The sequence below is a fragment of the Harpia harpyja genome, chromosome 1 (genome assembly GCF_026419915.1).
Source record: "Harpia harpyja isolate bHarHar1 chromosome 1, bHarHar1 primary haplotype, whole genome shotgun sequence".
In the NCBI taxonomy this organism is placed as follows: domain Eukaryota; kingdom Metazoa; phylum Chordata; class Aves; order Accipitriformes; family Accipitridae; genus Harpia; species Harpia harpyja.
In genome coordinates, this window is record NC_068940.1 from 71846229 (window position 1) to 71918317 (window position 72089).

Here is a 72089-nt window from a genome sequence, read left to right on the forward strand (position 1 = left end):
ACACTTACAGGTCTCATCTATGGCAGCATTTCAGCTTGTAGCAGGGGCCCACTTATGGATCAGTGCAGAAGCAGAAGCAAAAATCTCTTGGCTGTGCCCGTTTAATTCATATTGGTTCATGTTTCAGAACAGTCTTGGAGCATTGAATTAATTTTGGAGGAAAACAAACCAGAAGATAAGCTCCAGGAGTGCACCTGATACACCCCAGCTGCTAATAGGTGTTCAGTCCTGGGGTCAGGCTAGAGTTCATCTTAAGTAAAAACCTAAGGAGCATAAAGCATGTGTGTCAGGTCCTCAGCACTGACTGCTTTATCCTGCACATCCACTCCTATTGGGCAGCACTACTTGCTCAGGTAGACATAGCACACATAACTATCCACAGCTAAAAAAAAATTTAAAAATTCAAATGCCTGGGGAGAACATAGAAATTTAGAGCTGTGTCTTCCTGCTACCCACACTCTTCATCTTTCTCAACAGAAAAAGGTACCATTTGTTGTGTTTTACCTCAGCCCCACTGAACTTAACAATAGCGACTCCTTGGATTTCAGTCAGTTTGGGTGAGATTTTTAGTACATTTCTATGTACACTACGGACTGGCAAAAATGCCTCAGAGCAAGACATGTAGGAGGCTCATTCTTGTTAGCTTATCAAAACAATTATACAATTACTTTTTAAGTAGTAGATTCTGTGGGCAGTGTAGGAGTTCCTGTCTCTTTATGTCTTCAAAACAAGGCTAAGTGCCTTTCTGGAGGGTATGTTTTAACCAACTATGACTTAGACTTTAGGATATTTCCCTTCCTTTTACCAGTGGTGAAAGACAGCAAAGCTTTGCTGTGGCTTTTTTTTTTTTTCTTTTTGGTATTTCAGTTTCATGATGCATATGTTTATGAGGGAAGGAGTGAAGAGGAAGGTTGGCTAAAAATGGCGATTGAAAAGTGGAGCTAAGATTTGTGGAAGGAAAGTTCTTGAGCAGAAAGTCTTTAAAATTATCAAGATGGATGAATTCACAGTATATATGCATACAGAGCATGCTATGTTTGCACTAATAGTAAAGAAATGCACAGTTTGTCTCACCTAGAATCAGGTTCAGTGATTTCTCCCTAAATGCAACAAGGACATCACCCCAGTATTTGGGATCCCTGAAGACCAGCCTAATCATCAATAGCCAGCTGAGATGGGCTGCTTAAATATTTGTGTGGAGGTAGATTGTGAAGCAGCCAAAGATAGGTGTTGTGAAGAGCATTTCCAAGGAAGTATTCCTATTTTGGAAGACTACCCAGTTCTTCTGTATTCTTCTGTATTCCCAGTACTTCTTTAGGTAGTGTCCCCTTCTGCCTTCTGCAAACTGTGTTGAGTGCCAGCCTGCAGCCCAAAACAGGTCACCCAATACCCCAGTTTCCTGCTGTGGCTGTACTTTGCTGTCCAAGCAGGAGCTAATGGGGTTGTGACTACCTTAGCACTAAATACCATCTCTCAGTTGACTTTCTGTGGCAGAGAAAGAAGCAGGTTGAACAACTGCTTACAATTTTTTATGTTTTGTATTTCTTGAAAAGAATCGTTAAAGTACTGAGTATTTGCCCCAGCTTCTGTTTCTCAAAATCTGCACACTTCTCATCAAAATTCCCTCTCCTCTTCTTGGAGAGGGAGCTTCTAGGAATGGGGAGAATGGAGTAGCTCACTCTTGAAAATCAGCTAGTAAAAACCCGGGAAGGGGAAACTCTTACCTCATGCATTAAGAAATATGGCAATTGATCAGACATTCCTGATCCTTTTGAACATGATTAAAGTGGTAGTATGTGTGCTATAAATAAAGATAAAATGGCAAACTTCATGAATTTTGTCATTCTAGGAATATAAACAGAAAAGGCTATTTTGGATTTAAGTTCTCAAACATCAGTGATGATCTCTGGACCTTTCTCGGTTTTCTTTGGGTCTCAGTAGCACATATTTTACTTCTGAAGGCAAAATGAGGTCAGACTTCACTTTCTATGAAGGTAAAATTATGCAGAAGATGGAAATACTCTGAATATTCTTAATATGCACCTTTTCTCTTGACTGTCAGGAGTCAAGGAATTTAAACATTTCAGAAAATAGTATATGATAATGGAAATTTTTATAATGAACATCAGTGGACCTGAGAAGCCAATATATGGCAACTTTAAGCAGCCTTTCACTAGAGGATCCAGTTGTCAATGTATAATGTATCTGTTTAAAACGTAATCACGGTCAAAGACTTTCTCTCCTTTTCAATTAAATGTATTCAGAGTATTATGAATTTCTTCTGAGAGAGCTCTGTGGAGTTTGATGGGACTCCAATTTTAATTGTACATTTAAAATTTTATATTTTCTTTTTCAATCATCTCCTGGAACCTTCAATATCATCTTTATTTATTAAAAAAATCAAGCTGTCTAACTTATTTTCCAATTCTAAAGACAAATGTACCTACAAATGATAAAAATTATCTGGCCCACTCTAAGTGCATTAGCAGGGACAAGTGCACTGCACTTAGCAATTACTGTTCCAGTGAAACTTTCCATAGGTCCTCCTCTTACAGGAAAAGTAGAGAAAGAAGTGTGAATGACCACAGTCTGAAAAAAGAGGGGTTTGCACACATATGGCTAAGTTCCTTTGGCAGTAGTTGTCTTAGGCTCAATTTTAGAAATTTACTGTAGAGCCTAGCATCTTCTAGTGACTTCAGGTGGAGCTGTGGCCAGGCCCACTGAAACATTAAATAGCTTAATCCAAAAGTTATGAGTTTAGATGGATGGATATCCAGTGAATGTTTGTTTGAAGATCCTTCAAGTCTTATTAGGCAGGACAAACATCAGTTGTGCTTAGTTCTCCTTCCCCTCCATAAAACACTCTCATGACATTCTGTGTAAATGGCACATCAACCTGGTTACTCTAATCCTAGATGCATTTGTCGATGTTTATAATCCTGCCCTGTGTCAACTTCATCCCATTTAATCTTGTACTGTACCGCCCCCCCCAATTCTGTCCTACTATAGAAATCAGTTTAACTCTTACCAAAACTCATAGGAAAAGGCAGAGAGATTATATAAACCAGAAATAATGCTCCACTGGGACATAAAAAGTGTCTTTCTTACAATTTGCTAAAGCTACTCCTCCTGTGCGCTGAAATTGTGCCCATGTTTCTTTCTACAGGAACAGCACACACTGTATCTGTGGCAGCTGCCCTTTTCCAGACTTGCTCCTTTTCCATTTTCTCCTCATGCTCCCATCACATGCAGTGTTTGTCCTGGCCTTTTTCTATCAGTCATATGTGTCATTCCTTCTTCTGGAGAAGAAACAACTCCAAGATTTAAAATGCAAAGCGAACTCAGAAATCTCCTTTGAAATATCTGCTTTAGCAGTTTCAGAAGTGAAATTCCCAACACGAAGTGTGGCTTAGACATCAGACTCATTTCACCTGCATGGCCAGGGGTTCTGCTATTTAGATGGGACCAGGTAGAACCAGCCACGTGGAGCAGATAGATAATCGTGGCCCTGAGACAACCTTTTTCTATCTTCAGTCTATTGCATTTTTTCTTTGACTCTGCCTCTCCTGGAGTTGCATGTGCAACCTGATTTTTTGTCATCTTAACTTTTCCTCTTCCCTAGCAGTTCTGAAGCTTGAGTAGCTGAACGTGAGAGTGGTGACCCAGGATGCCGCAAACAACAAATTTCTGAAGGATAAACACTCCCTAACACTCTTTTCTTACCTGTCTCTGAAAGCATTCCAGTCTTCTTTTCTTGCATAGTCTTCATGGATATGGCACAAGGACTACACAGTCTTATCTTCAACCTGTTAAACCGTTCCTGTTGGTTTGAGACCTATTAGAAAAGACTGTGTTTTGGTCCCAGCTGCACTGTGGTCACAGGTTTACCAAATCATTTAAACTCATTACATCCCAGTTTCCCCATCTGTTCACAGGGAGGTTTACAACTGCTGGAGAGGCATTTTTTGAGATGCAAGTCACAGAATAAATAGGCATCATTATGGTTTGGGTCTTCATTTTCCCTTCCTATCCTTCTCTGTACAAGGGAGAGCTTTGCTCTTTTGCATAGGAAGTCAGTCTGTGTCTAGAATGACTCTTCCTCAGTTTGAGCCTTGGTACCCCCGATGACAGTGACAAAATTTTATTGTGAGAAGCCTGCTCTGTATGAAGAAAGATATATGTATATAAAATGTATAAAAGTGCACTTGTCCACAGCTTTTTATATGAACCTGTATTTGCATGTACATACACAAACAGAAGCCACCCAGGCTACAGAACTGCACCGGTGAAGACATTCCTCAATTGGTATGAAAGATGAGAACATTGTCCATGTTCCTGTAGCACCCAAAAAGGTCAATATGACTTAAGTGGGACAATTTTGGCTCTTCTATTAGGAACCACAACAACTCTGGTCTCAGTGGATCTGCACAAGACACTGTCATTATCCCCGGATCATTGACACGATAGACCAAAACAGCTCCAGTCTATCGTGTCAATGTGCACTTAGGGAGTCCTTAATCCATGGATCATTGGCATACGATGCTGTAAAATCTCTGTAGGAGATGTTATGGTGTAGCGAGTCAATGCACACTTAGGGACTCCTCCATTTGTGAATCATTTACAGTGCATGATGCCAATTTATACTCAGGGAGCCTTTAATCTGCAGGTTGGTGCATTTAGAGTAGCCTTGTATACTGGAAACACTTGTAGACTAGCTGTTGTAATGTAAACATAAAGTTCACTTTCTTAAATAAATTTCAGTTTGCTCAAAAAGGAGCTCCTGAAGGCATATGACTTCCAGTGGCGCAATGATGTATCATGCCACGAAAATTCGTAGCTTGCTGGGGTTCTAGGGAATCTTTCAAAATCTCATTGTAAGAACAAAGGCCAAAAAAAGCTGCTGCTGAAACCTGTGTGGTTTTGACCCTCCTGTAAGTTTTTAAAAAATGCTTGAACCAGTCTTTTTAACATGCTGCTTACAAAATAAATTAATCCCATGGGCCTTCTGTGCTAAAGGATCATTGATCATTTTCATAAGAGCACAGAAAGTATCCTTTCTGCAAATAATGAATGAGTTGCTAGTCCAAAAATGAGACTATTGAGGCAGCTAAATATTTACCAGGGTGATGAATTTTTTTAAGTGGCCTTCAGTTTCTCAATGCACATTTGACAACCTGCAGATGCCTAGCTACCTAGTGACATCTGCCCATCAAGCCTAAAAGCTATCATTTGCTCCTGCAGGGTTGTAACCACAAGTGGGTCCAGTTACTGAAAGCAGAGAAAAGACAGCCCTCCTTTTAAGTATCCATCCCCCAAGTTTTCATCCTGGTATAAATCACTGTCATTCCATTGACTTCAGTGGGTTTATGCCAATTAACACCAGCTGACAGCCTAGCCCCGTATTTAGTAAAAGCTAGTTTCCAAGGCTAACAGGGTTGATTCAGACCTTTTGCTTACCAGGCAGCTTTGCCACAGGGAATTTTTTTTTTTCCCAAAAATTGACTTAAAAATTACCAAAGGCCAGTTCTGAATGCCTTGTTATTTATGATCCTGTGGTTTCTTCTGTGAGGAAAAGATACGTCTGTGATGCCCTTTGCTATCACCCCCTCAACACTGGTAAACATGAGGGCTGAGTACCACTCGGCTGCTGCCTCCCTCCCAGCCGCATGGACAATTTGCATCACGCTCTGCTGTTCCGCAGCAAAAGGGCACGGTAGGCATGCAAAACATGAACGCGCAATTTTCATCTCCACCTTACTCAGAAAATCTACCTAAATTTGAAGCCTTTCTCTTCCATTTGACTGCAACAAAATGCCCCAGACATTCAACCTGGGATTAACGTGGTGCTTGGGGGAGCTCTCCTTGCAAATTTGGCAGGACCGCTGCTGCAGCCTCACTGCGGGCAGGGCCGTGGCGTGACGGTCCGGGGCACTTGCCACTCATTAGCAGTCAGCCCGTGACACCCCGTATGTGCAGGCAGCGCGGGTGCGCGTGGGCCAGCCCAGGAGTGCGGGCAGCAGCACACAGGCAGCTGCAGCTGCCTGGTCCCTGACTTGGAAACAAAAGCGCTTGACAGGGGCAAGAGTGCAAGCACAGTCGGAGCCGGGAAGCCAGCGAAGCAGTAATCCAGGGAGTCAGTAGATCAGCTGTGGGGATGGGGAGAGAGCGGGGGGCGGAGGGCGGCGAGGAGGGGGGAGAGCTGGCAGGTCTATTTGAATATCAGGCTCTGCCACACTCGGGGCGCCGCTGACAACTTCATTACCTCCACATATAAAAATGACTGCAGGGTAATGCAAATGGCTTTTGCGTTGTACACTCGCCTGCGTTCTGCGTGCCGGCTGCAGGCCAAGGAGACCTGGCGATGGAGCCTGGAGGCAGACGAGCTTTTGTCCAATTTAATAGGATATCTCTTCAAGGCATAATCCTCCCCTCGCACTCCCCATGCATTATGGAGTCCGGTGACCTGGTTCTTCAGGCACGGGGAAGGAGGGGGTGCTGTCTCCGGCTTGACCTCATCTGTCAATCACAGCAGAAAGCAGGCTGGGGGGAGAAGGAGGGAGGGATGCCTATCTATCTATAAGAAATTTCTAATGAATGTTAAGCAAATTTCCTACAGCCTGACACGGTGATCTAATTAATATTATAGAAATGTCGACGGAATATCATTCCGCAGATAGGATTTATCACCTTGAACTGCTGCATAACTGATGGTGAAGGAATGGGCACCCCCGTCCCCCCTGATGCTGATTAAATTAGACATAAGCATCAATATGTTACTTATTGGAGACTAGAATTTCATGCTATTACTCTTCAGTTAATCAGAGAACTGTATCTTTTTTTAAAAGATATCAGACTCCCAGTTCTGCTTGTCTGATAAAACAGATGAAGGGTTTGACTATACGACATTCGCTGTGTGGGGGAAAAATTCAAAAAGAAATCCTACCTAAAGCAGGCTGAAAGGTCCTGCAACGACCTTGGGAAAGCTCATCCTGAACATACCCGACCCAGAATTCAGGGTGGCGTTGATTCAGATGGAAGGAGCAGCAACATAATATTATTGCCCTTTTATTGAGCATAAAAAGACTGGTGAGGAGGACGTCTGCCATTCATTTGCCCAAGATGCTTGGAGACAAGTCTCTTCCTGCTATACAAGATGCACCCAGGCCTTATGCCCTGGAGCAAGGGCACCTGAGAGTGCCTGAGAGCCACTTGGGCTGTAGCACAAGGCTGCTGCCTCTTGCCCGAACCAGCCACAACCCGCTAGGCTCTGGCATATCAAAACCTAGAAGTATAAAGTAAACCTTAAGCTCTTCTTGTGAGGAGTTTCATCCTAATTATTCATTATTAGGGGACTCTCATGTGTGAGTAGTGAATTCCTCTTTCCACAGTAGTACATAATGCCTCAAGTTGTTTTTTTTTCCTCTAGACTTCCCTTTGTTCAGCCTTTATCATCCTTCCTCAAAGGATGTGCGCAGAAAACAGTTCCTCTTGGAGAAGATTTGTTTGATACTGAATGATCAGGGCACCTCAGCACCGGAACACCAATAATGACACCAGTGGTTGAAATAACTGACTTTTCCTTTATGTGTTTAATGCCTAGCAGGAATGATTAGACAAAAAAAAAAAGGGGGGGGGGGGCGCTGTGCTAGCTTTCACTATATTTTGCAAAGACGTGGCTATGAAAGAAGGTAGAGCTTTTCAAGAACGTGTAACTAGGTAAAATGGGATGAGTCTAAGCATAGGAAAATTGTGACACAATATCAGGAAACATTTCCTCACAGTGAGGCCTTCAATTGTGTAATGGTCACCCCAGGGAAGTGATAGAAGTCTTGGCACTTGAGTAATTTAAAATTAGAGTGGGTAAAGCACAGGGGAATATCCTGTTGGGAGCAATCCTGTATTGATAGTTGAATAGGCAGAGTCACCTAATTGGTCTTTTCAGGCAGAAGTGGGAGTCTGTGATGACTGATCTGTCCCTTAGGCATCAGGTTGCAGAATGACCATTTTGCATCACTAAATGCCTGTTCCCGATTTTCTGGTTGGGCAGTTTAATGCATTTCTAAGCTTGACTAGCAGAGATGAATATTGTTGCATCCTATATGGGGCATAAAAATATTAAGCTTGAAAGAAGCTCTTACGGCAGATAAGAGGATTTGTGATTCTGATCCAAAATGCTGTGATTAAAATCTAACAGTGTGATGCAAAATTTAATGAATGGCTTTCAGCATCCTTTTGCTCAGGGTTTGATTTCACTATCCGTTTAATTTTGCACCGCTACCAACTGCAGCAACCCTCCCACCTCACAACGCCGGCAACTTCTGCTTTCCCATCTTCTCCCTTGTGCCAGCACTAGCGACTGTGGGGCTGCATGGTCAGCTAGATTTCTAAAAATGAAAAGTTACACTGTGACACCCCCCAAAGACTAGCGCTCAGCCAAATCAGCTCTCAAAGCAGCTGCCTGCTGCACTGCTGAGGCCAGCAGAAGTGAGGGATACAGATACACAACTTCAGGTTGGGGGCTTTCAGTGACAGCCCAGACTTAGGTCAGCTTCTGCTGATCGGCAAATCCAGTCCTCCTTATTTTAATGCTTTGAAAAAATAAGGCACAGCCAGCATAAGCACCTTACTGTGGTCACGTGGTCGGTCTCCAAGAGTTTTAGCTACCTTAGGGTCATGGCGTGATGACCTTCCCTCTAAGCATCCCTCTGGAAGTCAGATCCAGCACAGATGCATAGCATGGCATTCGGCTCATCTCATTTAGCAGCCAGCCTAAAAGTTAAGCTTCCAGTCTGAGCTTTCTGCAGCCCAAGAAGAGGGCAGGTTTCTCCAGAGGGTGATTCACCTCCTGTATCTTAGGCTTAGCCTCAAGCACCAGTTTCAGGCTGGGATAAATCTCAATGACTGTGGAGGGAGCCCAGATGACTAATTCAGACTAGATATCTAATTTTCGACTGCTGAAGTGAGCTGGGGTGAATGCCTATCCTTGGATATAGAGAATTAGCCCATTAAGTGCTTGTACTAATGATAAGCTTCAAAATGATATTGAAATATTGTTTTAAATATACATTTAGCAGTCAAATCTTCTTTCAGAGAGGGAGCTCTGAAAAATACCTTTTGGGATCGAGAAATGTTCTTTGTGGTCCCACAATAACAGTTGTGTGTCTCAAACAGGTGTTTCATCTCTCTCACACATTTTTTTCAGACCCCAAGAGGCATAAACTCGCAGATTAATTTTGTTTTGTTTTTTATTAACTAGAACCATTTTTTCCTTAATCTGCAAAAAGCAGAAACAACTTGATGGCAAGCTAAGGCGGATGGGTGGGAAGAGTGACTTGGGCCATAGTTCTGCTGTTAAAGCCAATTAGTTTGGCTCGTATACTCCTGGGTCGAGGAACAGCCACAGAGCTCCTCGCTCAGGTCACCCACCCTTGGCAATACAGTAAGGTTTGTGATTGTGCGGACCAAATCACCCACGGCCCAAGAAATACTCAGATGCACCACTCCACTCAAAATAGGTGGTATCATGATTGTTACACCTGGCTACAAACTTGGACCTCTAAGTGTTGAGCTTTTCTGCTACATGTATGTTATAGGAAGACACATGTTGTGTGAAGACTGTGGCTATGTGACCTACTCTATTGCAGGAGAAGGCACACAAGTAAATGCACACTGTGTCACCCACTGTTTTGTACTGGCTGTGTCCTACCCCCCCCCGACAAATGTACAGTCACATTTGCTCTTGTGTATAAGCATTCATTCACCACCTTCAGTCCCCAAATACCAGGAGATAAATACAGTGCAGTTCTTCCCTTTTAAATCTACAGCAACTCCTGTGTGCTAAGGAAAGCAAGACTGGGGTATAACATTGACTTTAAACTACACAAATCTGAAGAAAACCTCTACTTTGATAGCTGTCTGTTTGCAGTGTGATGATAAAGTGCACCTTCCCAGCACAACTTAAAGACTGCTTTTATTACAGATTTAAAGCAGAGATGAGGAAAATGTATAGCAATTTACTAACATTCTTAAATGATGAAATACAGTAAGAGAGGAATGATAACTTTCCTTTTCAGCAACTGCTCTAACCTACACTAATGAGTAGACTGTTAGGGATTTTCTTCACTTAGCATTTCTCATTATTAATAAATTTTGCACTGACAACTATAAAGTGAACACTTTGGATTTATGCACCTAACCTAATTACATATGCTGCATGTACGCATTTCATTATTTACTTGACAGATTCATTCCTTGATACCATAAATAATTAAAGAAGGATCAAATATTAACAATCAGATACATGTTAATTCTCCTCAAATCTGGGGAAACAAACAGATTTTATTTTCTGTTCAATAAAAACGGAATAAAATGCTTTCATTAGAAGGACTTAAAAAATAGGTAAAGTTCTTGAGTGTCATTTTTATTTTGAATAGAGTGAAAACTAAAATGTCCAGGTGCTCTCTAGTCCCTTTACAGGAATGCATACAGCAATTTTAATAAGTGTAAAAGGTTAGTAATTCCTTTTTGACAGTTTCTAAATGAAACATTTTGGTTTAGTGTTTGTCAAGCAATCTCGGAGGGAGGTGACTTCAAACGTAAAGTCTGATCCTGTCCCCATGAATGTCAACAACAAATTTGTACTGACTTCAGGTAGGACAGCATCCATCCCATTATTTCCTATGCATTAGCAGTTCATTTTTTTCCAACTCAAAAACCCAAACTCGCCCCCTCCCACCAGCACTATCAGCTGAGCAAGGGCCTGATTCTGCTCACTGGTGAGCGCTGGCAGTACCAGTAGCCAAGACACAACACCTCCGGGGTTCAGCCCTGCTGTGAATAAAAGGTGAAATTCTGCTCCTGCCCCTTTCTGCCCCTGTGTTACATCCTCTCTGCAAGCATCCTGCTCTGGCTTTGGTAGGGTTTTCTGTAGAGGGTGTTGCACAGCAGGAACCAAGCAATGCAACCCTCTCTGGCCCAGGTCCGTGCGGCCCCTCCTGCGCCAGTAGTGGCCGGGGGGCAAGAGCTGCCCGCCAGCACCGGGAGCCGCTCAGAGCCTCCGGAGTTAGGTCTCTGCTCAGAAGAGCTACTGCTTAAGCTTTGAGTTATAATTAAATCTTCAGGTGAATTATTTGTGATGGAAAGCTGCTCCCAGTCACAAACCCGTACGAACTGTCTTGCCTGCTGTGCAATTTAAATTGATGTTTAAATATTTTTATACACATTATTCAATATCTCCATTTGATCAAAAATATTCTCCAATTTGAACAAATTTACTTTTGGATATCACATCCCACAATTTTATCATTTTAAAGGTGTTAAAAATTCATAGATTGCCACATTATTCATCATGCAAGATTAATGCCAGCCTGACAGGTTTTGCAAAGATCTGTTTTTTTTTTTTCTAAGTGCATATACCATATCTGTATGAGATGTACCTTGGTTGTTGAATATTGATTATTCACATCTCCTTTCTTATTTCTGATGCTAAAGAGAGAATATTAGGATGTGATTGTCAGGGTTAGTGTCTCTCTGACCTACACATGTACTATTAATAATTTATGAGTTGATTTGAAGCAGATCTCTGTGAAATGAGCTGGCAATAAGCAGGGCTGTCTAAGATGACAAAGATTCAGAATAGGCCAACTCATGTACATCAACTTCCTGGTTTCAATCTGAAAACAAAATGAAACAAAAACTCAGTATGCCTTATGCGGTAGTTAGGGATTTATTATTTGAATACATGAAGCGATATCACTGCTCCACATTAAAAGTTACATCTGGATGATGCAATTGATATATTACCCAAAATTTCTCATGTATTATGCTTATTCAACTATATAAATATATATATGATGCATGAATGAGCAATAAAAGGTATGGCAATCTGTTGGTCAACGCTGCAGTCGCTTGACGAGCATCCGCTTACAAATACAGAGCCAGCTCACAGACTCCTAATTCCATTTAAGAGTTGCCTCCCTGAACCCAAAGAAGATAAAAATAACAAAGGTCAAGGTCTTCAAAGGCAGCTGCTGAATTGGCTTGAGGTTGCCTAACATCTAATGGGAGCTCCTCAACAGTTAGCATTATGGGTTATTTTGCTTTAAAAGCCTTCTTCCCTTGCACTTTACCTCTTTATTTAGAAAGAAGCTCTCTTTATGTCCACAGACTTACTGAGGATGCCCAGATCGCATTTAAGGGGCGTCCTCAGGACTAGACCTGGAAAAGGTGGTCTGTCTGCCGATTGCTGATGCCAGGCACGCCCTGACAAGGTGCCTCCGGCAGGTCTGCACCCTGCTGAAGCCGCTCGTGGAGAAGAAGGGTCTCCCCTGGCAAGGGGTTGTGGGAGCACAGAGTGCCCCACCAGAGCAGGGCAGGGGTGGCCACCCTTCGGGACCACCCGGCAGAGGCTTAGGTGCAATGGCAGTGAGACACAGCTAAGAAAACATGATGGGGCTGCCCACTGCTTTCAAAGGGCACTCTGAGTAATTTCATAGTAACACCAACTCTCTGCCAGCTCGCCCAGGAGAAGCACATCTAGTAAAATGCTAGGCCTCATCGCCTAGCATTGGGATTCTCTGCATCTACCTTCTTTTCTTGGCTGCTGGGCCAAACGTTTTGTTGCTCACTGTCAAGGTGCATTTCTGGTTTCCTTGTCAGATGCACTGCTGTGATCCTGAGCCCTTAACCTGGATGGAAATATGGCACATAAGGAGTGTTTTTAAATGTGATGCAATACAAAAACAAATGGGGAAAGTAAAAAGTCTAGCTGACTTTACCAGGAAGGAGACTGTTCCTTAAACCGCAAACAGCTAACAGTTAGGCACAGGGAAACTAGTTAATATGTTGTTACAAATCTGAAATAAAGATGTTCAGCCAAGGAAATTACACTGAGCAGCACAAGCTAGAGCAGCAGAGAGCAGCGTGTCAGTGTCACAGGGGTGTTACGGTGACACACAGACAATGAAACGGGACGACACCAGCTCTTCTCACTGGGAAGGTTTTCTCCATCTGTCTCCTGGGAGTTTTGCTGCGCATACTTTGTAGGGAACCTTTCCACCAAAAGTGGCAGCAAGCCCTTTGGAAATCTTATTAATATTCTTCCTCAGTGCTATAAAGTATGCTATAGACAGGAGATGACAGTTGCCTTACTGTGAGCAAGGGAAGGGCAGGGGGCTAGCACCAGCACTGACATACTCCAGTAAAACTGCATCGCTGGCATCTCGGAACAAGAAATGAATCAGGAGGGAGAATCGACTTGTAATCCCAAGCCCAGCCAGCAGCCGAAGCAGTTATTTATTATTTGCGGTATGGAGCACCGAACGCATGTTTCCCAGACAAATCAGAGGGCAAGGTCCTTGCCCTGAAGAACATACAATTTATGCAGCTGACCCTGTGAGATGCTGCAGGCCCTCCCGGGAAGAGTGGAGCAATTTCATCCCAGGATCATTTTGGCGCATCTCGGGAGGTCTCGCCTGTCTTGCTAACACAAATGGTTCTTCTGACCCAGGGGATGACTCCTGTAAGTGAAGATGGTTTGGCTGTTAAACTGTGACTCACAAAAAGTAAAATCCTTTATCTGTCTGTAGAGTTTCTACATGTGCACAGTATTAATACCTGTCTAACCGAGAGGGGAGCTTGAACTCCTCAGATCTATTGGGGAGTTGCAAAGCATCATGCGTTCAAGTGGCAGAATTCAGCAGGCATCTCTCAGCAGGCCCCAAAGCACCGTTTCCTGGGGTGAAAGCTGGGCAGGGCAAAACCACATCAAAGTGATACAAACAGGGGATGAGCAAGAGCAGGCGACCCTCACGCTAGTGACATCCCTGACACTACCCACAGCCAAAGCAGTCCCCCTCGGCTGTGGCAGGAGAGCTTATGCCAGAGGCTCCTCCTTGTCCTCCCTGTTATGGTAGACAGAGAAATGGAGAACTGCTAGAGGATCCTTCTCTAGGAACTGCATTTCACATTATAAAGCCAAATCTTTGAGGTCTTCTTCCTGAGTTATTCCCACATGGAAATTAAGGCACTGCCTTCAAAGATGTTTCAGGTGGTGGTGCTGAGGGTGATGGTTATGAATGAGTGCAAGCACGTCACCACTGCTGCCATGACCTGACTCCCCAAATAATTTTTCACTAAATGTGTCATTCAGGTCTGTACCTCCTTGTGTTTCATCCAGAAAAATCCCAAGTCCTCAGTTCCCAGACCAGCAACATGCTTTGTGGACTCCCAAGCCCTGAAGTAGCCCAGAACACTCTGCTCCTTACAGGATGCAACACATCAGCGCACATCCAGCTCATCAATCTAATGCATCAATGAGTTTGCCATCTTCAGAAGGAAATGTAGGCCTCGTCTTCTTACAATGGCTCCAACATCATCCAGGAACCAGGAGGGACAAACTAAACCAAGGAATTTCCTAATGACTCTCTTCTGTGGGAAAGAGGAAAGATAACATTGTACTTCTGGCTTTTGGAAAGGACAAGAGCTCTCTTATTTACAAGCAGTGGCCTGCACTGATAATTGCATTGTAGGAAGCCATTGTGATTAGCAAGAAACAGGGTGGGAGGGAAGAGCCAGTAAAGCTCTAGGCACAGCACAATGCTCTGTCCTTGGCACAGTCTTAATCTCCTGCCCAGAAGTCATCGTCGCTTTGTACAAACAATGCAGAATCAAGGATAAGCTCGCAGACCCTTCTGGTGAAGTGTCTCAGTCACCGCCCCGAGAAGGACACCTGGTCAGAAAGCAAAATATGAACCTTAAAAGATTCTGCTTGGGCTTAGTTAAATGGGTTGTTGCAATCTAGAAAATTTTATTTACCTATAATGCTTGTATTTGAAGTCAATTTTTAAGACTTGTTTTTACAGTAGAAGCCCAGGTCACACATCCCATCAACAAAATAAATTCACGTGGTGTGCGGAGGTCTGCTGGAATCAGCTGAACAGGCAACACAACTTTGGTACGGGAAGTTTAAAGTCCAGGTTTGCAGTGCTCATTCACATAAATGGTCTTTATTCATGCTAGTGGTCCCAAACTATTTTAATAAGTACTGTCATGGATGGATGAGTAAAGACTGAAAGATCTGGCCAAAATCAATCTTTCCTATAGTTCTTAGTCAACATCAGGCCTGTTTCCTTCAGTCCAGTTCCAACGATAATACCATCTGATATCAACAAGACCGCAGCGCTTCTGCAAGTGTCCCTCAGAGAAAATCCTGTCAGTGCTGCTTATTTAACCAATCTAAACAAGGTACCCTAATTGTCTCTCTCTTCTCTTCTCATCTCCTGTTTTTTAATTAGCGAGAGGAGTAAGTAACCCCCTTTTTCCAAAATAGACATAAATCTCTGTTCTGAATGCTGCAATCCGAAGGATAATTAGCCCAAAATTTTCAGATGCAACAGATGCCAGTGGGAATTTGGTTTCCAAGTGCCAGAGTGCACAGTGCTTGGAAGCAAAAAGCAAATCCCTTTCAGCTGTTTCAAGTCAAACATCAAAAACCGGGGGCCCTCTGCTACCTCTTAGGAACATTTCGTGTAGATAGCTGGGGTGAGATTTTCACAAGGAGCGTGGCACTTTGTCCCTTCCAGCAGGTAAAGCAGTGGATCCCAACAGCAGGAGGATCCTTGTTCCTCCCTTATCTGCAACAGATGCCCTGTACATCCCTATGCATTGCCTCACTGTTCCTCAGTTTCCCCAGCTGTAAAACAGTAGATCCTGTTCATTGTAAGGCTGAATTAATCCCTCATCGCAAAAGGCTTTGAGACTCTGGACAGGAAACCTTTATCACAAACACAGACGAATTATTAACTTCCTATATCCAGCCAGTGATGTGCTGACTCTGGTGCCAAGGGGGAGCTTTGACTTCCCAGCAAAATTCAAACCATCCAGGAGCCAAACTTGGTTTAAGACTTCCTTTCTTCTGTGAGCAAATTGGCAGCGTTTTGAGAGATAGACAGTCATATCCCACCTCCCCTCCCAGTGTCTTAGATCATTAGAAGTAGCAAGAGTTGTAGATCTTTTATAGAGTGGAAAATAGTAATAAAAGAGAAGTTTCATATAAACAGCACTTAAAAAGCATTTCTTGCAATATAATAAGAAGCCATCCTATTGCTATATACAGGTTACTCTTCCAACAAAGTTATTTCTGGGGGCTAAGTACTACTGTCCCAAGGTGGACATTCACAGGGTTACTTTTCTGTCATAGGACCGGGTCTCCCAAGGCTCTCACATGTCAGGGGAGTGATGGGCTCCTTCAGGGGATGAGTCAGAGCAGCTAAATTTGTTTAGGAACCAGCCTCCCTAGGCTAACATTAGCTTTTGAGAAAAACTCTCCCCATACCTTAAGTGCCTAAATCTCACAATTCAACACACAGAGCCTTCAAATGAACATCAGAGGTAAAAAATGGTGTGCAGACACAAATGGGAACACAGGTACACTGGTCTTCGTGGGTGAACTCCTGTCCCGCACTGAGGTCTCTAATTAAAGCCCAATTTCATGGTAAGAGCGCTGGGTGCAGACCAAGTTGTATGTTACCAGCTGACGGCCATTGCCTTCAAGGAATGTAAGAACTGGGTCAGACCAGTGGTCCTTGTGGCTCTGAATCTGCTCTCGGACCAGGGCTACCAGCAAACCCTGAGAGAAGACCGCAGGGGCAAGACAGGCATAGGATGATGACTCCCTCCTGGGATACCTGCCCAGCTCTCAGCCTCACAGTGGCTTCACAGGGACAAAACCACAAGCCCCAAATTTGTCAAAACCCAAGAAATAGTCATGTATCCACAAAAACACAGCTGAGGGAGCGAGCCTCTAAAATATCTCTGGGGGCCCAGGCCCAGGTGAGGGATGTTCTGAAGAACTGAGGGCTCTGTTTCCAAGTGTTTAAAACCCTTGCCCGACCCAGGCTTTTAAGAGAGCTTGGCCACCTATGGCTGTTGGCTGCCTTTTCCTTGCAGAAACCCTTTCAAGAATGTATTGCTTATGTCAGAAATAAAACAGAATCAAGATTCCTGACACCCAGCTCAGAGGTGTGACTTCTGAAGAATCACAAGTGCTCCTTTCCTCAAGCACAAGGAGATACTGTTCTTTTAAAACTGTTTTAATTACCTGTGTAAATAATGTGAGATAAGAACCTATGAGAGGTCTTAGAAACTGGAAATAGATGGCATTTTGAGAGCACAAACATGTGAAAAAGAAAGGATAGACTTTGTAGTCCACTTTACCATCACTGTTATTGATCATTATCATGCACTGAAGACTCAGGACTTAACATAAACATAAGTACACTGAAAACTTCTAGAATACTAGGAAATACATCCAGAACTTCATCTACTACCGACTGTCTTTCAGAAACAAAAATACATTTCACTGTGTTTGAAAATACTGTTTGAAAATGTTCTCTACTTCAATGCAGACATTTTTCTGTTTTCAGGAAAAAATTAACTATAGCACCTTCAAAAAGGCCACCTATTGGTTCAAACAAGAATGTAAGTTTTAATCTGAGTGCAATTCAGAAGGCAGAATTTTTTCACCTTCAGTATAAGTAGCACAAATTTTTTTCCACCTACTTCAGTTGAATCTGTGCTTGATATTTCTTAACCACTTCTACTCTGAAATTTGTATTTAGTATTTGTACATAAATTAAAACAGGCCTTCTGTATTGGTAAAAGTTACAAAATATCTGCAGCAGAGATATTTTGTTCAGAAGGTTTAACTGTCGGTTATTTCTGTATTTGGTTTTCTAGATTATGTTTTTGCTTTGCTTTCTGATTAGCCGTCAAAGAATAAAAACAGTATAAGAGTCTGGCAAAATGGCCATCTCAGCTGATGACTGTTTTCTTACCTACAAGCAAAAATCAATCCCAACTAGTAAATACTAGTAGTAAATACTAACTTAAAATTTGTGAGCACCCAAAATCATAGGTGCCACAGGAAAGTTCTACCACTCAGGCATATTTTAAATATATCCATGGGAAGGAATCAAAGAAAGTGCAAATACTTAGAATTACAATATCCATTGAAGCTTAAAAATGTTTTGGTTTGTTGTTTGAAATAATTCTAAGCTCAGGCATATGCCAGCACATTTAACATGGAAATTAGCTGTGCCTGATCAACAGTTTAACAAGAGGAACATTTGAGCAAAACCTATAGCTGCAGTAGTACCTGAGTGGTTTGCTACTCTTGATCGTTAAAAAAAACAAAGATAGACTCAGTGAGACAATGGTTGAGTTGGGTCTGTGTGCCACCATAAAAGATAAATTATTCCCTAGCTTTGGGGGAAATCTGAGCTAGTTGACATGTGTGAAGATATTTTTAGTTTATCAGGAAACAGTAAGACAAAAGATATTCTTTGAAGGAGCACCATCAAATTGTAATCTATTGGTCTGGGTTGGGTTTTTTTTGTTTTAAATCAAGGAGATTAAAGCTAGGGTCCAGATTACTAGCTGATGACTATGAGAGCAATGTAAATACTACCACAGGTCTAGATCTAGCCCCCCAAGAAGACACAATAGCCCTTCTCCAAAGAGTTTGCAATTTGGTAAGGGCAGGTCTCAAGCACCATGCGCTCAACTCCATGGAGATTCCCAAACCTAGGACTGAACGCTTGAGTTTTGGTACCAAGATTCATACAACCATCCTGGCACAATGATGGGAGACAAGGCCAGTATGCACATGGACAAGGTTGACCAGAGGATTCGAGCCACATAGGCCTTATTTGCTGCATTTTATTTTTAACCTGCATTAGCCATTACAGTCTTTGCAAACAATTGTGGTTTTACTGTCAATTCCCCTCATTTTTCATCTTTTCCCTTCTTCCAGTTATTACGTAGAAATGACCCACAGGAACAAACAGTGGATCTAAGCGATCAGGGAGGGGAAATGTTCAACTATCAAAAAGTGTAAAGCAAAGAAACGATGAGAAAAAAAAATACTCCTCCATCTTTGCGTGGCATTTGTCATGAGAGTAGGTAAACACTTTGCAGGGAGAAATACGATGATGCCTCATGGAAACCTTTTAAAGTCATTTCTAACAACTGTATTCACTACCAGGACAGTCATTAACAGGTTGCCAGGAGAGAAAATAAAAGCTCCTAGACTGTTTCTGTACAGTCTGCGCTCAATGTTATGACTATTACATCAATGCCTAGAAATGATAATGGGATGAGGGCCCTCTGCAGCCAGGCTCCATGAAAAACCATACTGAGAGGTTGTTGCGAACCAGCAGACAAACAGAGCTTTCTTACTCTCGTCTTTGTACTTGGGAAGTTGAGGCATATCCTGTGCAGAGTCGCCCTTGCCACAGCTGCATGGAGGCCTGTCCTCGTCCCCGGACCTGGTCCTTACCCACCCTGAGCATCGTTTTCCCTGCTGGGGAGGACGTCACGGTCCAGGTTGGAAGATAGGTACTTCCTGGTCCCCACTTCCCCAGGATCACAACCCAAACTCCTCTATCCCTAAATCCCTCCAGCCCTTGGCAGCCCGAAGCCCGCTCCCAGAACTCTGACGCTGTGGCCCCAAGTGCTCAGTGGCTCCCGGGAGGCTCCATCTGAAGGTCTGGCCGATAGGCAGCGAGCCCCACCCTGATGCTGCGGACCTGTCCTTTGGGCACCTTCCCTTCCCACCACGCCAGGGCTGCCTTTGCAGCATTTTCATTGCCACAAGGCTGGGAAAGCCCCGCTCTGGTGCCTCTGCTCTCCAGGATACATCCCTCCTCTCCCTCCCCTGCTCTGCTCCATACATGAATACATTTCTCTCTTTTTTTTTTTCCTTTTGGTATTTATTTTTTTTTCTCTTTCCCATTACCCCTTTAATGCAGAGCAGGGCTGCTGATTACAAAAGAGGCAGTTTGACTCGAGCAATAGGTCTTCTTCACTAATCCTCACTGTCATGGAAATTCCAGCTGCTACAAGAATAAGAGGCTCAATCCATATTTGCCAGCTCTAATATGAAATCTGTCAGGGCCCAAATTAATGAGTTCCAAATTCCTTACATCACGATAACAGGTTAAGACTGGTCAATTAATTACATAAATCCTTCCCGATTCATTGTGCATTTTCAGGCGAGATTGTGTCTTACATAACTGGGTGACACAAGGCCTTTTGGCTCTTGCTGTTCCGCAGAAAGGCCTCCATTTAAGCTCAGCCTGCCTGCCACGGAGGCTGCTAAGTGTCACGCCTTGGCTTTACACTGGCACCTAATTGCTTTTGTATGAAAAATAGAAAAAATTTAATTTTTTTTTTTTTAAATTGCAGAGCCCGGCGCTGCTGTGCCGTGGGGGCCGGTGCGTGGGGGGCGGCAGGGGGGCTTCTCCGTGGGGAGGCAGGTGCAGCCCCCCCCCCCCCCCCCCCGCCGCCCCGGCTGACCGCCATCCCCCGCGCGGTGGGCGCCTCCCCGTTTTGCCTGGTTGCGGAGCTGCGCGGCTGCGGGAGGGGCTCTGGGATGGGGGGTGGGCAGCAGTAAAAGCGAGAAATAACCGAAAACTATTTCGCGGTCCCCGCGGAAAGCCGCGGACACGAAGCGCGCTGCCGGCGCGGGGGTCGCCGCCCCGCCCCGCCGCGCGCCTCTCGCTGACCCGCAGCGCCCCCTGGCGGCGCGGCGCCGCGGGCGCGAGCGGCGTCTGGGCGGGGGGGGGGGGGGGGAGGTGGGAGGGAGCCCGGGGCGGTGGGGGGGCGCGCAACAACGGGCTGCCGGCGGGGCCCGGAGCCGGTCTCCGCGCTGCCCCCGCGGGGAGAGCCGGTCCGGCGCCTTCCGCGGCCGCGCGTGGGCGCGGGGACGGGACGCTGTGGGAGCGCGGGCGGCCGGCCTCCCGGCCTCCCCCCGCCCCCGGCCCGCTCCCTCCCGCTCCCCCCCGCCGTTGCCATGGACTGCGGTTGCCACGAATTACCGGACCGAGGCCGGGCGGTCTCGCTCCTCGACGGCCGCCCGCCCCCCCCCCCCCCACCGCCCACCGCCCACCGCCCACCGCCCACCGCCCACCGCGGGCACGCGCGGGCACACGCGTGCGCGCACGCACGCAGCCGCCGGCTGGCGCGCGCACCGCCGCCGCCGCCATCCGAGCCGTGCGCCGGGGGGGGGGCGGGGCGGAGCGGAGCGGAGCGGGGCGGAGAGGACGGCGGCCCCAGGTAAGGCGCTCGCCCCGCTCCGCACCGCGGCCGGCGGCCCCGGGGCAGGGCCGGGAGGGGACGGGGCGCGGGGAAGGGCCGGGCCGGGGCGCGACGGCGGCAGGGAGCGGCGCTGCTGCCTCCCGGGGAGCGCGACCTGGGATGGTGGCTGCCTTTTCCCCCCTTTTTTTTTTTTGGTTTTTTTTCTGCCCCTCTTTTTTTAAGCCCTCCTCCGCGCCCGCCGCTTGCACCGGCGGCACGGCGCGGTGCCCCGCGGGAGCAGCCCGGTGGCAGAGCCCCGCGGGCAGCCGGCGCTGCCGCCCGCCGGCCCCGGCCTGACAGCTTCGGCAGCCGTACCCATGCCCACAGCCACCCCCACGCGGGTGTCTCGCCCATTAAAAACTCGGGGGGGTTAAGGCCGAAGGAGTAAGGCCGATTTCTGTTTTAAAAGGTCACTTGAATTATTTTCTAAGGAGGCTTTATTCCACAAGGCAAAGCAGCGATTTAAGACGTTACCGGGTACTTTTAGCACCGAAGAAGAGAATAATTGTGTCTTTCCTAAGGCATTTAGGCCTTTCATGAAAAGAATCAAGTTGATACTGGAAATAATCATTTACGTTTTTCCAACAACTGTAATAGCTGGTGGAGAAATGTAAACGCCCTGGCCATGAGAGCACAGTTCCAAGTCCTGCAATGGCAGAGGCGACCCAGAAACACACACGTCTTACTCTTCTCACCCCTGAACACACTGACTTTGTCTGTACCTTCTAGTTTACAGCAGAGCAAGTCACAAACACCGCGTACCTATATAATTTAAATATTGCTCTGGAAAAAAATTTCAATATATCACATGTCCAAAAAAGACACAGACACAGAATGTTACAGGGTTAAATGCCCCAACGTGTAAGAGTACAAATTTTCTTAACGCTTATAAAACTACAGTGCTATTTAAATGAAAATTTTCATTCCAAGAGACAATCTTTCTCATCTTTCCTGAAAGTATATTTCAATGACACTGTAAGTAACAGGTTGCTTAATACTAGTTTACAATATTCTGAAGTTACACGTTACAGAATTTGATAGCACATACGACCGGAGTTTTTTCACTTCTTTACATTTTCTACAAAAACAGTAACGACGACAACCCCAAACACAACAGTTTACATATATGTACATATTACAAATAGTTGAAGGGTAAATACACATGGTAAGTCATAAAGTGATTAAGATATTGATATTGAAATAAAGGAAACCTCACTGGCAGGTTTACACACAAGACAAAGTAGTAACTTGTTTAATTACTTAAAAGCTTCTAAGAAATCATCATAAAAAGGAGAATATAAAGTTCTAAGCAAAAGCTAAAGTGAAGCTTTTGAGTGCAAAATTAGTGCAATTACATATAAACTAGCAATAGTAATTAGATGATATTATGAACTACATATTAGTCTGTTTAAAAAAACTAGCAGGAAATACTGGCATTATTCAAAACTATAAAATGAGAACCAAAATACTTGTGATCAACTGATCAAAATATATGACAGTGCTGAAAAAAATCAACAAATCACTGAAGTCACAAAAGACATTAAAAATATTTTTTTTTACATTTAAATTTGTAGCAGTTACATTTAAATGTTCCAAGTTAAATGAAATGTCTTAAACATTTATATGCAGTTACATACAGCTGATACAAAAAGACGACATACTAGAATCCTTTTTCTTCCCCTTTAATAAGAAAAATTCCAGTAATACTAGCTATGCAAACAACATTCAAAAGATAAATATTTAAACAAATTTCTGTCAAAGAAATTTCTTCTCAGAAGAAAGTTCTGTTACAGTAGTCTTAGAATTTTTGAACAGGGTGACAAAGAAAATAACAGAACAACAATAGAACTATTAGAAAACAAATATTTATTTCAGAAACATCTTCATTTGGAAAACACTCACTGGCATACAGATAAGCTCCTAGAATTAAAAAATAAAAAACAGCCACAAAAGCTCTCCAAACCTTTTATTTCTGTAATTTTCATCAGACTTTGAGGATGTGTTAGTAGGCCAGAATTGTAAAGTGCTTCAACAGTTTAGCTCATTCTTTTAAAACAAAATAAAAGCCCACTACCCTGACATTGCATTAAATAAAAACACAAATATCTCTCTCAGACATTATTCCAGGTTTTGTTTTTATATTTTCCCCATCTTTTAAATAAATGCACTAAACAATTTTTCTTGTAATGTGCCATCTTAAAAAAAAAAAAAAAAAAAAGAAAAAGAAAAAAAAAAGAAAAAAAGTCAAGTAATCAAAATCTCTGCCTGGCAGTAACAGCTATTTTTTAAGCTACTTTTAGTGATAACTTGTTGCTCTAATTAAATGTTACCACTTTTACATTAAAATAATGTTGCTGCTAACTCACAAGCTGAGAAGGTGAATAGATACATTTGTGCAATTCAGTAAGACCCAGCAAAAAGAAATACCCATATTTGTCTTATAAAAGTGCTACCATGAACAAAATACAGTGGCTTAAAGTAGTTACCTAAGAGATGTTATCCTCGGGCTATTAAAACATGTTTCTAAAATTACACACATTCCCAGCTGGATGCTTTAAAAAAAGCATGCCCACACATGCCTATGCTACCCTTTATTAGCTGGCCATTTAATAATCTATTGTTTCTGTACTTCACAGGTTTAAAATGCTCCTTCTTTGAAAGCATCCACAGAATTCTTAAAAAAAACCCCAAACATATCTATCTATCTATCTATATCTATATATATCTCTCTCCATTTCTAGGCTGGTAACTACAGCACTGAAGTTAATGGGAGCTTTGCTAGGGTGATCAGACCCCCTAGCTCTTTTTAATAGCAGTTAAATGTCAAATATAAATACAACACTACAGTGAAACATATTCCTGACAGAATCTGGGACAAGACACTACGCAGCTGCTGTTAACAATAAAGAGCAAAACTGATGTTTAATCAAAATAAGTGTTGGTGGTTACGAAGTTGTGTTCAAGCCTGCCTTTTGTGAAAACAATATTCCAACGTGTCAACTATAGCCACAATGAAATCAGCAGCTCCTGTTATTCCCAAAGAGTGGAGAGGTCCACATCTGTAAAGCATGTTATTAGCTATGTGATTATCGTCATCTTGGAGAGGGAAATACTCTGTTTGAGCTGCTAAACTAAAACATCTCTCCCAGCATCTTCAAATATAGGTGCCTAAAGTTAAACATGCTGGATGAAATCCTGGCCCTAGCGAGGTCGATACAAAATTCAGCCATTGGTTTCCATGGACCTCATCCAGGATTTTCACTAGGAACAACTATCCGTAATTCCCTGGGAACTGAGAATCTCCAGCAAGGCTAGAAATAATGTCATTTTTATTAATATTTCTAACTTCCAAGCAACCATGCTCAAGAATTTTGGCCTTCAGTTCTTATGCATGATAAAACCGAGCTTTCCATAAACATTACAGAAAGACCAGGGGAAGATATATTTATATCTCAAATTGTCAGCAGCATATAGTTTGTTCAAATGTTGTTTTGCTGATGTTGCTGAGCTACTTTAAAAAGTTAATACCTTGCGGGGTATGTAATTTCATCACCAATGTCAAATGACTTCTAAAGATGAAACTTCTCTGATGCAAATTACAAAAAGATGCTTTAAATATATTTGATATGATATACCAACTTTTAAGATGGGGAATTAAGTTACCTTTATCTTCCAGATCTGAGACAAGCACTCACTAAGGGAAATATTTTAACTGCCACGTATGTCAGCAGAGCATGACTTACCCAATACTGAGATTTTAATAGTCACAAAAACCTAAATGTAATAGGTAGCGTGTAGACCTGAATCAACATACATAATAAATCAACAAAGAAATGGTATCAAGCTCTGTTTTGAAAATTTCATAAGGACATATGGTTGTATTGACGACATGTCTTTTAGATACATGTTACCAGCCAGCCGTGTTTATGTGGTACCTGTTACCAGTAAACAGAGCGGAAACCACTTTGTACTGTCCTTAAGATAGCAATACAGGAATGATTTTTCATGATTCTTCAGAAGCTGGGCTTGCTTTACATCCACATGAAATGCTCTCATCACTAGGTCCGAGCCCAGAGGATGAACTGCAGAAAAGGGGAGAGAGAGAAAAAAAAAAAAAAAAAAAATAAAAGGAGGAAATTGGTTTTCACAACACACTCAAAGCCTGAGTAACAGAGGAGAACTTTAATTATCTCCAGTCACAAAGAGAGACAGGAAATTTGGACTTTTAATTAGCCATTTGGAGTGCAGTTGGATATTTTTTTAGCAAGATAATTTAAACGCGAATAATTCAAGTCTGACTAAATGAAATTCACATAATCAGAATGCAGATAATTGAATTTCTACTGCATTCATTAATTCAGTGTGGAGGTGTGTGTGAAGACTTCTATGATGAGCTGTCACAGCTCAATAAAATCTCAGTCAATTAATTTTTTCATTATCTTAGTATTACATCAACAAAAAAAGCGAAGCATGCGCGTGTGTATGTATGTATATATAATCTCAGAAAGTAAGGAAATACAGAAATCACCTCTCTGAATCAGAGTCCGCATCGTTTTTTCCTTTTTTTTTCTCTTCATCTTCTATAGGAAAACGTCTGTTCAAAGAGGCAAACTTATGAATCGCATCAGCAACAGAGTATTTGGTCTGTCCAGATACACAAGCCTCCATATCTTCTGGGCTTAGCTGAGTCTGTAAGAAGAGGTGAAGCCTACTGTCTGAAAGCAATAATGCGTCTTGTAGGATCCTGGGACAAGAAAAAAAGTTAAATGTTTTTGTATAAATGCACATACACACATATTTTCGCCAGAACAAATTCTAAATGATGTCCTGCTTTTAAGTTTTCAGATGAATCCTAAATCAGTAACAGAAGGTAATGAACATATTAAAATGATTAGGTGTGTGTTAGTTTCTTATTATATTATTTGGAATTTTAGGTGAGTAAAAACATGAAGCTAATAGTTAGGCACATCTGCTATTAGAATAACATCAAGGACATTTCTTCCATTTAACCATCTGTTATTACCACATGGATCAATTAATGATTTTTAGGCAGTTGGAGGCATATACTCTTATGAAAATTTGGTCTCCATTTGAGAACCCCCCCCCCCTTTTTTTTTTTTTAAATAGCTAAGCTTTTCTAAAAAACTTACAAGGCACCAATTTCTTTGGTGGGGGAAAGAAGTGTGTACTGAGACAGAGGACTTCATACACATGCAGTGTCAGGACTTTGACATACCTGTGAACAGAGCTGATGCTAGCCAAAATCATTTACACTTTTACAAATATGCATACATTTAAGCTAGAATTAAAATGCTAATACTGATTTAAATTTACTTGCAAACAGTTTTCAGGGAATCTTAAATACTATTTCATTCCAGCTATTCTTTTCAAAAGTCCATTTTAATCTTTGGGTTATATGTATTTTAAATTAAGTCTTCAAATAAATTTAGCACTGAGTATTTACTTACATCAAGTGAGAGTAAACAAAATACAATACATTCCAGTAACACAGAAAGTTGTAGAGATAGTTTTACAAGGACTGAGAATTGAAGATTATCATCACTATTTGGGGGGGTGGGGCAACTTTGCTGGAACATTTCTCTAAAGAAGGAATTCTTTAATATGCAAATCTTAGAATGATTAACAAGAGACTTTTTTTTTTATATGTACATTTAATTTTACTCATGTAATAAAGTCATCAGAGCCTATGACCATGCCAAACAGTGCTCCACAGAAAATTATTAAAATATCTTTAAACAAATCAAAACTATTAAGAGTCAATATTTACCTATTTCTACCCATTTAGATTACAGTCATTTCCAAAAAAGTCATTGCTATGCAACAGGAAACAAGAGATGACATTAATGTAAGAACTAGTAAGAGCAGAAAGACATATTGCATTCTGTACGTACTCTTGACTAAAATGAAAAGTATAACTGATTAGTTCCTTCTCTCAAATAAGATTAACGGTATGTTTGGACTGTAATGTTTTAAAACACAAATACATTCTGAAAACTGTTCTCTAAGGTGGCGAACATTACAATAATGTTTTATAAATACACTGAAGGATTTTTGGCTTCATCTAAGCCTATAAAAATCTGCCAAACCAAAATAAGTAATAAGAGATATCTAACTGAAAATGCAGGATGTTTGTGTACACACACATTTCATTTGCCTAGGTAAACACACACACAGGCTCAACCAAATAACTCAAACTTTGACACGTTCCAATGAGGAAATGTCTCCAATGACCCTAATGATCTACCAGGTGCATTTCAAATTCAGTCTCAGAAGGACCAGATTTCACTGAAGTTCAAAATAAGCACACTTTCATACCTAGAGAAAGCTTTTTTAATCCGATCTAAATTCTCACAATTTTACTTAAAAATAAACATAGCAAATAGACATCTGTAAAATCAATGCAAGCAGTGTATTAATATACAAATAAACTTCTTCGTAGTCTAAAAGAAGCCAGCAAATGCTGTGTAAAAATGATTCAAAACACAGAATTTACAGGTCTACACACCTTGACAGCAACAGCTTCGTGAATACAGTTTGAAAAGCCATCATTCAGCGGCCACTAAAACAGGATTTCAGCCTTGACTCTTGATAAACATACATTCCAAACAAAGACAAACATTGCAACAAGAAGAAAAAGTATCCTTCCACACAATAAATCCACGTTTATAGTTTATTCAATTGGGGATTAAATATTCTCCTTCCTCTTTTCTTCCTCTTAAAAAAAAAAAAAAAAGAAAAGAAAAACAACATGCTGGAGTTTACTGTGGAGTAACTAGAGTTACTGTTTTTCCCAGGCTTACGAGCACAATGAGGGGATGCACATTTCCGCAATTCTAACATTTGCGTGTCTAATACCAAGTAACCCAGCAAAAAGCCAAGACATTAAATTCTGTGGATGGCATTTAGTTTCACAGATTCTCCTCTTGCTGCACCTTCAAAAGTTTCCTGCCAACCAGCAAAAAACACAAGTAACTAACTGTTCATGAGATTACACTACACTTACAGCTCTGTTGCTGTTTGAAATGTATTTTATTTTCTTTATAAAATAATGGGTAATCTTTAAAATTGATTTTAGATGGTTTGAGGCATTACACCAGAGAAGTAATGAGCACTAATGTCAATGATATTGGACACAAATTCATTTTAGCTTTATTTCATGTCCAGTACAATTCTGCTAAGCCTTGAACTGCTAAAGCACTGTTATTAACTCGGCAGTAACCTAACACATGGAACAGCAAACAAAAGTGATAAGAGTACAGACTGATCAGGACCTCAAGGCTACTGTCCTTTTTCTGCAGCTATAATTCAATTTCCAATTTTACTTTACATTGGACTCATTATTTCACAGTAATTTTCTTTTCTGCTTCATAGTGCCATCTGGAGGTGAAAGGAGTGAAGAGAAACCAAGGCGAAGAAACGGAAAGATGTTCATAAAGCTAATCACACACATACAGATACATAGATAGATGTATATGTGCATATATATGTTCACAAGGGGGGAAGGGACCAAACACTCAATGCATTTTGCAAACCACTTAAAACCATCCTGAAAGCAAATACATGAATACCTTTCACCCAGTCATACCCTTGAAGCATTTTTTTTTTCTTTTAATTAAAAAATAACTTCTGCTTCCCCCTACCCCCCAATCTGAACCAACAGGTTAGATTGCTTTTTAATTGCATCCTTCAAGCAATCAAAATGAAAAATAAATTCTGTGCTATCCATAAGCATTATGACTTCCTGTTCAAAATACTCCTTCTTCAAGGAAATAACCATACATTTGTCACCAGATGTTACTAGTAGTAGTAAGTGCTGGTACAGCAGTAGCTCTCCAGGGCTCTTGCTGTCCTGGAGACTCACTATATGAAGGGTTGTACATCTAAAAAAACAGATTTGGCTCCAAGGACTTTAAAAATCAAAATTACAAAACACCACCTAACAAATTAAAAACGCAAGAGGAAAGGCAGAGTGTCATAATATTAAAACTTGGATGTCTTAGCAGAGGCTGAACGCGTGAGCAGTTTGAACACAACCAGTAGCACTCCCAGTGCTTCTCAAACAGTTTTATTACAGCCAGTGTCAATGCAAAGCTGCGGTTACAGCGATGTAAATCAGCTCTCACTGCTGTTGCGCTAATGGAAGAGTCACGGCTCATGGTGATAATTCCTATAAACTGACTGAGCATACTTAACAACAGACTTTCTATGCACGCCTGGAATAAGAAGGAAAGGCTAAATCCTGCAAGTCTTGTTCCCATCAGTAGTCATTACTTGTCAGAGATCTCACTCCTCTCGGCCAGATTGCTCACGTGCATAATGACTACTTATGTGATTAAGGGGGCTGCAGGATAAGGCTCTACATTTGAATTAGAGATAATAAAATCATTTTTTATTCACAGCCATGCGAATCTTTGTTTGTAAGCTTTCAGTAAACGCTCATGATCTCTAGACCTTTAAAGAAGCAAGGCCAAAAACCGTCACTTCGCAACCAGGAGAAATAATGTCCTTTTTGAAGAAAATGCTGGATACTATACGAGGAGTATTTCTCCTTCCCGTGTTACAGCAAGAACATTTACAAAAGACAAAACATGTGTTTTGTCTTATTTGGACAAGGTCCAAAATCTGGTTTTCTTCAACATGATTTTATTAGGTATATTATACACTGTTCTGCTGGAGGAGAACAACATATGGCTGAACAGTACAACTTAATCCTAACTAAAGATTTCCTGTATCTACTGTAACCTAATACAATGACAGATGCACACTTGCATGTGTGTGGAAGGTTAACACTCTGATTTTGTTTTCGACAAATTTATTCTGCCCATTTACATCATACCATGAGAGCAAGGGAAGGAAAAAATAAATAAATAAAAAAAGAGGAGTTGAGAGGCAGGGGATGATGACAGCCTGTGCTGTGGTGCCCTCTATTGAGCATCCAGCCCTGAGCCCCAGCCCACAGCAAACAAAGCAAGCCCCAGTTTCCTCTTAAAAAAAGCTGACCGTTTCCTCCTTCATTTTTTATAAGGGAGGAAATGTTACTGATAGCGAGCAACTGTGAAGCAACTGTTGGGCATCTGATAATGCATACGTTTAGGAAAGGATCAAGTGACACGCACCTGCTAGGCATTATTCACTTCACTCACCAGATAGGAAATATTAGCAAGGCTCCATTGGAAGGAGGCAGCCACCACTCACCCGAGGAGATCCCACCTGCCCCACGGCCACCGATGCTCCCGCCTGAGCCCCGGCAAGCTGGCATCCATCGCTTTTGGAGCCAGACTCCCACTTTCCACATCCCTGAGGAAGAGCCTGGTGGAGATACCTCTGGGAGAGTCCTCTGACCCTGCACCAGCTCCTGCTTGTGGGACTGCCGTGGGGAAGGTAAGGAGGTGTGAGGAGGAGGGCAAAACCCCAGCCACCTCCAGAGAATGGCTCTGCCTTAGGCAGCCAAGTTTTGGGTGGCTTGCTTGCTCCAGCACCAAGTGAGCCCAGTGCACAGCCATCTGGAGCAGCAACACTGTGGATGTCCTTCGACTCCTGTGGATCCGAGTGCTGCATTTCTCAGAACTCCTAGTATGTCTTCCACCTCATCATAAACTGCATGTTTGAAAACTAACTGAAGACTAATCCTTTTTCCTAAACCACGTAATTTTGGGGGATCCAACTGTATTCAATAAAAAAATGTCAGTGATTGAACCCAACTTCATTTAAAACGGTTTTGTTAATTAGTTTTCTAATAAGCAAACCCCAATGATCTTCTGTGAAGGTAATCTAAACCCCAAAGTTAAACCTGTGCAGCTACAAAGGGATGAAAGCAAAGAGGATCTTACAGAACTTTAATAGTATAAGACAGTGTTTTAATTTTGAGGTCTAATTTAAGAATAAGCTTTTCCTGTGAATTTACAGACATCCTCAAAGGATGAGGATACTTACCAGGAAAAACACGTAATTTTCCTTATTCTTACAAAGTAATTCATAATTGAAAAGGGGCTAGCTGACTTCCGTTAATGCAAATGGCCTCTTGAAATATTAAATTATGCCCAGACAAGAAGTGAGCTTTACAGCTCTTCATCACTCAGAGATAATAACCTGTAAGACAAGCAGGTCTTACCCTGAATTTGTGCAGTAAAGCCAAATCAAAATGGGACACTTTTCCAGATTTCAGCAAACTCTAGTGCTGTGCTTTAGTTTCCAGCTGTTGGCCTAATTCTCGTCCTGTTGTGCTCAGCACGGAGAGGCTTCACAAAGGCTCCAAGTACGCACCTTGCCCCACGCTAACTTGTTCTGGAGTGAGACGTGAAGGAGGACAAGAGAACTCCATAGGCATCTACATATAGGCAATATGGAGGTGCTCCCAGGGCCAGAAGCCAAGTACCAGAGAGCCTCCCGCCGCTCGATCCTTATTCCTCAGGCACATGGCTCCTGCCCAGGCAGACACTACAGCAACCTGCTCACACAGCAACAGGCACAGGAAATAAACTGAGACTGTGAAAGATCTAAACTCCATTTCAGAGATAGCTTGGGTCCTGAAAACCTCACAAGGCACTGAGTGCAGAGAGGAGCTCGGGCTCCTGCGTCGCATGCGGGCATTTGAAGAATGTTACCTGTGAACCTCTTCCCTTGACAGGTCCACACAGGCTCCAATCCCATTTCTTCCCACTGCCACAAAGAAACACCAGCAGGGCTGTACGCTTGCGCATGGCAACTGCCATCATTGCTGGGGCAAACGGAGCACTCAGCTTTGCAGTTCTGGGTTACACCACTCCATGCAACTACTTTCTGGCTCCTTTCCCACCCCCTTGCTAATATACCAGAGAGGTCCTGCTTCCCCTGGCATTGCCACACTACAGAACATGCAAGCACCCAGCACTAGAGCTTTAGTAAAGTCAAGTGTGTGTATATATATTACACACACACACTTGTTAATGAGTCCCATAAATTCAATTTCAGAGAAAGAAATCATAACCTTTGGTTCATACTCATTAAAAAAAAAAAAGGGAAAAAAACCATCATGGCAGCTTAGCTGAGGCAGTAAAAAGATCCCTTCTGGAAGCAGCAGCAGCAGCAGCACAGAGGTGCCAGCCAGCAGAGGGCAATGGTACAGCACATAAGGTGCCAAGCCAATTCATCACAACACAACTCTATCTGAAAATTCCTTCCAACTGTTCCCCAGGGCTGAGAGAAAGCTGACACCTTTCTAAACAGCATCCAAGTTCAAACATTTAAATCATTACCTTACAACAGAGATGCTTCTTTTCCCTTTCCTGGACTAACAGCAGTGAAGTAAAATGCTCCACATGCTGTCATTTTCTGCTGTCAGCACCCATTTAAGCTACAGTTATCCACAAAATTGGAGAGTGAGGATGTGTTTTAAGAGAATCTACCTCTCTGGTTTGCCTTCTGAAGCACAGGCAGTGGTTGTAAATATTTTTGATGCTGAAATACTGTACCTCGTTACCAGATTGGCCTCTTTGCCATTTTAAAATAAGAGTGATTTTAGAAACGCACTACTCCATGGGACAGCACAGCTAAACTAGAACTGCTCAGACCCAGGGACCTGAACTATCATACCCTTTGTATGTCCATTAATATTATCACCTCTAGAAGCACAGTCACTCTATTTCAGCACCCTTCTTTCCTGAAGTGCAGAAAAAAACCTCTGATCCTCTTCTGCTTTCCCTTCCCTGTCACACATGCCTTCAACCAGTATTTATTGGGTATCCTTTTGGCCACAGATCCTATGTAACTGTATACAGAACATTACTCCTACAGCAGTTAGCTCTCCCTGCCTTCAGCTGTTAAGCCTAATACACCTCAGGACCAATGATTTGTTGTCTGTTAGGGAGGCTTATAATTATAATACACTGACTGGAAAAACAGTGGGTCCAATATTCCTCTACCCACTCAGCACAAGGCTTAAGGCCTACTTAAATGATATGCTTTTTCCTTTGCTTATGCAGTTCTGATTCATGGAAACATTGACACTGAAAGAAGATGAATAGTATTTTCTCGCAGTGTTTTACCATGCCCTTACCCCGAGCAGTGGCTAAAGAGGCGCTGCAAATGCATACCCAATTCCTGCCCCAGCAGCTGTGAGCAGCCTGCTCTCACAATGGCAGTGCCAGGGTACTATGAGAATGGCAGAGAAAGCAGAAAATTACACCAACAGGGTCTCTGCCACTGCAGAAGGTGAAGTGGTTACAGCAGCAGGGCTGAGGGATGCAGTACTGAAACTCATACAGTACTCCCTTGTAACACAGGTCAGATTCTAGCTAAGCTTGATGAATAATTTTACACAGATTGCAGCTGTACTGAAAATGGTCACAGCTGCTAGAGCTTGTTTATGTTAGTGCGACTGGTAAACAAAGTAATTGGCATTATAGGAAATATCTGTGTTAGGAGATCTCACTACAGATTTTTCCCAGGTTCCCAGGGGTTTAGCCCACAAAGACACTGATTTTCCATGAACTTAAAGAGAGAGAGAAGTCTGTTTCTTTGTATGAGAATATCTATCTCATTCTTGAAAGACAGAAATAGACATCACGGTGAAAGATCTCCCAACCTCAGTACACAATTGCAAAGTGACATAAATCCCAAACTATTATTTATAACCAATGCAGTGAAACACAATGGAAAAGCCTTATAACCTATAGAGCTGAAGTCACGTGTATGAAATATGACTGTGCAAATAAAAAATAAAACCAAATGTGTAACATGTACAGATGACCACACGGTGGCTCTCAAGTACCAGAGATGAGCTATTTTAAACCAGAACATTGATGACATCATAAAAATGCCAACATCCCTAGGATAGGCTGTACTTACTTTTCCAGGAATTCTTGCAGACCCTGCCGGCGATGGTCCACGTGATGAGGATTGTTCATATTGAAAAAGGGAGTTTTAGATGGCAGTTCAGGTAGCTGTCTTTATAAACAAGAAGCAAATACACAGTTAAAACCAAATCTGAAACAGCGCAGAAAAATGCAGTAAGCAAATGCCAACCCCGAGCATATGAAAATCATGGGTCATGTTCCAGAAGCTCATGAAATCGAATTTTGGAACACAAGGTTGAGAAACTGGAGGGCTTCTCATGCACCTCAAAGGGAAAAATAAATGAATGTGACTTTTCTGGTCCAGTCATAAAGCCTGCATGAATGTCTGGCTGGGTCTCTTACGGTCCTCACAGAACCCAAGCACATCCTAAAAGTGCAGAGAGGAGGTACGTACACCTATGCTAGATTGCTATTTCAGCTACCCATGCATAGCAAAAGGAAACGCAGATCAAATCTGTTACAAGTTAGAGGGGGCTTAACTTACCAAACCAAGGCTATCAGTACAAACCACATTCTTCTGCATTTAAAGCAGAGAAAACACCTTATAGAGAATAAACTTGTGCTAGTAAGAAACACAGGACACTTTCCAGCTCTGATTTCTGTAATTCTCAGAATAAAGATGAAACAATCCTCCCCTTCCATGATTGACAGATTATTAAATAGCCATACATAAAGTTGCTCACATAAGCACTGCATTGCTCTGAAGTCTCTGCCGAAGCCAAACGAACTCTCGAAAGCGTCGTCTAACACAGGATGTTTTTCTTGTGAAGCACATACTGTTTGTCTGTTGGGAAATAAAAAACACTTTGCTTTGTAAATCAGCTTAAGCTAAAGTGCAGGCATGGTATTAAAAACACATCCGAGATGCTAATCCCTGAGACACCAATGGAAAGCTTGGCATTAATTCAGTTTAGGTTAAGGACTGTGCTTTATCTCAGACAGGACTGGTGACAGTTTCTCCTGCTTCTCAGGGAAATATTTTTCATTGCTTTTTTTCTTTTTAAAAGCAAGAGATATGGATTACGGTACAACTTGCAGTAACGGGAAAAAAGATCTCAGAAAAAAGTTTCAGCAGATAATGCCAATCTTTGCAGGGGGGAAAAATCATGTTTAGCTATTCTAGTTATAATCCTGCAAACAGTTAGCTAGAACTAGAGTTCTTCTAGTGTGCAATCCTACTTAAACCAAATAAAAAAAAACCCAATGTGACTGCTCTCCGCAAGTGGCAGCATTTGGAAATTTTCCCACAGAACACTATTAGCCCACCAGAAAAATGCCAATTCATCAAAAGAGAAACAATTCATGGAAATTAAATGCTTTTGCCAAATTTTCCTGTGGAGCATACATTTAGATGAAATCCCACCTACCAGACAGGACTCCATGATAAATCTGCCTGCAGTCCAACCCACCCTAAATTGCCTGCCAGGAGCCACAGCTCCTAGACAGCCACATGATGCAGATTGTGGAGGGCCCAAAGATGCCAGCTTTCTGGAGTAGGTGAGTATCCGGGATACCTCATAGTTTAAGAAGCCAAATGCTCTAGGAGCTGGGCAGAAGGGGAACCCAGCTGGTCTAAGAGCCTGGCAGACCCAAGATTTTGAATCCATCGAGAAGCCTGGATGGTAGGACCAACCTGGAGACCTGGTCCCTGAAAGCCCTGGCATTGTGCTGGTAGGAAGCTGAGCTGATGCTTATCAGCTTCAGAGATGCCCAGTGCTGAATCATATAACACTGGGTCTAAATGACATCACCCCAATTTAGCAGCCACTGAGAAAGCCAGTAATATACTTCTATTCAGAAGCAGCAATGCCTCTGAAACAGTAATACAGCACCTGCCCTGCCAAATCTCCAGAATTTCTATTTACCAGAAGTCAAAAATATAGTTGCTATGGAACCAGTACTTAAACCATATTGCAAATTGTGAAAGTTTCACAGCTCTGATCGCCACGCAGGAGAGAAGTACTTGTATGATGGACATTTAATAAGCCATCATTTGACTGCTTGCTCTCATTACACTGAATGCTTAACTGCCACACAGGAAGGAAATGCTTTTGGTCTTGTGCCAAGCATTAACCATGTAACTCGGGGCTTTCAAATTCTTCACCTAATACTTGACACACTTCACAAAAAATTTTTTCACTTTGCAGTTAAAATTCCCCAATCTAGATTTGGGAAATTAGGATAACTCCTTCCATATGCCATCCACCAAAGAAGAATAATCAATAAAATAAGATTATGTATAGGACAGATTTAAGATAAAAGAGAACCATAATTCTAAGTGCACTCCCATTAACGTATAGTAGACTACAATCATAAACCCAAATGTAGTTGCTCGACACATCCAAGCACCACTGAACTAGCATAATATGAATGTCAAGGTACACTGAAAACAACGACACTGCAGCAACCAAATAACTTGGTAAAAAGAACAACTCAGGATAATTTGAAGTACAAATAACCAGATAATTACTTGAAAAGAAAGTTGTTTTTCCATGAATACCTGGACAGCAAACTTCTATAACGGTAAGACATCACTGACTATGACAATCTTCAAGTTGATAACCAAAGCTAAGAATAGTCTCTGTTACAAGACGTTGTGGCGTGCCCATGTGAACAGAATAGCAGGTTCACCTCCCAGCTGTCACAGACCTTCCGCACTGCCTTTGGCCAACTTGCCTTACCTCTTCCACTGCATCTCAGCTGTTAAAAGGAGAATAATATCCTCCAGCCTCCCAGAAATGGTATAAAGAAATTCCGTTAATACCCCAAAGAGAACCCTGGCTTGGACAGAAACAGCAATAAGAACACAAAGAATCTGCACCGATATATTTTATACTTACGTGAATAAATATCTCATAGTCTATGTAAGAATGCCATGAGTCTTCTTTTTGTGTCCTGGGGTCTCGCACCAAGACAGTTACAAATTCCTGCAAGCGCATAATAAAAATCAAGCAATTAATTTCAGAAGACAAAGGGAGCCTGAAAGACTCTCTTGATTGCTCTGCTGTTCCACAAACTACTGTGCTCAGATTAAAAGCTGAACTGCTGTTTTATTGAATTTTGCAACCCTATAAAAGGGGAAGCAAAAAGCAATGAATCATCTGAGCTACACCACATGTCTGGGAAATTCCTTGCCAAACTGCTAGCTGAAAGGGAGTATTTCAGATTAAGTAATACTGTGAAAAGCCATACATGTTTCATGCATTGGAGATTTGGCTACCTCAGTAGCTACAAACTAAAAACCTAACATTCAAAGTCACACATGTAAGACGGAACTAGACTTTTCCCACCCTTGTCGTCAATATTCACAAAGAATGCATTACAAACCTGTTCCATGTACCCAATACATACATATAGCATTTTATTTGCTCCTAAATTTCTTTTGTCATTGTACCTATATTTTTTTAAATCAAGTATTTATACCCATTGATTTCAGGGATCTGAGATAAGTGCTCAGTACCTCCACAAGCAGCTGAAAAACTGCCTTTTTTCTACACCCCAAATGACTTGCTCCAGCCCAGTGGAAAAGGATGTACCACTATTAATTGCCCCGAACACAAATTCAACACAGGGAATTCAAGGTCTCAAGCCTAGCATCCCAGATACCATGTGGAAGGAGATGAATCATCCTCCTCTGCCATGCCGCATACGCTTCCTGATACACCAGGAACTTAAGGCACAGAGTACACTCAAGGATGCAGGACCTGGGGACTGCTGTATCCCATTCTGCCCATCCATCTGCCCAAGGAAGCAACACAGCCACGCTGCAGAGCCTAATTCCCCGTTTTGGGGGGACAATGAAATAGGGTATTCATCATAGAAGTTGTCATATATAGTCTGTTTCCTTTTAATTCCTGCATTTATATAATAATTCAGAGGGATTCCGAAGGAATGTGAGAGGCCTATGGGCATTACTGTCATGTAACTGGGCATCACTAACAGGAACTGGAAAAGGCTAGAGAATTACATGCTTCCAAGTATCCTTAGCTGATGACCATGTAAAAACTTATATCATGTTTAAACCAAAAAACCCGAAAAACCGGTAATCTGTATGTTCATACTGGGATGGAAAAGGTTTCTTTAGGATAGAAAGGTTGAAAATGTGCCTAACTACCTGCTATTTCCCAAAAAAACGAATAGGCTGCCCTACTTCAGTTGCTTAAATAAGCTATTTACCCAAAGAGTTAAGCCAACCACTTAAACAATGACTCAGCTAAAGAAAACCACATCATTTTAAGCTGTAGATATGGTCCCCCACAAGAGGAAGGCACTGCACAAGATCTCCAGGTACAGGAATCAACTGTGGGAGGAATGACAGTGTCTCTGGTAAATAACATGCTTTTTTAGTACGACTTTGCATAAATCAAAAAATCTTGAGCTAGAAAGCTCTCAAAATGTGTTTCTCCATGACCAAACCACAGATGTCAGAAAAGAAACGTTTACTCTTCAGCCAAGTCTTCTCCCACCACCACACACACTTCAGCATGCCACCAGCAGCAACCTTCAACAGACCGACAGGAGAACAATGACATCCTTGAATGGAAAAGATTTTTTTTTTTCCTGAACAGTCATTGCACCCTGTACATGTCAGGGAGGCATTCGTGGTCTGGAATAAATCATTTACCATGCTCATTTCCAGGCAGTACTGCTTCAGGGATGGGGAGCCCATGGCCTGATGGCTGGATACAGCCCACGGTTTTACCTCAGTTAGCCCAGCTCCTAGTCACAGGGGTGTTTTCTGCATTATTGCCGGATACGCTTTTGGTGTGTGTCACGAGCACCTTGCCAAAGAAACCCCATTTGAAAAGCTCCCACCAGCTCTGCTGCTTCTTTCCTCACTGAAGAGTACCGGAGGCCTGATTCTCCTCTGCAGCTTTTTAACCCCCTGCCAACATGGCACAAGAGGAATAAATGAACATAACTGTAATCAATTCTACCAGCTGAGGGTTATACCTTTACTTGTATAAAAATGCTGGGGCGGGGCATGAGGAAGTTATTCCCCTCCTGAGCAGAGCCTGAGCAATGTGCTGAACAAAGGAGAGGAAACCATTTTTGGTTGAGTTTTTTCCACCTGCCTCACTATCATATTTAGCATACATATACAGACACAGCACACTTTCGGACCCACTGTAACTTCTTTTCATATCCAATCTTACGTTCTCCCAAGTTTTTGTCTTCCCCAGCCTCCTATTCCCCTGTGTCCCACTCTTCCCCAGAGCTGCAACCACTTCTCCTAAACATACTTTCTTTTCTTTCCTGAGCACTAAATGCATCAGTCCTGCAAGTGGAAGAAGAGGAATTACACCAGGAAGCTTCAAATGGGACACTGCTCTCCTCTTCCCTTCAACTGCTGCCCCCAGGAGTCACAACTGCAGGTAGCTTGCTCATAACCTAACCTCGGTCCCCCTCCTCTCATCTACTGCCGTACCGGCTTCTCATTGCCCTTCCTTTTGTCCGGGTTCCCCAAATTACTTCATTTCCAAGTAACCTTCTATAACCCTCTCCTTTGCACAGAATCAAAATAACTTTGAAGTAAAATGCTTCTGTCGACCTCTATTATACCAAAGCATTATGATTAAAAGTTACTACTGGATATGCTGTGGGTTAGCTACAGGTTACCCTGCAAATGATTCCAGACCACATGATTTACACAAAAAACTCTGTACACTTTTAATTTCCAATTAAATAGCCACTGAGTTTCAATAGTGAGGAACTCAAGCACCCTTCAGACTCCACCTATAGAACAAAGGAGACCTGCTGTGCATGCTGTGGCAAGCAGGTGTCTAGGCAGTACATCACTGAGCCAAGAGTAAAAATGATCTGTGGTACAGTAGAGCACCTCACCAAACTGCAGCCCTCACACACAATCAGTGTCAGCTCCAATTTGAAACACCAGGATTTCAGCAGAAGACTGGATGTTTGGTTTTTTTTTCCTTTATTTACCAAAGAATACTGATACCAAGTTCAGAATGAAGCAAGACAAACATTAAGCAACTAGAAAACAAAACCAAAAATGTACAGCCTTTCTCAAGATCTATGGTTACTTCCCCTATAAACATCTTGAATCCAGGAAGTGTTAATCCCAATTCCCGTTACAGTTTCTGCTGCTCTGAAACAGTGGCATTGCACCCATAGACTATCCCTCCTCTTTTGACCTTTAAGCCTTCTCCAGGATACAAGACCCCACTGGGACAAAAATATTGATTTAATCAAAGTAGCCCTAACTGCCCAGTATAGATGCAGATATACTGCCAGAAAAGGTGCTTATGCCTCCCCATCCCTATAAAAGTAGGCTTGTAAAGGCTAATATTCACATATAGGCTATGTTAGGGTCCAAGCAATGTTAGGTGGCAGAATATTCTTCTGGGAGATTGCTGTTGTATGCTCAGTCCACAAGCAGTCACCAGATTACAGCAGTTTTGGATAATAATTGCCTTTCTGCTCCGCATATACTCCCTTCCCTCCCTGTCTTGCTATAAAAATTAGGATACTCAATAGCCATGTTTATCTTCAAGTAATGCACTTTTCACCTAGGGGAGGTGAGGCTGACCTCTTCCTCCCACAGCCCACATGAAGACTAACTTCATCTTTTGTCACAAGACTGCATTGCAGTCCAGCCATACGACATGGGAAGCAGAGCCCGAAGAGAGCCAAGGTTTCAGGGACTTTTTACTTTTGTCAGCTGCAATCCTTTTCAAGGTGTCTTCTTCCCCCGCCCAGTTCTGCTTGGTTTTTCCAGAATTGCAGATCTAGCTATTACGCCACATTATATATACTTTCCGTTTTTTGGGGGTTTGTTTGGTTTTGTTGTGTTGGTTTGGTTTTTAATTGAGGGGCACAATACACGCATGTCTATCACACATTCAAGGACAATATGTGTCCTGTACTGCTTAAGTGCAACAATTCTCTCAAAACCAGAACTTAGTGCTGACAGTTCAAAGTGTCCAAGCTTGGTCGTGGAGGCCTATTGCACTGGGGACAATATAGACTCAACAGAAAGCTACTGGAACAAGTGGCATCTCCATTTATTCTTTCTCCCTGGAAACTGCTAAATTCATAAGCAAAACATTTCCTATCCAAACTGCTAGTGCTATAGCTTTGATATGGATGCCAGCAGCCATGCTGGCCCAAACATCCTCATGAAGAACTTCAAATCTGCCCCCAAAGCAGTCATAACTACTTAACAAGCAGGAATCAGCAGAGCAGCTCCTCTGGCTGGATCTACCTTTTAATTCCTGGCTAAAACAGCCAGTTTAGGCATGGCACCGGTGGCATTTTGTTACCCTGTCCTCAAGGCCTGGAGCAGTCCGAGTAGTTAGGGTCACACATAAATGACAAAATGGCCAAAATGACCCCTAAGCCTGGTTTATACCTACTCCCTCATGGTTACAGTCCTATGCAAAGAACACGAGTGCTGAGAGCAGAGGAAAAGGGCAGCACTGAGGTTATGTAGACACAAGAACTGAAAACTGAAATGTTCCCATTCGGGTTTGCCTCAAAAGGAAGAATAGACCATAAAAGCAGCTGAAGCAAATACAAGAAGTCTTCCTTTTTTTTTTTTTTTTTTTTTTCCTCCCCCTTCCCCCCCACATCCTTTCTCCTGTTGGAAATATTTCTGCACAATGCAATGGATTGCTCAGAGACATGGATAAGCAAGAAGCTCTACTAGATGGAATTTGACCACAAAAACTGTGTTTCTGAGAAGTCTAACATTTTCCTATTAGGAAAATAAGAAATCTGACATGGAAACATCTATTTTTAATATGGGGGAAAAAAAATCTACCACAAGGATGAGGAATAAAAATAATCTCACATTGGATGATTATTTGCATTAATCATTCCAGCTGCATTTTAATTCAAATCTCTGTGCTCAGGACCATATCAAGTGATAACCTCATGCTCCACGGTGCCACTGTTACACATCTGATTAGTCAATAACCCCCAAAGAGTCATTTTCCACAAAGCTTCCAAGAATAATAGTTTCCCATCAGGTTGCCTATTAGTAAAATGATCAGCCACAAAGGACATGGAGGTTTTCACGCTGGGAGTGTTGGCATCTTCACTCCACGCATGCCAAGTAGTGAGGCTGATAAGAGACTAACAGCTGAACAAATTACTTTGTCTGAAACTTTTAAATGTTCATTGGGACCGAGCAAAAGAGAATGTGCAAATGTGATTCTTGTGGTCCATGCATCTGGTAATCAGAGCTCAGACCCAGCTCCAACCATTATGTCCTACAAAATACCTGAAGACTGATGAAGACTGAAATCCAAGTCCTCCTCTCCTGTCTCAGTGTCTGAGCCCCTTATGCACAGAGTCACTTACTCTACTTCCCTCTGATCCAATGAATGTTCGATTCTTCCATCAAACTTTAACAGAAGGAACTGGCACAGCATCACTCCAGAATATTCTGTAGCTTGGCAATTAAAAGCATGAAGAATACAACCAATCTTTCCTGGTCTATGTGAACCTTAGTGAAATTCAACCCACAACCACCAAACTAGAATCTTTTTTTATTAAAGCTTAGACATGACTTACTTGTTTTTCATGTTTTGGTGTCATCTTCACCGGTTTGTATTAAAATGAAAATCAACCTGAAAAAAACAAAACAGGTTGCCATTTAGTACATTTAATAGTTATTTGAAGTTTTGCTAGACATTAACAGACAGTGGAAAGAGCCAGGCTCAGTGCCATATCTACCAGGAAACATGTTTGCATTAACTATATCTAAGAATTCATTCATTAAAAAAAAAAAAAACAAAAAAACCAAACCATTTTAGAAGTACTGGGTTAGTCCCCTTCTGGGGATATTTGTCATACATGACAGTCCAGTGATGCCTGTCCACCTCTGGAATTCAGCACTTTTTGTCATTGCTCCCAGAGCTGCCCAGGGGTTCATCCTTGCATCCACCTCCCAACAGCTCCACGCAGCCAGTATCCCCAGTGCACAAACACAGCTGAGGCAGTGCTGCCCACACCTTGCTCCCAGGCACCCAAGCACAGGTCTGCGTGACTGTAGCTGAGGTCCAGAGATGCTAAAACATCTGAGCCAGCGCAATCAAAAGCCCCTCTCAACCGTTTCTCTGAAACAGAGATATGAGCGGAGATACAAACTGTTTGGATCCTGCAGGCTACCTAAAACTCAGGCTAAATTTCACAGCATCTGTGGCTTTAAAACCTCCATGTAGGAAAGTGTATAATTTGACCAAATCAAAAATTCCCATCGTTAACTTACGTTTTAAATCTACTCTTTCACTGGAAATCCCGATAAATTTTTAACTACCTCTGCAGTCCCATAAACCAGCCAGTTTGCTCAAGACAGGTACCCACACAGGAAGAGCAGGGCAGCTTTATTCACTTGCTAGCTTACATACACACTGCCTGCCTAAAAACAACCACCATGGGAAAAGGATTTGCCTTTCCCCTTTACCTCTTCCACATGCCAGCCAGCCGCTGCCAGCTAACACCCGCACTGACCCCCAGCTACAAAAACATCCCATTGCCTCCTCAGCTGTTGAAAGTCAGCCTCCTCTTTCCAAACCGAGAGAACCCAAGCAGGATCCCTCCTGCATCCCAGGAGTACAACTCCCTACACTAGTGCCACAGTCAGGATGGATGCCACTCGAGCGGGAGAAGCTAAGCAAAATCCTCCCTCGCATCCCTCTGGGCAGGTACCTTGCACTGAAAAAGGTTAATTTGCAGCTTGCTTTGGCAATCCCCAGCAGCTGTTGTCAGCTGGCTGCAAAAATGTTCACATGCGACTAGGGAAGGCACATGGCTATGTTTTTGGAGGTGGTTTGCTAAGGTTTAGTGATACAGAGCTTGGAGCCACTCTTGTTATTATACAACTATGCGTTCAGGTCAAGCCCAGCTAAGGACTCCTGGACAGTGCACCCCTGCCCAATGCCTCTTACAAACACACCTAACTTTCAAATTACAACTCTATCTATTCTAATAAAACAGAGGACAAAGATAAGCACACATATATTTCTTTGACCGGGAAATTATTTTGGAACAAACACATCTTTGTCAAATTTCTATAAGATCAGTTATATCAAAATAGGATGCTCTGTCTCCAAATAGAAATGTCCATACACGGGACTTCAGATATCCTGAACAGTGCCATCAGTACAGTTCCCATCTCTATAAAGATAAGGCCACCATTTCACTTTTGTAGCTAGGATGGCGCTGATAAAAGCACAGAGGAATACTGAAAACACACTTCCCAAAACCTTTCTTTTTTTACTCAATGTGTTTATGCCTAACTTGCATATATGCTCTGGGCTGAAGGCGTAGAAGACCACTCGGACACTTCTTGCTGCACAAGCTCAGCAGCGCCAAGCAGCTCTGCAACGGGGGAGGGGGCAAGAATTTGGCTCATCAGTTGTAACTGCTATTAATACAGAAGTATGTTAGAAGCTTTCCTTTTGGTGCAGATAAATGGCTTTTACCTCTCAGGAGAGCACAAGCCACACCACAGAAAACACTCTGCAGGGCTCAGGCTGTTAGAAGGATTCTGTCTGCTATCTCTCCCCACTGGGTGCAGTTGTAAACCTATATAGTTTGGGGTTTTTTTTCCCCCCTTTCTGCTCTGGTGGAATGTGTTGTGGGTTTTTTGTTTTGTTTTGTTTTAAAATGTTAATTCAATATTTTTTTTTCAGTTCTATATCTTTATTCTATCAGATTCTGCAGCCTCTCTCTCTCCTGTCTCTTAACTGATGTAAGTAAGAAATTATGCAAGCCCAAAATATCTCATTCCTGACACTATTAGTGAATGACAGGGCTGAAATAACACATTTCATTTTGTCATCTGTTTTCCTAACGACCAAGTTATGTGCTGGTTCAGGTTAGAAAGAACAGTTTAAACTCCAAACAGCCATTGCAATTTTAAATATTTAATGATGCAAATTAATATTTCAGCACCAAAACCCTTCCTAAAATATTTAAAATACATCCTTTTCTTCATCAAGTAATTAAAAAAAAAAAAAAAAAAAAAAGGGAAACAAGCCCACCAAAGCTACCTTTTCCACTGACTTCAAGTCCAAGATTGCCCCTGTCACTCTGCAGCCACTTGCAAACATACTGAATGCAGTATTCTGTCTGGTAGCAAGACATATTTGGGGACTTCTTTAACACATGTAGAAGCCAGTGAAGCAGAACAGTTCAACTGTCTGCTTAAGAAGGTGTCTTTTTATCTTTAGAAAAACCCTACCCAAAATACCAGTGACAGAGAAAAGCCACCTTCAGAAGACAAACAGAAGGTTGCTAGTCTTTTTACTCATAAAAAAAATTTCCACTGACAGAGAAACGCACCAGTGCTGGGAAAAAGAATCAACAAAGTCAGTGGTAGATCTGTACTTTTGATAAAATGCTTTCTGCTGTGACTGGGGAAAAAAAAAAAAAAAAAGCATTGCTTAGAGTAAGTTTTTGTTCCGCTTCTGATCTGTTATCAGACTGAAGACTTTTTTATTATTATTACTTAGTTTCATATACTTAATATAATACCTGCTCCTTGCGGTACATATTTTTGACAGTTCTTAATTGCATAACCAACGAAACTGCCAGGGAACGGCTCCGCAACTGCCACCACCACCAACCCAAAAGCAAAAAGACTACATAGGATGACTTGCCATACCTCCCATAGTCTAAAAAAAAAAAAAAAAAAAAAAAAAAAAAAAAGAAAAAATCAGGGGGGAAAAAAAAAAACAAAACCCACGTACTGCAGTGCTTTTCTTAGGGATAACAGATAAACTGCAGTGCTGCTCTTGAGGATAATAGAGAAATACTATTAAATATTATATTTTATTTCATATTTTAGAGTTCATTTTATATTTTAAAAACTTAATTTAAAAAGATTGATTAATTAATATTACTAGGGGAATACCCTTTTATCACGTAGGAACACCCTTTTTATCTTAAAGGAGGAAGTAACTTCTCCCCTACATTCCCAAACTGAAAGATGAAAACTCAAGCAGTACCACAGACAAAAACCATGACACTTGCTATAAGAGCACAAACAAATGTGAGCCCTCTCAGCTGCCTCACTAGTAGCTGTGTTTAGTTGCACTGAAGTTTTGTGATTTCACTCATTGCTGGGCAGTGGCCTATGCAATGTTCTTGTCTGCTCTGGGAGTGCTCATAGATTCCATGTGGCCAGTGTTTCCCCTCAAGCAACAAATGCTGATGTTTGTCTCAAGAATTATTCATCCACACACCTTTGGTTATTTCTAAGCATGTAACTAAATGACTACCTTCAAGATTTAATGGGGAAGAGTGATTTATTTTCAGACCTCGGTGATGATTGAAAGTCCTATCCAGTCACAAGCAAAGTCCTCAGCTGCACTTTCAAGGTTGTTCCCATCATCAGTATCAAAGGAAACTTTTTTCAAGGCTTCAATGTGACCAAGAGAGAGATCACAATTAAACCTCTAAATACTTAAAGATCTTTCCCACATTTTAGATTTTTCTTACCTTAACACTCACATAAAATGTTACAAGAATTTTAACCTACGGCCTGTAGAAAGTTCAGCTGCATCCGTACATGGAGTTCACTATGACACAACACACCTGTGTGCACCCAACCTCACTATGTACCTGAAATGGGTCCATATGGATTTGTAAGGAAAATATACATGCTAGTGATGGGACAGAGGGGAGCCACGCAGAGATATGAAGAATGGAGCTGTGCTAAAAGAAGATGCTAACTTTGGAGAGTTCAAAAAAGGCTATAATAAACTCAAATAATCCCATACTAAAACATAAGTAGTACTTAGATTCAGGATAGGATAATGCGAATTTATTTTGAGGAGTATGGATTGTATGTGCAGAAGCCTCAGGTCCTGAACTAATTCTGAAAGGTCAGTCACTGGCAGGGAGCATCACTGCTGGGGAAAGTGTGTCTGCTGCAACTCCTATGTGAAGGGGAGGACCTGAGAGATGTCTGTGCCAGTGCTGTTGCAGGGAGGTAGGAAATAAGGCAGCTAAAGCCCCATTTAGTAAATTCACTAAGTCAGAATTATAGATGAAATGTTATTATAGGTTTCAAAAGAAAGGATAACAAGGAGCAGAAAGCAATGTTAACTTATTTATGAAACAAAACTCCCTAAAGTCGTAAGAACAGCCATACTGTATATATCAACAGAAATGTCCATCTAGTCCAGCAGAGAATTGGACGGTGACTCATAGCAGAACCTCAGAGTATAAGAAACAGGCAAAGTTTTGAAAGCTTATTCCCAAGTTTTTAAGAAAATAACGTGAAAACTATATACAGGCAGCATACATTTATACATATTAAATGTACCATTCTGTGATACCAAATTGACCACAGCATAACACAGTCTGGCATTTACAGGAATTGGGTACATGGCCATCACAGAACCACTGCGCTTGTTGATGGAAAGAATCTTATTCAAATGCTGTTCCCCAAGCAGGGACTTCCACTCAATCCAGAGTAACTCAGCCTCAGCATAAGCAGATGCCTTCTACTCCACCTGGTCCAGTTTAACGCTGGGGTCAACCCAACTGCAGTCATCAGAGGAGTCATGAGTTCCCCTGTGTCCGTCGCTGTCCATGAAAAGAACAGTGAGGACTGAAACTAGACTGTGCAGGTCATAGAATATCTTTCCTTCTTTCATCAACCCTGCCAGTTACCCGCCTCGCCTTCCCTCAGCAAATCACCGTAAGGGTCAGCTTGTTAGAAGTGAGAAAAATATGAAATACATAAGCATTTCCATCTTAACTCTGCACAACACATAGATGTCTGCAGACCGCTTAGTGACGTCAATAAAATAAAGTACCCCTTCAGCAAATCCATCTCACTTTCCAGACTCAAGGTACCAACTTCATCAGTGTTATATTACAGTAGCAGCAGAATCACTTTGCTGCTGAGCAGGAAATGAGGACACCACCTAAGTTGCTTTTAAAAGAACAAGACCTTTCCAAATCACCGTCAGGATTCATGGACCTTCCCTCCAACCACAATGCTACGTAGAAACACACTGCCAAAAATCATGCCTTTCCAGCTGCACTTGAAATTCCAATTTCCAGCCGCTGCTGGCAAAATACTTAGTTAATTACTCTTTTCCTACAGGATTTCACTCCATTTGGTTGCTAAATGCTTGTTTATGGCCACCAGAATTAAGACAGCTCCTCTTTAAACACTATATTATTGTTTTTCCCCAACCAGCCATTCCCTTTTGCTGCAATCTTCCTAGCTATTGAGACCTGTATTATCAAGACAATGAATTCAAGCCATTTAAAAAAATTTAAGAAATTGTCATTCATTTCAGAGGAACGTGAAAATCAAAGCATTAATCAAACATAGGAATTTCCCTCCCCCCTCCAGAATATATACATGACATGGATCGCGGTGTCAGGTGTGGGTCACAGATTTCCAATTACAGTGGTAATACACCACACTTTGAATTGCATCAACTTAATACCATTTTGCTGGACAGCAGCACAACTCACATGCCAAGCCCCTCTGAAACCTGTAAAAGCCTAAAGATAAACAAGGAAGAAGCACTAAGAAATCTGTTCACAGTATGAGAGCATTGGATGTTTCTTCACTCTCTTTTTTTTTTTTTTTTTCCAGTCTCAAAGTGCAGATGTATGCTCAACCAAAGGACTTAATGTATATTCTGCAGTTTCAGTGGGTTGCTGATCTCAGAGCAACTATTACTTTGGTTTTTTCCCATTAGAAAATACCGGTAAGGCTAATGCTGGCAGATCAGGCTCTTAGGCAATGGCTAAAGAACAGTAATTGTGGGTCAAGACACTGAAAGAACAGTACATGTCAGCCCTCATCATGGTAATTAGTAATCAGAGCTGATGCTTGCCACAGCTTCTGCAGACAACCTGGGGACCACTCAAAATTCCCCTGCAGCTCTGGCTCCCGTATTCTCCAGGCAGCCTGTCAAGCTCGTCTGCCACGTGAGCCTGCCTTTGCTAACTCTTTGCAAATATTACGGTGCCTAATAAGTAGGTTAAACTACACTAAATGATTTTGTAGCGTAAATAATTGCCGGTTTTGTTGCTAGGGCATTTTCAGAAGGCCAACAAAGGGATGAGGCAGTGTTTGAAAGGAAGCACTGGTGACCTCCAAAGTTAAGTCTCAGTAAGCGTGCTTGCTCCAGAGAACTTTTGAGATCCCTTGAGCTAAGAGAAATCCATTTCAGAATCAGCAACAACCTTGCCAATCTGGCAAGTTCAATCATTTCTCAACTATAGCCATACTCGACATGGAAAATACTGGATAAGCACTAGACTTCTTACCAATACTTATATAAATAGGGCATACCACTGGCAGTAAAACTACCTTTGAAAACAAAGGGAAAGCAGCAAGTATTTTCCAGGCTAAAACCACTTGCTCACATAGTACCTGAGTATTTTCCAGGTCAAAGTTCTGTACAGTTACAAAAATGACGACTGAATATGTAAGTGTTGTGCACATACAAACCATACACACATCTTACTAGACACACCAATGAGAACCACCAATATAAAAATCACCCACAGAGAGATAAGCCACCCCTAGATATTTTTATATGATGACAGTTAAAAACATCACATTAGCTAGCTATTGCTTTTACAAGCTGGATTACAAACCAAAAAGAAGGGATTTGTAAATAGAGACTAAAGTCATTTCAGAACACTGATTAAAATCCTAAGAAAAATCTTAAATGTTGCTTCTGAAGGAGGGTTTATGTTCAGAGAATGTATGTTTTTCTTTCTTCCAAAACTTCATGTTTCTTAGAGGAATTAAATATTTCATTGCATTAAATTGAATTAAGCTGCCCTAAAAATATTATCTTCCCTAAGGTATCTCTCTGTAATAACTAACTTTTACTTATCATGGGGAAAGAAGGGCCGATGGCTGCTATATCTTTCCTGCAGAATAAGCAAAGCAAAAGTCAGCAAATGCCGTGCAGGCTTATTGCAACATTTCTTTCTCTGTCTCTCAAAAGCAGAGGCTGGCATCACCTGACCCTTTCCTTTCTGACTCACCCCCTGGAATATTTTCAGTCTCATGTGCCAGAAATTTCTCATTTTTTGCTCATTTCAAACACTTTTAATTTATGGTAAGCTTTTTCTCTCCTGCTTGAATTGTTGTTACATAGCACTACATGTTTTAGCTTGGCCTTCTTCCTGCTGCGGATTTCCTTATGCTACCAAAACAGCTATTTTTGTGATGCCCCACCTGGTCCCATCTAGGAATTGCTAGTTCTTGGTCTTGTCCCCAGAGACGAAAGTGAAGCAAAAGCAATAGTCTCAGCCACAACCACAGAATTAGAAGTCCCAGTCTCATGATATGCGTCTGGGGAGATGGCTGGGAAAGACCGAGCACAGATACCATCAAAAATAAAATGAATAGTTAAGTAATAACGTCCTGAGACAGATCAATACTAAGCAGCCTCTGTAACTGCAGCTCAAAACCAGTGGGGACGATAGGAAATATTGCAGTCAATACAGCACGCTCACCAGGCATTTTGATCAACTCCGTTCAAACTGTTGTGTTTCTTGGGCCTTTTAAGTTGACCAAGCCCATGAGGGATCATTACAATGGTCCAGCTGGATCAACCACCCAGGCTCTCACACAGTGGCACTTCACTCCTCTGGGCTCTCTTCCCCTGAAGAACGCATCAGATGGCCCGTCGTTATGGCAGAAACCTACTGGTGCTGCATCTGTGTAACTGCACCTGTATATTGCAGTACTTTACAAGCTGGATCTATCAACAGTTAAATTAACCATTTAAGAATGCATTAATGGTGATTTCAATGGGGGCAGCTTGCTTGTTCAACAGGCTTTGTTCTCTTTCTCAGTGAGCCTGTGGCAGTGGCATGAAAACAATATTCTGGAAGTAAGTAGCTTCTAAATAGTGTTATTCATTACTAAAGCAGACAATTCTGAGGAGCAAACAGCTTTTGGCAGGAGAAACTTTTCATGAGACTGACCAATAAGAAAATCAGGCTGACAATCAGTGATTTATCCATATCCCTCGATTTTCTGCTTCTCATTTCTTTTGTGCCCACTAAATGTTAAGATGTGATTTTGGTTCCTTTCACCCCAGTTACAGACCCCACTGTTGCACCATGACTTTGTAAGACTAGCATCAGCCCTTGGCCAACTCTCAGCACGGGAGGCAGATTTCCGGTATGGAAAACTCTTTTCAGAAGTTGTGAGAGAACAGCAGGAGACATGACAAACACATAAAAATGGGAGGATGAGAAGAAAAGCAGCACTTGGGTTTGACTGCTCTGCCATCACAGCTGAGTCAAAGGAGTCACCGGCCAGCCTGGAACAAATGCTGGCTCATGGTCAAGCAGCAAGAGGAGCAAAGGCAGAAAACTTCATGCCTGCAGGACAAATGTGGCCCACAGCTTGCTTTCACGGTGCCCAAACCCACATGATATTTTTCCAACAATGAATTCAAGCAGACCACTAAGTAATCTGAAGGACTTTTTCTGCCTTTAGCAGGAGAGAGACTTCCGACTGGAGCAGGTGCTGCCTAACTGAGCAGAATGCACAGATTTAAATTCATTTTAAACCTGGTCAGTTCAGACTGTATTACAAGCCTATGGGAAACAACAGACCAAGATGAAATTGGTTTAAGTTAGTGTTGTTCACTTAAGTACATGTGCTTCAGGCCAAAAAAAAGCACAATCCAGTCTTAAAACAGAACAAGTGTCAATTTATATAATCACACTTTTAGCTAAACCAGTTGAAACCTACGCATTATGTATGGATGTATTTGAAATCCTACTTTGTGGTCCTACAGGCAAATCCGTAATAAACATCCATCATGTGGCTGATGAGACCTGACAACCACCAAAAGATCCTCTCCAGCCCCACCGTTTTGCAGAAACACAACAATGCTGCGCAGATGATGGCTTTTCAGTCCAGGGGTACGCATGCGTCTCAGAACAAAACTGCGATCAAGGCAACTCGGCAAAACGAACGGCCGAGATGAGGTGGGAGCAGAAGGTACCACTTACCGCACCACGCATCCTCTGCAGCTGGAAGGCTGTAGAGGAAAGCCCCGCTGCGGGTATCCAGCCTACTCAGGCACTGGCAGTAACTTTTCTGTGGAACTGACGCAGTTGGGTCACTATGGCCAACAGAGTTGGAAATAACCATTACTGATGATGCATTCTGCTTTATAGGTGAGTTTCAAATCCTGCAGCACTTTATATATAGGCAAGTGTTTTACATACTTGGAAAGCACTCTATAAGGATAGTGCTGTCCTTGACAGGGTCTGTTTTATTGATCCAGCAGGAGAACAGGAAGGAGAATGGTTGCCATCTAACCTAAAAACAATGCAACTTTTGCAACTGGAAGAGCTAGCTATTAACTGACTGCTGAAGACCAGAATTTCATGTGCATTAAAGAGAGAATAAGGCTATTCAAGGTTTGAAAGTTATCTAGTTTAGCTAAGCTTATGGGGAAAAGACAGCGTCCTTAGAATTAAGCTTTGCTAGAAGTCCAGTGAAGGGATAATCATATACACTGAACCCAATTATCACTTTCCACACTGCCAACAGACTTACATTTCAGATGTCTAGGACAAGTCAATTACCACCCAAAGCTAGAATGATAGAAGCTCTAGTGATCCTCAGGTGGTCAAAATAATTCTGCAGTGTTCAGAAACATGCTAGTGCTTGTTACTGTCATGGTCTAAGAGCATCAGCAAGACAGTGCTGTAGGCAGAGATGGTGCCTTGTATGAGAGATCAGAAGTATACTTGACAATATTTCAGAGGCCGTCTATCCCAAAGCCGTATTTTTTCAAGCAGACATGTTACTCTAATAGAAGATATTTAATGTGCAAAACTTGCCTTGGACAAACTGATCTGTGGCTCTGGAGAGCCTGGAGAATATGGAAGAATCATTTTTGAAAGAGAATCATTGCTTATGCACATATGCTATAATATAGCATATTAATATTATTTTTCAAATCTTGTATTTAAATTCAAATATGTAATGGCAAAAAGGAAGGCAAAATCTGTCTGTGGACTGAAGCCTGAAGACTGCCTTTGTGTTTTCTTAAAAGTAGTCTACCGTACTCCAAATACTGTTTACAGTTACCTTGCATTAGTTACAAGGTTTGGTGCATGTATTGAAGGGTAGTTTTCCTGAGAAGGTCAAGATGCTTTCTTTGCAAGCTGACCTGAACTATTAACACCTACATACCAGGGTTCGCATTAAACCCCTGTGATCCAGCTGTGAAAAGCTCACCAAAAAGACCTCAGCTGGGAGAGGATCTTGCACCCCTACTCTAAGATTTAGCCTTGCACTACACACCCAGTGTAGACATCCTTTTCCTGGCTAGCAGGTCAAACAGATCTTCCTTCCAAATCTACCTGTGGTGACGAGTGAAATAGCAGTCGATTATGAAGGCTTCATTTCTGCAGAAGTATTTACATGTGTCAAACAGTTCTTCACAAAATCCCCAATGGGATATTTTGGTTATAAATCCTCTCTGATTCTTGGATCTTACTGTCCAAACCTAGTTTCATGGTCTGGGAGGTGGAAGGACTGTTTGGGCCAGCCACCTGGCTGCCTTCCCCACCACCTTCACAGCAACCCCCACCTTCACCCACCTGCAGAGGGGGAGACAAGGGTCTTTATCACATCTGGAATGAGTGATTTGCCTTCCTGTCTCCCCAACAGCCCTGTTGATTCAACTCCAAATAGTCATACCGCAACCAATTTTCACCTTGACCAGACAGACATAACAAATGCAACGTAGCCATAAATTCTTGGGGAGCAGACCAACTGGTGTCACAGCCATTAAACACCAGTCTCATCACTTCACACGTCTGGAGACATGTGAGGGTATCTTCACGCTGTGCTGCTCCATGCCATGAGAGCCAAGGCTATTACATTTAGCTGTCCTCAAAGCAAGCACGATCGCAACGACACTACATACCGATGAGACTATACATGCGAATGCCCGGCACATCATAGGCTCTGGCATTATCAAAATGCTCTCCAGCACCCAAGACTTGCAGCTATTTCCCTTCTTCATGTAACCGCTCCCCAACACACCCCTTACTACCTCGCCTTTTCATGCCTCAATAGTAGAAATTCATTTCTTCTGGGAAGAGGCACGCCACTCTTGGGAAAACAAAGCCTTCCCCTCTGGGAAGACAGCTGAAAATCTCATTAAAACCAAAGTTATGACTAATTTAAAACCACACATCACCATTACGCAATTAAAACAACGAGACTATTAGAAGGCACAAAGTTATAACCCGGTGACTGTTGTTGTACACGTGGAACAAGGTAGGCGAGCAGTTAGGGCTTCCCTGAGGGAAAGGAGGGGCAGGAACTTGAACTTGAAGGATGTGTTGGCAGCACACACACAGAGGTCAGGGTATATTACTCATTGTCAAGTCCATAGTAAAACAGATGCTTTGCTACAAGAGTAAAACATCCGTTTTGCTTTGAAGAGTAGTTTACCTATGAGTGAGTATATCCTCCTAGACAACTCTGGCAGAGAAGAACGGGAAGGAGTAATTTTCTTAAGCCACAAAACCTTTAAATACCAAGAAAAAGGAATTCCTTCTTACCACAAAACCAGGCACGGAAAGTAAATTGCATTCTCATTCTCTGTTTACTTACCCTGTTTACTTACCCATAACAAAATCATTGTTGGTTTCTTTGTTCTTAAACAAATGAAACTCATCAGTATGCAGCCTGCTAAATGACGCTGTGGCAATCTGTAACACCAGTCACCGAAGATGCTGGAGCAAAGAAAAACCCCTTTAAAACCAATCAAGTCCTTCCTTTTGGGCTGGGCCCACAGGGCGATGCAGAGTTGTAAAGGTTTTTGCAAGGTTCATGTCTATTGATGAATTTGTCTGCCATAATGGTAGACATTTTGAAATAACCTGTGCTGAGGTGCCAGTGAGACAATGTGCAGTGCCGGTGTACGGACATCCTGAGCAACACCTGCACAGCACCCATCCCAAGACATACCCTCTTTAACTGCAGGCTTTCAGCAAAACAGAAGAAAACAAGCAAAAATGTAGGATGTATGTTATTTACGCAACTGTCCCCTAATTACTGAAGGAATGAGTGTAGTGGGGGAACGAGTATAGGGCTAGCAGAGACACTAGCAGACAGCGTGGCCTACTGACTCCTTTAGCACACGCTCTGTGGAGAACATGCCCAGCAAAGTCTGAAAGGAAACTGGTTTCTGAGACCAAAAGCCCTGAGGACATTTAAGGACTCTGTGAAGGCATATCACTAATTAGACCTGAAGAAGAGAAATACTATTTTGAAGTTCTCCAAGTTGAAAGAGGATCACTGGAGGAACACAGTGGGAAATGCAGGACCATTTGCAATTACATTATTGGATTATGTTCCGTTAAATCTCCCACTGACCCCCCTGCTCTGCAGAAATCTGGACAAGTAGGATTCAGATAGCGGAACATAAACGTTCAGTGTCTTTGCGGATGCTCACAAGGTGTCTTTCTTACTCTTCAGCTGCTGCCCAAGAAGGCGGCAGATCAACTGTAGGTCGTATGTCATGATGCCAGCCTCACACAGATGTCCTGGATCCCCTTGGACAGCCCCCCTGAAAGGCACAGGTCACCCACATCCAGGCAACCAACCCACGCTCAAGCTGTACTGTGTAGAGATTTAGCAAGGAATGCTACAAATAAACAGATCTAGAGCCAAAATACTATGCACCAGACTTGTGCATGTAGTTCCCTGTAGTCAATGAGCAACTATAGCATGACTTGCTTCTCTATCCCAAGAGTTACCCTGCCAAGAAGTCAGGAAATTCCTGTAGGACACATAGCTGGTTTTTCCTCTTAGTATTTTTAGTATCAGAAGAACAAAAAAGTTACCGAGTTGGGTTTTTTTGAGATAATAAAAAGATGCAAAATGTTTAACAAGAAAGAAAGAAAAATCACAATATCCTAAATTAACCACATCTCTTTTACTTCTCTGCTTACAAAAGCCAAAAGCTTAGGCATAGTACATACCACATGCATGGAAATAAGATCCATGTGATACATTACAGAGATATGATACACTGAATTTGTAACCTGTCCTATCCTACCTACCTACTCCCAGGAAACAAGGAACACCTCCAGCAGTCCATGCCGCTGAACAAATGTTCACAACCTTTTTGCTTTGGGATTTATTACAGCATGTTGTTTGTTTTGTTTGGTTTTTTTTTTAAAGCACCCTGCCAGAGAAGTGTTTCCTTCTTTCGTATGGAGAAATTACAAAATTGTATGATAAAAGCAGAGAAGGTTGCAGTTGCCTGACATTATAGTTATTAGGAAAAGTACCGAGCAAAAATTGACTAAAATAGGGCTGCAAGATTGATTCAGCCCGTTCCAGTCAGAAGGGCCCAACTTCTGTATCAATATTCTTGACAGCATCCTTCACCCCACAGGATCAGAGCACCAGCAGAAGGGCCAGCAGAGGGGAACACCACGCTGCAGCAAGCACATTTGGTACCAGCCGGTGCAGCCCCTCAGGCCAAAGGCAACGCTGCTCTACGGCGGGGGCAATAAGCATCAAGGGGATGGAGGGAAGCATCAAGGAGAGGTGCTCTAGGGTTGCTTAACTAGGAACAGGATGCAGGAAGCTTCAAAATTATGACCGCCACAACCTTCTCTGGGCGGGAGAAGCTATTTTGGAAGAGATTCATGTGCAGCAGTAGCGTGAGCTCTGTAAAAATTTCTAGGAACGTAGCCTTCACCCTTATTATGTTCTGGTCCTCATCTGTTCAGCGCTACTACCTTACATCAGCCACACCACCAGTCCTGGCTAGATGGTGACAGTTCACCCAGAGAAGCCACATCACAACACGTTTACCAACTGCTGGCTTGATTTAATGCTCCACCTCCTCTTCTGCCTGAGAATTACTCAGTTTGACCCAAATCCCCAGTGGTTTTTGCTCTGTACGGCACTGTGCTTGGGAAAGGAAATCCCAGGACAGTCGGAGTCTGCAGCACAGCAGGGCACCGCTGATGTCCGACCCGTACACCGAAAGCATCACAGCACCGTGGGCATGCAGCGACCGCAGAGGTAGGTAGCTTAAGCAGGTACACCGGGGCTGGTAAAAGGTGCTGCCTTCAGAACAGCTGTTCTTCAGGAGTCAATGTGGAAAAGCATAGCTGAAAACAACTCCTAAGTGTATTAAAAGATGAAAGGGAGAGGCTTTGAAGAGTAAAGGCGATGTTTACCCAGCTCTGCCTGCAAGCAGGCAACAAGGGAAAACCAGAAAACTGAAAGTCTGTTGAGGTAGGATCTAGGCACTATTTCATGGAACACAGCAACGCAGTGTTGTGATGCTACTCCAGCTTTCTACTGGGCTATCCCTAACTGATTGTATCATAAACATATCTTGAAAGAAAAAAAGAAAAAAAAAACCAAAACAAACAAAAACCGCACCAAACCTGCACCATTCAAATAAATCACTGTCTTATTCAAATGTAAAAACTATTGCAGCAGATTCTATCACAAACCAGCTACTTTTAGGAAAAAGCATCTGCAAGCTGGCAACTGCTGTTTTGCAATGCTATAGAAGCACCAATCTTTAACTCCAGTAGCTCCGCTGATAACAGTTAACTGCAGTTAAACTACAGAGACATAAACAAAAGAGGAACCATGATACCAATATAATTTATAATGGTTTTGCCACTTGTATGAACATTTGGAGGTTACTCAGTTAAACACCTATTTTGCTCTACGGTCACAAATAGTGTCCTGTTTTCTATTTCATAAGCCCTCTGGGACCAGGGACTGCCTTTTTGCCTATATTTGCACAGCTCCTACCATGGGGCACAAGTAACTGGATGAGGCTTCTAGGTGCTACTGTCTTCTAACTACTCTATAGCATTGGAGAGATCATGTTGTTAGTACCTTAGTAGTAATATTTTCAGAACGTTTTTCTTCTTAAAAAAACCCACTTAAATATAATTATTTTGCAAATAAAATCTAAAATCATAATAACCTATAATAAAGCTCACATGTATTATAAGCCCTTAAAAGTATATGAATACAGGCATGCTGCACCAATGTAAGTTCTTTAAATTGAAATTCATTAAAAGGTAAATACTTCTTAGATGCAATACAAAACATACATGACAAACAAGAGACTTCTGGATTTCAAGTCAAGCATTATAAACATAGCATAACACCCTAGACTGAAGTAGGCATAAATATTATTTTCTTCTTCTACACAAAGAAAACATTGGTATTTCCATTTTTCTAAAGGAAGTCCTGTTTGTGTTATTCAGGAAAGCTCTGCCTCGCATTACTTTTAGTTTCAGTTTTCCCCATCCTCTTCACTTGAGCTATTTCCTGTCAGTGTGAGCAGCAGAGTGGGAAACAAAAACTCAAGCTGAAGTTTTCCTTGGGCAACGGGGATGTGGGCACGTGCCAGGTGGGAGCTTCCAACGCACCCGAGCGGGGCCAGACCCTGATCCTCAGTGGCCTGGCTCTACAACTCCATCTGCCTTTACCTTTTCACCGCTGCTAGCAGAAATCAGGCAATATTTACCTAAAATTGCCACAGCCTCGAAGGGGCTGCGAGAATGCCCGGCCTGTCGCGCTCATCCGACGGCGACTGCATGCCTCTATAGGGCGATCCCAGAGAGTGGGTGCGAGACAACCAGCAAACACGGGTGTTCCACGGAAAAGCACAGGCAGCTGCCCACGTGCAGCTCTGTGCCTAATTCCAGTCCGCAGCCCAAGGCAAACCCGGCAACTCAATCACTGGACCCTCCTTTGGTTTATAAATCGGTCAGTTTTAATTGTATACTGTGTTTTCATCGGCTTTCTTCATATGTACCTGAAAACGCTCAGGCCGCTTAACTTCAATAACACACAGAATTTAAAAATAAGAAGGCGGCAGTCTCCTGACTAACAAAGAGGTACAACAAACACGATGTATTTAGCACAAAATTACATCATGATATACGTTATATGATATACGCTATATATTTATGTATTATTATACACAATATTGTGCATGATTATATAATGTATATACATAATAATAATATAACATGCATACGTGCAGAGCTTTTGCACATCCACATAAAGATCATAGTCGCCAAAGGTGACGGGCTCGCTTCAGCAAAACAAAAAGCCGCCGTTCAAAACAAGATTAATCATTATTTAAACCAAATTTTCTGACTGCCTCGTGTTAATCATTACTAGGAGTAGTCACTTACACAGCTGTAAATCACAGACGGGCGCCTACAGCAAAGACCAGGGGAACAAACACGCTTTAAAAGGCGGGGAGGAGCCAAGCCCCCGCCCGCCGCCGGGCTACCCCTTCCTACCTGGGCTTTCCAAGCCGTTGCCTAAACCCCGGGACGTTTTAACGCGCTCAGGCGGCGCCTCACCGTCACCCGGAGACCGGGTGAGGACGGCTCTACTCCCGCCCAGCCGCCCCGCCGTTCGCGGCTGCAGACACACTCACGCAGCCCGAGCGAGCCCGCCCCGGGCGCCCGGCGGGCTCCTCCGCCGCTGCACCGGCGACCGCTCCAGTGCCGCGGCCGGGACGGCGCTCCCCCGAGCCCCTCGGGAGGCCGGAGGGGCTGACACCCGCCCGCCGCCCCCGCCCCGCTCACCGCTCGCCGCCGACCGCGCAGAGCCCCACCGTCGCCGCTCCCGCCGCCGCCCGTAGGCCGGGAGAAGGCGGCACGTCACCAGCAGTGGGCGGGGCCGCGCTGCCCCGCCCCGCCCACCGCCACCCCCGGGCGCCGGCGGAGGCGGGCGGGGGGGAGGGGGACGGGCAGTGAGCGAGCCGGTGGGCGGCGGGGGGGGGGGGGAGCGCCTTGGCCCGAGGCGGGCCGGGTCTTTCCGCCGGGTGCCGAGGGGGTTACCTAATTTTTAAGCCCTGTGTTCTCCGCCTGTGCTCTGGAAACCCAGGGGTGGAAAGAATGGCTTTGCTCCAAAAAAGGTGGGGTTAGGAGCCTTTTAGTTAAGGGGGGGGGGGGGGGAATATATAAATTGTTAAATCCAATTAATTTTTTAATTAATTTTTTTTAGGAGAAATAAAATCTCTTCTGAAGGTTTATTTCCTCAGGAAACTAAAACACCAGTAATTTTGTTCCGTAATGGTTTTGTGTATATTACCTAAGTCGCGTCTTTGATTGCTAGTTGTTAAAATTTCAAGAGGGTTTTGAAATACATGATTAACACTGTGTGCCAGGGCTTGGAGACGGTCTTGGAAATAGTACAGTAACTTTATGCCACACCTCTGGAACGTCGGATTCCTGGGTTTTGGAATCCAGTTTCTGAAAAGGAGCTTAACAAGCTCAGGGAAATCATTTACCTGTGAGAATGCTTGACTCTTGCTGCTGAGGCTGTTCTTGTGTGCTGAAATTGTTCTAAGAGGAATAAATAAAAGCACCTTAGGAAACATCCGCTAATAAGAGCGGAAGGAAAATAATTAATCTTCTGTAACAACACAAAGTAGTGAGGGTTTCTCCTTCTGAAGAGCTTAAATGATCTTTACTTACCGATGTACTGATGAAGAACCACCAAAGAATCTGAGCAACTTCTCCTATTTTAAAAAGGAGAAATCATTTTAATGCCATTATACATATTTACTTCATTTCTAGATATGGGAAAGCCTAGAATCTCTTCTTTTCTTAGTCTCTTTATGTAAACTATGGGCTGATTTTTCCCATAAGATATTAAAACATGAAGCAAGTTCTAAGATAAAAATTCTAAAAGAAAATAATTATTACTAATTTGTCTTGAGTACCCCAAAACTTTCATCTGATAAGACCCCTTAAACAAAACACTGCAGGCACAGGTAGAGATCAGTACGAACGACTATTGATTCATGGTAACAGAGTAGAGAATTACAGGGGTCTTACGTGAGGTGTCTACATCAGCCTTTTTCCCAAAATATTTGCCGCTTTTGGTAATGGTGGTTCAACATCGCTGGCAGTGGAGACCCAGTGTGAGTGTAGACAGGGCTCCAAGCGGCTGCTGGCATTTGTCCTGTAGAGATGATTTTTGTGGTAGGATGGTGAAAGCACCGAGGCTGGACATCACCTTTTTTGCTATTGCTGTCAGACACTGTGCTGAGCAGCGGCTCTGAGCAACCGTCCTGTCCAAGAAATTATTCACAAAGGAAGGCCAGCATAGGAAAAGACCGGGTGAAAAGGAAGAATGAGGCTGACTGGCAACTAAATAGCTCTCTGTGGGATTGCTAGTATAAACTTATTTTCAGAATTTGAATTTTTTTTTTATAATCTAGCATAATAAAAATTATCAATGAGATTTATAAATCTTAGTTATCTCTGCATAAATGTGAAATAGTGCTACCTCTAAGCCATACAATTTTGCCAGCAAAAAAATCATAGTTAGATATAGTTAAATTTACCAAACAGAGGCTGTACAGGCAAGTGTTCTTAGTGAAAAAGGAAAGTTACTGAATCTATATAAGGTATTTTCTCCGTGTTTCAGCCAAAAAAAGGAGGACTTTATTCCACAACAGGTCTCTTAAAATTTCCCCTGAAATAATTTATTATTCTGCTATTTTGACATCAGTTTGACTTATTTCAGATTAAATCTGCCACAGCTATGGCCATCCATTTACTCAAAGGCAAACTTCAGTGTGCATTCATCTGCAGTAGCATTTTGTTTCAGATGAGCTACGTATTTTTTGAAGCAAATCTCTGGTTGCCCTCCCTTCCTGATCTTCGGTTCATTTTGTGAAGCAGCCCCAGAAGACACGGAAGAAACGTTTCACCTGAGACGTAACCAAAAGCTGCACTCCAACCACTGATGGAGGCAGCCTGGAACAGACCCTCCAGAGCACACAGAGGGTGAAGGTCGTCGGGTCCTCCGCACAAGCTGGTTTGCACCTGCAGAGCTTTTCCTGTTGCATCCTGCTGCTTGCTAACATAGACATAGCCTAAGCCGCAGAGAGATTAAAATGCTGGTTCTGTTACCGCATGTTTGTAATCCCTCAACTATTTCATTAGACTGGAATAAAGCTCTGCATCCAGAAAATGCTGCAGGACTATCTGGGTCCTGACTGCTTGATCACATTATGAAAAATTTCAGATGCAAAGGTAGATTCTTAAATTTGCAGCGCACGTTTCTTCAAACTAGAGAACTAGAGTTAAAGAACAAACACACGTAGCGTATTATGGACACAAAATAAAAATGTTTTTAAGACTCTCCCGTAATTTCCTTTTTGTAGCTAAAGAGGGGAGGAAATCATGCAGCATCAGGCTACAGTGGGATTCTTAGGCATTACTCTTAGGAAGCACTGGTAAATAATGACAGGAGTTGTGTCACTGATTGCAGTTCTAAAAGATGCTCAGTGCTTTTGTGTTGTGGAAGGTGTAAGGATTAAGAAAAGAGTGAGAAGAAGAAAGGAAGGAACTCTGCAAATATTTCCTCTTACTGCTTTGTGTTCTGTGGTGGAAAACAACAATTGTCCCTCAACCATGTTGTCATGTATTTGGCAAGTAGTGATTTCTTTGTAGCTTGTTTGTAATAAAGCATGAAATCAACACATTTGCCAATGTCCTGCTAATAATTTTTATCTATTTTCCAAGTATGTATGACAATAAGCAGTTGAGCATATTTAAATACTCCTACCTGCAAGTAGGACATTCCCTCAAGCAGCTTGGACAGATGTTCTGATATCTAAATTGCCGGAGGAATGAAACTCTTGGATTTGGTTTGTCCGTTTATGTGCGCGTGGCTAAGGGAGGAGTTTTGGTTAGAACAGGAAAGTTGTCAGTACACTGGACGTTTTAGCGCTGTGAATGTAGTAGCTTTAAACTTGATTTAGCAAGTGCTGTGCCCTCATATTCAGTAGTATCTGCTAAGTTTGCAGTCTCAAAGGTGCCTGGCTTAGAAAAACAAAGTCTGCCCAAGCAAAATTGGGTCAGACTGTGGGAGGGAAAGGATTATTTGGATTTGCATGTAATATGAAAAAGGGCTGCTTATTTTGTTGCAATTTTTTTCTTTCCCCCCCGTAAGTAATTCCAGTTTTCTGTATTATATCTGATCTGAAGACAAGCTAAAATGGAAGGCCTTGGTGTTTCTAGCGTGAAGAAGAAGAAAATTATCAGCTGAGAAGAAAAGAGCTATTAATGAAATCCCTATGCCATCTTTTCAACTCGAGCAGAAGCCAAATGCCCTATTAAAAAATAAAAACCATCAGAAAGAGCTATGATCCATTGCCACACACTTGGTGTTGCAGATAGTTGTCTGGCCAACCTGCAAGACTTGCATGATATTCTGCAGTAAAAACAAGCAAGGATGAAACAAACAGGAATATTTTTAAAGGGACTCCTCCTTTACACATTTGATAGAAGCAAAGAAATACAGACTTTCTTTTCCCTTCTCCCCTCTTACTTTGCTTCTTACAAGGTCTTTGTTGTTTCCTCCCTTTATTTCGAGGCAATTTTTGTTCTGTTTATTTTTGTTCCTCTAAGTCAGGTTTAATAAAATAACATAGAGTCACTATGTTTATTTGCACGGACCCACCAGACTGACAAATTACAATCAGCATCTGGGGCAAATGCTAGAGTAACAAAATACACAGCCGTCAAATTTGGCTTGATATTTATGACTATTTCAGAGAAGATAATAATAGTGTAAAGCAGTGGTTAACTGGAAGAGCCTCAGGTGCTGTTTTTCTATCTGTACTTTCTTACTGGCTGTGTGCCGGTTTCTTGCAAAATATTAGACCAGAACAATATTGTTCTTGAAGGGGATTCCAGCTGAGAGTTTATTTCCATATCTCCCAGTTTCCTTTCCTGTTTCTGGCCCTTTGTACTGGCACAAAGGCCAAGAACCTGGGTGCCCTATTTTCCGTGCCTACATCGGGGACTTGCATGTCCCTCAGCTCTCTGTAGTTGAGGCAGATACAAACATCTCCTTCAGACAATTCAGATTGCCTAGGATATAATTTGTCCTCCGAAAACACCTGTGCCTCCAGTGTCCAGAAAGGCAGCCAAGGGCAATTCTGTACCTCAGCTGGGATGTGTCTGGGTCAGACTGGCTATAAAATGGTAGTTTTTTCTTTTGGCTTGCAGAGACTTGGCTGTGAGCTGACATTTGGATAGCACAGAAATGTGCACGTCATACGAAAGGCAGTGTCTATGTGGACTACTGTCTATGCCCCACCATAGTCCTGATACATTCATAAAAGGAGGTGGAATAAGAAGAGGCTTGTGATATCCTCAGTCCAAATACCCTCAGTACATACCTTTCCTGTGTTCCTCTTCTGTTTTTTCTTTTGATGCAAAGAAACCCATGATAAATTCTCATGTGCCATTTATTCCATATCGGGAAAAAAACCCATGAAAAAATTAGCCATTCTTTATAAACTTCAGAGGGAGCCCAGCTTTAAGCAGGTTATACATGTGTATTTCCAAATGAGCATCTGTTCCCTGTGGCAGATTACCCCACAGTTCTCATCACACTCCTGAAGCCTCGGGAACTTGCCTCTTCTGTCAACGGTACCCAGAACCTGAGGGGCAGGTGGGTCTGACCTAGTGAGGTGACTTCTGCAGTTGACTTCTAGACATCTCTGTGCAATGACTTGCTAAGGTAACTTTTGGTTGCCCCCAGGCAGAAGGATGTTAGGGTACCAGCAATGGGAACTGGCAGGGGGGGGGACACATGATAAAGAGGCTGGGAGGAATTAGTCATTTTGAAAGGCATTTGGATTGATACTTTTTATCTGAGATGAGCAGGGATGGGAAGGGTTGAGTTAGTGATGAATATTTTAAGAGAAGCTGCAATGAAGCTAGAAGATCAAGAACAGCAGAGACATAATTAGGAGAAGTAGGTCTGGAAAGACCAAGATTTACAGGGTCTGGCATTACTGACAAGTGGTTGTGTTACTGGGGAAGGGACCCCTTTTCCTAACAGCTGGAGACCATGCGCTTGTTCTAATTACACACACTGAATGAACATTTCCTATTGGTACTTTGACAGCAAAGGATCAGGGCTTACGCCTGTGACAAAGATGTGGCAGCTGAACAAGTTACCATGCATCAGCTGAGTTTCACTGACTCTCCTGTTGGTTCATGTAAATGCTGTATCATACAATCTCATTTAGCAGGCATAAGCTTATCTATGTACTCTCCTAATGCCAATTTAATGAACTCTTTGTCAAGGCTTTATTATTTTAGGCACACCTGCGTAGTTAGAATGGTACTACTTTCATGTGGTGGTATGACTCCCATATGTAGACAACCTCTAGTACAGGATTTAACATGTCAATGGCTGTCACTTTTAATTACATCAATACCTCATTGCCGCGAATAAATTTTACAAGTACACATAGGTGAAATCTACTGAACCAGCTGGCTTGTTAAACAGAGGAGACGGACAAGCAAAGCCACCTGTTGTTCAGAATCCCCTCTTGACACTGTATTTTAGGGGGTCTTGCTTAGTTCTTTCAATAGTAAGTCAAGTGGATCAGATACCTCCTACTGCCTGGCACAGATACATCAGACAGGCTTTGCCCTCCCTGTTGCCCATGTGTTCTGCCCCTTTTAGAAGAGTCTATCCGTTGCCTTAAAGCATTATAGTGAAGAAACAGTGCTATTTTTTTCAGGCTCATTCTTAAGTCTATATGGAATAAGCAGTCATGTCCATGTAATATTTGAACTTACAATACAAATTACATCGTATGCATTAGTATATTTGAAACAGCTTCTTGATTGTCTCATAAACACCTGCAAGGCCATTTCTGGCCACAGAAACACGTTGTAGGGCGTGAGTGGTGCTGGACTATTGTTGCTTCTTTGCAGTTGGCAGCCTGGACTTTTTGAGCCTATATGTGTGTAGAGTTGCAGTAACAGCTCAGCACCACAAGCAGCTTCTGGCTAACTATTACCTCATCATGAAGCCACGCAGTCTATTGTTCATTTCCTTCATTTTGTACATTTACAATGAAGGAGTAGTGCACTTTGGATTGATCTGTATGAGGTGGTTACTGTGAAACAATCTGAAGTGCAGAATTCAAAGCCCAGCAGCTATGGTCTACCAGTTCCTCAAGTAGATGCTCTTATTTTCCATGATGGATGCCTTTGTTTGCTTTTAACATAGTTCACTTCTCATGTGTATTAAGCTAAACCACACAAATGCATACTTATTGCAAAAAAGTGTCCCCTCGGGGAGCTGTTGCAGAACAGATACTCTGCAGTAGCTGTTCTGAGCTCTTTCCTGTGTAGACAAGTCCTGTGGTGTAGATCATGGCTTTGTCTGCCCTTAATGACTTCATGTGAGGTTTATTCATGTTATTACGTGGCCAAAAACCTAAGGCCAAGGACTATCTGAAGTGTGCGTTACTTAATCAGACATGCTTTCAGGCATGTGAGTGACTCTTTAGTTTCTGCCTGTGGCTTGATTCCCTCTTTCTGACTCCAAATTCTAAAACATTTGGGTTTATTTTTTAATTACCTTGTAATCACCAGTGTTGGATATGAGTGTAACTTCTGTGGTGGGAAGAGCGGTAAGAATTTCTTAGTTAAATTTTTACAAAACTCATTGGTCTGACCTTAGGATTTGCTGGTATAGCAATATTCCGAGGGAGGTTTGTAATGCCTCCTGTCTTAGCTCAGTTTGTGACGTGGGACTTTATCATGCGCTTGCTGTAATTTCAAATAAGTATTTCCATGCTGTACTGTGCTGTACTCCCTCACTTCATTAGCACAGTTAAGCAAGAAATCAAAAGTCTTTTTGCAATAATTTATTTATTTTCTCAGAAAGTTTTTGTATTACTTACATAAAATAAAATAATGAAAAAAAGCATTATGTCCTTGTGCATTGAGAGCACGGTAGTTGGGCTTGCTAGTGCAGTTATACTGATTATGCTCTGTTCACATATATGTTGTGTAATATCTGGGGAACAGTTAGAATTGAGATTTCAAGGGTGTACAAAAGCAACTCTCCCTTCCCTGTGGCTCTCACCTGCCTTTTCAGAGCATGTTGTCTTCATATCTGCAAGGGTCTAGGCCTTGGTATACTGACCTCCACTCAGACCAGTCTCAGCGACTACGGAATTCATTTCTCACAAAGTACAGGAAAGAGGCATGCAAATTTTAAGTGAGAGCCTGCTGAGTTGTCTTAATAGTGAGGTATGACTGGGTCAGACACAAAAAGATGAAGTTGGTTCCATTTTTGTGCTTATTCAAAATAGACACAGGCAGTGAGCAGTCTGTAGCAGCTGTAATTAAGCAGCTTCAGATGGCAAGTAATACAGAGGACGATAAGGAAGAGCAGGAGGCCTTCAATTGTTTGAACTTCCGTTCTCCACTAACAGAGAGTATCTCTTAAGTTTGTAACTCTGTCTTTGAAAGCTACTCAAGTGCTGATGGCTTTATGTACATACGTTGTCCTCTACTAATTCAAGCTTTAGTATTGCCTTAAACTTCAGGTTTGCATTTGCAAAGCACTGCCTATCAAATCAAATTGCGTCTTTTTCAAAATACAGCATCTCTTATTTTGAGAGCAGTTAATATTCATCATGGGAAAGAGTGACAGACTGGGAATCAAGCCTGTGATGGTGTCGGTGGTGTAGGTTTCTTGCCATTGTGTAAAGAAAAGCGAAATGCTCCGTGTCTGTTCTTTCCACACAACATCCCCAGTATACACTATAATCATTCTATCCGTATGGTTAAAGTGCTGTCATTTATTTGCGTTGCTTTTCTTCAGCCGCTCTGCTGCATCCTCAGCCTTGCATCAGCAGGTCAGCTCTGTAAGTCTAGTCCAGCATTTACTGATGTTATTGCAAAAGGAACAGGAACTTTTCAGCAGGTGCTGCTTCAAGGACTGCTTTAGCACAACAGCTTTCTTGGGAAGATAGTGATTTATCAATGCATAATCTTTTAACCAATTTGAAATATCTGCATTTTGCAGAGGCAACATTTCCAACTGGTGAGAAAGTTTCCCAAATCTGTTTACCGACATTTGCTGTGGTTCTTCTATTGCTCATAGATGCACTTGCATCTTGCACATATGCACAGCAAGCAAACTGTGCCCATCACTACGTACAGCTAGTCTACAGTCATCCACATCTGCTCCCTGCTGCTACTCCACAGCTGTCCTGGATGAAGTTAAACAGTTTCTGCCTCCTGTCCAAATGTTCAGTAAAACCATTTGGAAGCCAAGGAAGCAAATAGTAAGTTGGATCTTCAGGGCATCACACCACCACCAATGTAACTAGCAGCCATGAAATCACAAGCAGGAAGGTAACCATGACTGTCCCAAAATCAGCTTGAGAACCTGTTCTTTTTCATCAGAACTATTGGCAGGTTAAGAGAGTCCTTTACAATATCTTTGGTAAGGGATTTTACTATTCTAAATAATGTTATCTTACATATCTATTCAATTTAAGTTTAAACTTTTTAAACTTTATCATTTAGTTGTTGTTCATCCTACAAGTACATTTGCAAACTTCAGCATCGATCTTGCATGTCTGCCATGGGATAACGAAAACCGAAGTCTCTTTATTCAAACCTTGAACCATATTTAAGCAGTTAATATTGAAGACTTACATTACTACCTTATTCCCCAAGCCCACTTACTTCCCTCTGAATGAACACAACATCCTCTTAATGGAGGCACTAATCTTCATGACAGCAGCTCCGACCGCTGATCTACTGGCAGCAAATAGATTGGTCACTAGAAAGCAATGAGGACAATTAGTTTCCTGAAGGAAATGTCAATGCCTGGAACCAGCTTAAGGGAAGCTGCCATTCACCTCTGAAATACTTTGGCCACTGCTGGCCATTGCATTCTTGGGACTAGCTATGGGGCAGTCTAAAGGTATAGCATTGCAGCATAGCACACCGGCTATGAATTCTTTACAGTTATGTGGGAAAAACCAAACATCACCCCCCACAGGCATCAGTGCCTTTCTGAAAGGGGAGGAACAGCCTGCAGCCATCTGCTATTAAAATGCAACAGTCTGAGGTCCCTTTAGCCGTAGAAACTCTTGGAAGAGCCAACAGGAGGATGGCACAAGGGTGACCGACTCCCTGCAAGACGAAGGTGCCGTTCACGCCATGTGCAGCCAGGTGTGCCTGGAGATCTCCTGTGGTTCCCCATCCTTTCCTCCTCCTAGGTGCCTGCTCAGCCATAGCTAGTCCAGCCTCTCCACCTGCGGTGGGCTGACAGGGCTGAGCACAGGCAACTACATGACTCCCAGGCTGGAGTGCCATCTGCTGCATCACCACCACCGTTGCCTATGGCAATGTGATGAGGGTTTGTAGATTTAGCCACAGCATTTGAAACAAAAGCAGCTATACATGAGATATTTTAATTATGTGTTATGTCTAACCACACGTTTAAATGCTTAAACCTAGCAACCGTATCTTGAACTACCCCTGAAGGAGTAAAATCAGCTGTAAGTCAAGAACGCATTCAAAAAAAGATAGATTTAACCCATTTTTCTCTAAATTGAGGGGATAGCATACATTTTCTAACTAGTGATGTGCAGAATACCAACAGGCACAGCACCTGTGGGTCTGTGACAATTAAGGGAAACAACAGAATTTCAAAGGGAAGCCCATGAATTGTGCTTTTTATCTCAGGACTACCATGTGCTATTCTATAAAAGCAAAAGCTTTAAGCACCTCCACCTGGATCATTGATACTATGACTATTAACACTGGAAGGACACAAGCATTTCTCAGGTGACTGGAAGCATGCTGCCTGCACACTGTTTCAGCTGGCTTTTGTTCAACAGAAATGTTGCATCTTGTCCAGGCTGCTTGTGGTGCTCGATGATGGAAGGAGCAAATGGATTTTCAGTTCTTAACCTTCCCAATACGTTCAGTACAAAGAGCATTTTGCGGTTCTGGGAAAACCAAAGTCACAATTCATTGCCTGCCTTTTGATTGGTATTTTAAAAGGTGGGGGGAAGAAATTCAAGCAGCCTTTGAATTTCAGGCAGTGGAAGAAAAAAATAAATTTAGCACTCTTATGTTGCCCAAGTTGTCCAAACATATTGGTTCCTATATAGTAGCCTCCATAACTGTATTTATCTTGATTGGTGTAATTCTCTTGGCTTCTTTTGAAATGGATTGTCCACAAAAATGAGATATATTTTTAGCTTGCTGACCATAGCATGTGCACACTAAGGAGAAGTTCTTATTGCCCGTAGGACAGAAAAAGACAATACAAATCAATATTGTAGTAGTAAGTGTTAGTGTTGTAGCTGAGAACTGTGTTTCTGTATTTCTCGGTATTTTCCTCTGTTTTATTTGGGTTTAAATGTAGTTATCTAGTTTAAACTAGCTTTTGGATGTCATTAAGTGAAGAGAAAAACACTGACTTTCTAGCATCAGTTACAGAATACTTGGAAACTTGCAACTTAGTCTATTAGGACAGACATCACTGAGAATTTTACTGAAAATTGAAATCTGTAATTCCTACTTTCTTAAGAAAGCAAGTACTCTTCATTCATCTTTACATATGTCTCAGGTCTATCTTTGTAGTATCTTTTTCCTTAAATTTCCTCATCTGTAGAGGTCGATAGGTCAGTTGCACTGACCTATTTCTTTGTTGGATTTTATATTGCAGTTAGAGCAACGGGGTGGTTGCCAAATACAAAATCCTGAATTCAGAGAGATGCATTTACTAGAAATCAACCATGCTGTGACTTATCAAAATCAAGAAATGTTCACCAATAGCATCCAAAACTTTGGATTAATCAGATAGAATGCATGGAATTATACAGAATAATCAGAAATGCTGCTCAGTAAAAGCCAGTGATGCTCCTGCAACAACTGCAGAATGTCTGTGACTACAAGGTGAGATGCTGTTTCTCCCTCGAATGTCTGATTTTACTGCCTTAACAGGATTTATGGCTTAGTACAACAGCTGGAGTATCGAGTTTAAAGGTTCAGCATATAAGGTGATTGCTTTCCTTGCCCTGGTGAAAAATTTCTGCTTTCTAGTTTTACAGGTATATGTCTGTTTATCTCACTTAATCAAATAAGTGGAAATTAACTGAGAACCCAAACTGCAACTCTGCTCATCTAATCTAAAATTAATTACTTAATAAAAGTACTATTTCTTAGCTATGCAAAGAGTCTTCCTTTATGTAACTATGATTTCACCAATATCCACTTTTCTGAAATATTAAGACTTAATGCTTATCTGCAGGGTTTTTTAATTTCAGGTCAATCGTTTGAAATGATGGTAAACAATCCACTGAACACAAAGCCCTGAATTACGGTGCAGTGATCTGTCAGGTCTGACAGAATCATTAGACCTCACCTAATTCATTATAACAGCTCCTTTACTGTGGAGATGTAGAACTGGTATGCAACTATATGTGCAAATCTGATTCAGTACCTGGAAAAATTACGGAGAAGATCATGCTGGGTGCTATTGAAAGACATTTAAACAACAATGCAATCATCAGGCACAGTCAACATGGGTTCACAAAGGGAAAGTCCTGTTTAACTAATTTGATATCCTTCTATGATAAGGTCATCCGCCTAGTGAGTGAAGGGTTGGTGGTGGATATAGTTTTTCTGGGTTTTAGTAAGGTTTTTCGTGCTGTCCCTCACAGCATCCTTCTGGACAAGTTGTCCAACTGTGAGATGAGCAGGTAGACGGTGTGCTGGGTGAGGAACTGGCTGAATGGCAGGGCTCAAAGGATTGTAGTGAATGGGGCTACATCTGGCTGGCGACCGGTCACCATCGGTGTTTCTCAGGGCTCAGTTCTGGGGCCAGTTCTGTTCAATATATTTATCAGTGATCTGGATGCAGGAGTTGAATGCACCATCAGCAAGTTTGCAGATGATACCAAACTGTGAGATGCTGTTGACTCTCTCAAGGGGCAAGAGGTCTTCCAGAGGGATCTAGATAGATTGGAGCATTGGGCAATCCTCAACAGCATGAAATTGAACAAGACCAAATGCCAAATTCTGCAGCTGGGACAGAGTAACACTGAGCACAAGTATAAATTGGGAGAGGAGTGGCTGGAGAGCAGCCCTGCAGGAAGGGATCTGGGAGTGCTGGTTGACAGCAGGCTCAATGTGACTCAGCAGTGCGCCCTGGCAGCCCAGAGGGCAAACTGCATCCTGGGGGGCATCAAACACAGCATAACTAGC

The 72089-nt window shown here is 42.3% G+C and overlaps 1 protein-coding gene across 2 annotated transcripts; it reads right to left on the reverse strand.

Moving 5' to 3' along the window:
- Positions 1-22073: 22073 nt before the first annotated feature.
- Positions 22074-59669, reverse strand: SNX10 (sorting nexin 10). 2 transcript variants are annotated; one of them, XM_052799606.1, is made up of 7 exons: positions 59598-59669; positions 42528-42583; positions 36830-36916; positions 34673-34773; positions 33982-34080; positions 25664-25879; positions 22074-25217 (listed from the first exon to the last, which is right to left on the reverse strand). In XM_052799606.1, exons 2-7 carry the CDS (start codon positions 42549-42551, stop codon positions 25139-25141), a joined length of 606 nt encoding a protein of 201 aa, XP_052655566.1. In that variant the 5' UTR covers positions 42552-42583; positions 59598-59669; the 3' UTR covers positions 22074-25138. The 2 variants fall into 2 exon arrangements, with proteins under 2 accessions (XP_052655566.1, XP_052655577.1); XM_052799617.1 differs by lacking the exon at positions 59598-59669 and adding an exon at positions 59307-59423.
- Between the last annotated feature and the right edge of the window lie 12420 nt (positions 59670-72089).

Bases quoted from the DNA above. Each gene is read 5' to 3' on its own strand.
- SNX10 (XM_052799606.1), bottom strand. From the start codon at position 42,551: ATGACACCAAAACATGAAAAACAA. The intron at 34,081-34,672 runs GTGAGCAACTTT...TTGTTTATAAAG, and splicing joins CAGAGCAATGCAGTGCTTAT to ACAGCTACCTGAACTGCCAT. The intron at 25,218-25,663 runs GTGATTTCTGTA...CCTTTTCTGCAG, and splicing joins GCGGACTCTGATTCAGAGAG to TTCATCCTCTGGGCTCGGAC.